The sequence below is a fragment of the Scyliorhinus torazame genome, chromosome 4 (assembly GCF_047496885.1).
Source record: "Scyliorhinus torazame isolate Kashiwa2021f chromosome 4, sScyTor2.1, whole genome shotgun sequence".
Lineage (NCBI taxonomy): Eukaryota > Metazoa > Chordata > Chondrichthyes > Carcharhiniformes > Scyliorhinidae > Scyliorhinus > Scyliorhinus torazame.
In genome coordinates, this window is record NC_092710.1 from 138721458 (window position 1) to 138793546 (window position 72089).

The 72089-nt window shown below is 46.0% G+C and overlaps 1 long non-coding RNA gene across 1 annotated transcript; it reads right to left on the bottom strand.

Moving 5' to 3' along the window:
• Positions 1-11557: 11557 nt before the first annotated feature.
• LOC140411645 (uncharacterized) lies at positions 11558-57223 on the bottom strand. The gene is made up of 4 exons (XR_011940921.1): positions 57031-57223; positions 26412-26459; positions 14299-14609; positions 11558-12714 (listed from the first exon to the last, which is right to left on the bottom strand). It is a non-coding gene; the product is annotated as an uncharacterized lncRNA (long non-coding RNA).
• Positions 57224-72089: the final 14866 nt, after the last annotated feature.

The following is a 72089-nucleotide window of genomic DNA, read 5'->3' on the forward strand; positions in this document are numbered from 1 at the left end:
CACTTTCCTGTCTATTCCCTAAACTCATGATTCTCTTGACCTTCAAAATATGCCCAACTCTTCTTTGAATAAATTCAACAACACAGCTTCCGCTGCTCTCTGGGGAAGAGAATTCCACATAATGATGAGCGTTTGGAGAGAAAAAATTCTCCTCATCTCAGTCTTAAAAGGGGGATCTTTTATTCTTAAACTGTATTTTTCTAGTCTCATCTCCCCCATAAGGGTAAACATTGTCTTGGTATCTATAGATACCATCAAGTCCCATCAGGATCTTATCTGGATCTTGTATGCTTCTGTTTGACAATCTTTATTTGATAATCGGTTGTAATTTAAGGTTAGTGAGGTGGCTCGAGGCAATGCCAGGGAGATTTCCAGTATAACTGAACATGGATTTATTGGTAACAAGTAAAGGTAAACTGTATACAGGCACAGGGTCACTAAACAGATCTTCACTTTCTGGCCCGGGATCCCGCTCCCAGGGCCCATGCCTTTTCCACATTGGTTGGTGTTTGCACGTTTCCGTGCAATAGGTTCCAATCCGGTCACATGGACCGTGAGGGCTCGCTCCTTAAAGGGGCCGCACTACCATCCAACCCCCCCCCCCCCCCCCAAGTCCCTCAATAAGATATTTACTGAACAGGTCATGTACAATAAATTATACAACAAATAGGTTGAAAAACACATGGAGAGAGCGCCTATAACGGTTCTGGGTCTCGTAGACCATCTAGCTCCTCCCACTGACTCCTCCAACTCTTGAGGTAGCAAAGTTGTCATCCGGGGAAGATTGTCTCTGAGATTTTACCACTATGGCTGGGGCATTTCCTTCTCCAGCTCCCTCCTGGGTTGTCGACAGGGCTTCCTCATAAGTCCTAGATTTCCTCTGTTCTGGCTGCACCACGTGAGCATTGGTGCTACCTGTTGGTTCCAGTTGTTCCGAGATTGGAGTTCTGGTCCTCCAGCTTCTTACAATTCTTACAATCTACATCATGTATAGAGGAAGACTCACCAAGTGTGTCATGTGAATATACTTAAAAGGTACTTTGAAAGGGAAGGAGAGAAAAAGGAGGAGATTTTAATGATTCTAACTCAAAGTGATGAACCAAATCCAGGTGACTGTGAATTTAACATACCTCAAATTAAATTGGAAAATGAGGATGTTCTTAAAAATTGGGATAAATTGTTGAGTTATCTTCCAGAGGAAAAACAAACTGACCTGAAAGAGTTATTGATATCACATGGGCAAGTTTGTGGAGATAAATTGGGAAGTACTAAAATGTCTATACATGATGTAGATGTGGGAAATGCTGCTCCAATCAAACAACATCCATATAGACTTAACCCTTTAAAATTGGCACAGGTTAACAAAGAGATTGAGAATATGCTTAAAAATGGCATAATTGAAGTGGGTTGCAGCCAATGGAGCCCACCCATAATGATGGTACCTAAACCAGGCAGTACCCAATGGTTGTGTGTGGACTATAGAAAGGTTAATGCAGTTACAAGAACGGACTCTTATCCTATCCCACGCTTGGAGGATTGCATTGAGAAAGTGGAACAATCAGCTATTATTTCCAAATTGGATTTACTTCAAGGTTATTGGCAGGTACCTTTATCCGAAAGGGCGAAAGAGATTTCAGCTCTTGTGACTCCAGATGGCATATACCAATTTAAAGTTATGCCATTTGGCATGAAAAAGGCCCCAGCCACATTTCAACGGTTAACTAACAAAGTGGTTTCAGGATTACCCAATTGTGCGGTGTACATCGACGATCTGGTAATTTTCAGCCAGACATGGAAAGAACATTTAAAACATCTGATGGAGTTATTCGATGGACTTCAGGAGGCGGGTTTGGTGATAAACCTAGCCAAAAGTGAATTTGGAAAAGCCCAAGTCACTTTCCTTGGCCATACAATCGGACAGGGTCGAATGATCACACGGGATGTGAAATCAACAGTTATTGAGGAGTTTTCGATACCATCACAGACAAAGGGAAATAATGCGATTTCTTGGCATGAGTGAATTTGATCAAACATTTGTGCAACAGTTTTGTAGCGTGATTGCTTCACTGATGGACTTGCTGAAAAAACTGGCCATTTGAAAATTTAAATGGACCGAGGACTTTCAACAGGCATTTGACTGCCTGAAAGCTGTGATAACCAATGCTCCTGTGTTGGAGAATTGCAAGGGACTCTGTGATCAGATTGAACTAAAGTATCTAATTTTAAAGAGAAATGCCGAGGCGTCGAGAAATGGACAGATCGTGCAGAGACCTTCTTGTTCAAAGAGACTGTCAATCGAGAAGGAGTTTCAGTTGGAGGAAGAAGAAAAAAATGGACTATATTATTGTACCTGTTTGCGTGTGGTTTTTTTTTAACCGATAAAGTATAATTACTGTGTGCATTTCTTAAAGGATGGTGAAAAGGTGAAACATGAAACCATCTTGAAGTTGATGGTTTTTGTTTTTTTCATTGGGGGGAGGTGTCATGTGAGAGTACCCTTTAAGAAATGGGTGTTTAAGAAATGTACCTTTAAGAAATGGAGCTGCTCATGTTACTGGAGTGATGTCAGAGTGTGGGTGGAGCTGAGCTCTACTTCTGCTTTTTTTAGTTTCAGTTTGAGAAAGAGCTTGGGTCTGTGTGTTTTTCAGTGAGCCGAATCTGAAGTTAAAAGTGAGCTGCACTGCTGTGATCTCTGCCATCCAAAGACTATGGATTATTTGGTGAATTCAGAAGAATTATAAATGTTTTCAGTCTTGAATGTGAACCCTAATGTGCTCCTGTTTGAAGGAATGTTAAGTCTTTTGGATGTTAAAAGAACAGCATACAGATTACTTAGTGTTGTATTCTTTGGGGGTGTATTTGAATTAATGGTTGCTAAGATGATCACTGTTTGTTTTAGAAAGGTTAACTTGTTCATAGAATAAACATTGTTTAAAAACACTGGTCCATTTTCTGCTGTACCATACCTGTAGAGTGGGCCGTGTGCTCTCCATACCACAATCTATTAAAAGTTGTGGGTCAGGTGAACTCCATGATACACTTTGAATTCTCTAAACCCTGGCCCATAACATAGGTTTATCCTTACATCCCTTCTCGAATAATGGTGCCACATTGATGGTGCCCTCCAGTCCTCTGACACTTCTCCTGTGGCCAGAAAAGATTTGAATATTATTGTCAGAGCCTCTTTTCTCCCTTGCATCCCATAGCAGCCTGGGATACATCTCATCTTGGCCTGGGGATTTATCCACTTTAAGCCTACTAATACTTTCTCTCTCTCATTGTCCTTCTCCATAGTGAGCACAGATACAAAGTACTCATTTAAAACCTCACCCAGAATCTTCCGGCTCTGCACACAGATTACCAAGTTGATCCCTAATGGGCTCTACTCTATCCCTGGTCATCATCTTGCCCATAATATAGTTATAAAACACTTTTGGATTTTAGTTTATTTTACCCGCCAGTGGTTTTTCATGCCTCCTCTTCCCTCTCCTAATTTCTTTTTTAGTAACCCTCTGTACTTTCTATATTCCTCTAGGCCTTCCATTGTTTTAAACCTCTGGTGTCTGCCATAGAGCCTTCCTTTTTTTTCTTATCCAACCCTGAATACCCCTTGGCATCCAGGGTCCTCTGAACTTGTTGGTCCCACCCTTCACCTTTCTGGGATCTCTTTGGCCCTGTACTCTTTGATTGTCAAGGGTTTGCCTATTAACAGCAATAACAATTATCTAAGAAGACATAATGGGATGCTATCTGCCCAGCAACAGGTAGAATTCTGCCTAGCAACAGCACTTACCAGTATTCAGAATGCCGGATGAGTTGATTCTTTCCCAGTCACAAGATTAGCAGACGTTTAGATAGAATCAGGTGTGAATCATCTATTAGTAAAAACAGCTTACCTAGATGATTAGGTGATCAATAAGGACCGATCCCACCTTTTGGAAACTCCGGCAAAGTGAGTGATTGAAAATGTGGCTCTAGAATCGGGCTCATCAGCCACGCAAGGATCTTCAGAACCCGTGACTAGTAATCTCAGGTGGACAATCATACCCATTAATGAGTGATCACATTCTATCCGTTATAGTTCCTTTAATAGAATTAACATCCTCGTGACAAACCAAAGTTTAAAAAACATAATTATTTCACCTTCTGTGACGTCAAACTCACTTTATATAGTAAAGTACCCATTTAATGGAATTAACAGCCTCATGACAAAAAAATAATCATTTTATTGGTACTTTAAACATAATTATAAATGGTAAACAGTAATAATGTAAAACATTAACTTGCCAAAAAAATGTCTTCCAATGTCTCCTGCCTTTGCTAGACTGAAAAACCTCTGTGTAAATAAAAAGGTGTAAGAACTCACCAAAGGTTTGGTTAAGTAGGCCAAGTTAGCGTGTCGCTGGATTTTTCATGAAGCTGCTCCAGCGCAGTGTAGGGCCTCAAGCAGTCAAAATAAAAATGGCCAGGTGTTTAAACGTCGCACGTTTCCAGCGTACATGCTTGAATGGCCGCACTTCCGGGTTGTCATGCCATGTGCGTGCAACACACCAGCAACCTAAGTCGTGAATCATGAAGGAAGTTATGGGCCAATAAGTTGCAATCTGCCCAGCCACATGTTGAAATCTGCCTCGCAACAGTAGTATTCAAGAGGCTGGATGAGATGTGTCTTTTCCAGTAACAAGATTCACAGACATCGAGATAGAATCAGGTGTGAATCGCCTATTAGTAGAAACGTAGATGATTTGGAAGGATACACATGTTAATTCCTAGAGTCAAGGAATGTGAGAGGGGCAGACAGCCAAATACACAGAACACAAAAGAAAATTAATGGTATAATTGCCAGCATCCTCAGTTGCAGACACACCTGTTATATCTAACAGCCGAGAGGACCATTTTTACATCGAAAAACCTCTAGGTCTGAGAGCCAAGGCAGCTCAGAAACCTTTGTAAAGAGAGTTTAAATATCTTCATTGGACCAGGAAAAGACATTTTCCAGACTTGATATCAACCTTGTACTTTGTGTTAATTATAAGCTACACTTGTTTGATAGATTGATTTACTTTGGATGTTGTTTGGGAAAAGGGGATGTCTTAAGGAGTTCAGGGTTTTCGATATATATTGGAACAGGGTGTACATTTTACATAAACTGTGTATATTTAGTGCTTCATATACTTGTCTTCGCATAGTATAATTGCGTTTGTGTGTATTTGTATTTTCTTTAACAAATAGTCTTTAATCATTGTTACACAATGACTGGGCTGCTTATTCTAGCTGGGGTTTTACTTGACTGCTCACACCATTCCAAGAACAAAACTATACACCCGCATGAACCGTTGTTGCATATTGGGATACGCTCGCAGATAATATCAGCATGGTTTGTGATACTGTTTCCTTTTTGAATTAATCCCACTGCTCTGATGTAGAATTTTCTACAAGTAAGCTGCTCCCAGTCGACTTTGGCGAGAATCTGCCTTATCCAATTAAAATTGATCTTCCCCCAATTCAGATCCTTTATTTCCAGTCCATTTTGTATTACCTTAAATCCTACTGAGTTAAGGACGCTTTCACTGAAGTGCTCCCTATTGAAAGCTCTACCACTTGCCCGGCTTCATTCCCTAAAACCAAGGCCAGCACCAATCCCCTCTCTTGTAGGACTACTACCTGCTGAAAAACCCTCGATGAATTTTAAGAATTCTGTCCCCTCTAAGCTTTTCACACTTTGACAATCCCAGTTAATATTGGGGAAGTTGAAATCTTCTACTATTTATTACCTTATTTCACATTTCCCTGAGATTTGCATACACGGTGGCACAGTGGTTAGCACCACTGCCTCACAGCGCCAGGGCCCGGGTTCGATTCCAGCCTTGGGTCACTGTGTGGAGTTTGCACTTTCTCCACGTGTCTGCATGGGTTTCCTCTGGGTACGCCGTTTTCTCCCACAGTCCAAAAATGTGCAGGTTAGGTGGATTGGCCATGATAAAATTGCCCCTTAGTATCCAGAGATGTACAGGTTAAGTGGGGATACAAGGTTAGGGTGGGGGAGTGGGCTTGGGTAAGGTGCTCTTCAGAGGGTCGGTGCAGACTTAATCGGCCGTGTGGCTGCCTCCGGCACTGTAGAGATTCTATGATTCTATATTAACCCTTCTATTTCTCCCTCACAGTTTAGGGGCCGAAAGTAACTTCCCAGCAATGTGATTTCCCCCTTTTTGCTTCTTAGTTATCCCAATATGGCCTCAGTTGAGGATCCTTCTGAGATATCATCCCTCCTTGCTTCAGTAATTGATTCCTTGATCAATATTGTGACACCACCTCCTCTTTTAAACCCCTACCCTATCTCGCCTGACGCTTCTATACCCTGGAATATTGAGCTGCCAGTCCTATCCCTTCCTCAACCATGTCGCTTTTGATAGCAATAATATAATATTCGCATGTGTTAATCAGTAGCTTCAACTCACCTGCTTTACCAGCAGGACTGCTTAATTAAAATAAATGCCACCCAGTCTACTCCCTTACACTTTAACATGTCTGTAATCACTCTGCTTTCTAGACTGACTTGGTTTTTCTTCTATATTTGGCTGTGCAGCACCCCCTACTCCACTCCATATCCCATCCTCCTACCAAATCTGTTTAACCCCACCCCCAAACAGCAATATGGGTGGCACGGTAGCACAGTGCTTAGCACTGTTGCTTCACAGTGCCAGGGACCCATGTGTTGAGGAAGGTCGTGATGATGGACCTGGCCACGTCCTAAATGAACCGAGTGTGTATGAGGGCCTCCCTGGCCCTCCGAGCTTGCTGGACCTTTGACCCTGCCGCCTTTCCTGCAGCCTCCGCCTGGCCCTCTGGTTCATCCCCGGGATTATCCTCTGCGCTCTGCTGGTCCGGCGCTCCCTCATCATCCTCGTCCTCCTCCTTGGAGATGGGCACATGTTCCTCATCCCTCACCTCCAGCACGGCACCCCGCTGCTGTGCCAGGTTGTGGAGGACACAGCAGACCATCAGAAAGTGGGCAACATTTGGGCGGTGTACTGCAGGACACACAGGAGCGATCGAGGCATCAGTACCGCATTTTGAGCAGGTCGAGCACTGCTCAGTGACAGCGGTCACATGGGCCTCATTGCATCGGGTCTCCGTTTTGGTCTCTGTACTGGAATCATTAGCCAGGTCCTCAGCGGGTACTCCTTATCCTTCATGAGCCAATCAGCCATCCTGGGGTGTACTCAAAGAGGCCGGGGATATCTGACTGCCCCAGGATGTAACTGTCACACAGAGGGTCGGGAAGCTTGTTAACATGAGCATGATCTGAATGTGGTGGTTACACATACGCTGTATTTTCAGGGAGTGGAGCCCTTTCCTGTTAACGTAGGGAAATCCCAGCTGGCCCAGTGCACGCAAGGCGACATGCGTGCAGTCTATCGGCCCTTTGGACCTGGAGCATCCCGGCGATGGCACAGAATCTTGCTGCCTTGGCACCTTGTTGGGCTTGGTCCATGTCAAAATTGATGTAGTTTTCCACGTGGGCAAACAGGGTATCCATTACCTCTCAGATGCACCTGTGGACTGAGAGATGCCACACGGGTCCCTGCCCGAGCCCTGGATTGATCGCACGGCGTAAACGTTCACAGCGTGACCTTGATGGCCACAGAAATCAGGTCTCCTCCTCCTCCATGTGGTGCCAAGTCCGCTAGGACGTGACACAGGCGTCGCACCATCTCCTTGTTGAGACGGAGCCTCCTGTGGCATGCGTGGCCGTCATCTGTTCAAATGGCCAGCAATGCCTGTACACCATGGGTCATCGCAGGCCTCCTCCTCTGGGTCTCACCCTGGCCTGATGGACGGCTGGGTCCTCAGGATTTGGGACAGATGAGCCGCCTCCTTAAGAGCCACCGGGCTCTTTGCCTGTGAGCAAAGATGGCTACTCACCTCCTCGACTTCCCACAGAAGCTCTTCCACCAGATCCATGTTTTTCAAAAGGAGTATTAATCAGCGCCAGCGTGACCACTTGCTGGGGAGGCCGCTGAATTACGTGAGCCCGTTGGATTTAGGGTGGTTCCCATTAATTGTATGGAAATAGGCCTTAAGTGGTGATAAGTGGCTTCTCGCCATGCTACAGTGGGATCCCAATTTCGTCAATGGAAGAGGGTGGTTACATCGCAAATTGTTTGGCACCTGGTGCTGTTCTCCCGCTATTCACTAGACATAGAGCGCGAGCACAATGAGGCCAGCAAATCACGCCCATAGTGATTTTATATATGATACACGGTCAATAACCCCAGAAACGAGATTGGAGACAATTGAAGGCTTTAATACGCTAGATGTTTCCCCCAGCAGCGCAGGTACAGAAGAAAGCTGCTGGGGCGGCACGGGCTCTTATACACCACCTTGCAGGGCGGAGCTAACATACAAGCTTAACCAATGGGAACAAGTACATTCTCCACCAATGGTATTCCGGCATTACCAGGTACCGTAATCCTCCTAACACAGACTACCACAATATATTATGTACTTCTCCCTCTTCTCCGAATTCCCAGTGTCTCCAAATTCCCAATTAAGCCACTCTGAATTTCTAATGACTACAAGTTACAAAAGGACACTCGATTCAGATGCCACTCCTTTTCAGAACCACTCTGTTCAGGCCATTGTGCTACTTAGATTCAAAGATTGAACTCCTTCTCAAAGACCTTTGAACGTTTGGTCGCTGACACCCTGGTGCCAACCTCCCTCTTTAGTGTTTTGTTTTCCATTTACGATACCTCAATTGGGGCTAATTTGCTCATTTTCACCATGTTCCATCTGTGCATTTACACAAGTAAACTCTCTGCAGCAGCAGGCTTCTTGTGGGTGGTCTCCCCCACATCGGTATCAATCACCCTGACTCCTGGGCTGACAACCCATTTTCCTTCTTGACCACTGACCATGATCCTGTTCCTGAGATTGTGGCTGTCTGCCTGTCGACTTGGCTGCGCGCTGTGCACTATCCTAATGGAGGTTTCTGAACTCCCCACTATTAAGGTCCGCCATCCCAACCTAACCCAGAACTCTCATTACCTCCTGGCCCTCCCTGTTGTCCGGGCCCACCTAAAATGTCATCCCCCTCCATTCTCGCCTGCACCCAGCCTCAAAGTCACCTGTGTACTAGTACATTCCCCTCTCCCACCCCCCAATCCCTTCCTTCCTCTCCCCTTAGCACAACTCCTCCAACCATCCCCCTCCTACCTAACCGTGCACTGCTCCCTCCTAGCTACCTGCCGTAGCCCCTCCCCTACATCACATCTGTTTACTAACGTCCCTGCTGTCATGGCAACTCCCACCTGAAGATATGCACAAATAACGCTCAAACCACCCCTTCCCTCACTCTGTCTCCCCCACTTTCACCCTTCGGATAGCCCCCCATTCCCCGTCAGAACATCACCATCCCCCTCTCCTTCAGGAGGAAGAAACCTGAAGGGGTTTGGGGGACTCGGAACCATCCCCCCATTGACCATAACACGAGAAAGACCGGCATGCGCAAAAACAGAACACTTACAAAACTTGTACAAATATATCAATACAAGAAATTCCCACTATTCACCCTCCCCCAACCCATGCTCCTTGACAAAGTCATTTGCCTCCTCCGGCATCGTAAAGTAATGTTCTTTGCTCTTGAAAGACACCCAGATCCTGACCGGGTACAACATCCCGAACCGGACCTTGTTCTGAAAGAGAGTCGCCTTGGCCCTGTTAAAACTCACCCACCACTTGGCCAGGTCAGCCTCAATGTCCTGGTAGATCTGGATCTGCTGACCCTCCCAACTACAATCTCACATAGACTTCGCTCATCTCAGAATCCTCTCCTTTTCTTGAAACTTATGCTTTTGGACAATTCCTGCCTATAGCAGCACCCCAGCTCTCAGCCTCTGTCGCAGAAACCGAAGGCCTGATCTACCTCCGGGGGTTTCTCTAAGAGCCCTCCCTCAACCAGCTTCACAAACATCCTCAACACATAGTCCATGGCACACGTTCCCTCCCACTCCCTCCAGCAGTCCCAAGTTAAGTTCTGCCTCCTGGACCTATTCTCCTGATCTCTCACCTTCACCTTCAACACTTTGCAGGCCTCTCGCAGCATTATCATCTCTGCATCCAATGACGCTATCCAATCGCTTGGCCAGATACCACTCTTTCTGCCTCACGGATCATCGCACCTTGCATCTCCAAACATTTCTCCATCCATTCCAAAGTCCCGCAAAGAGAGGCTGCAGCTCCCTCAATCGCCTTAGACCAGTCCTCTTGCATCTTTAGACAATGATGCCTAAACTAACTCCCCCTTGATGGACTCCCATCAACTGTTCCACAGGCAGTGAGGTAGGCGATGACGATGCTCCCGACTCCGCCATGCTCTCAGTTATTGCGTCAAGTGGCTCCTCCAGCTCTTGAGCCAAGGCTTTACTCGACTTTTGATGGATGTTGTAACCTGTCGATGTTCCACTTTGGAGGAGAACTCAACTCCCTCCAATTATTTTGCACTTTTCCCAGACAAAGTGTCCATTAACCGGGTAGAAAGGGTCAAAACCAAAACGTTCAAGCAGGAGCCACATTGTGCCTGACCGATCAGCTCATGGCCGCCACCAGAAGTCCACTTTGTAGGATCTTTCCAGTGAATACTTTGCCTCATTCAGTATTAGGAGAAAAAATTGAACTGTTCGAAGTTATCCACAGCTGTGATTTTTTTTTCAATAAATATTTTTATTAGCTTTTTCAAAGTTTTTTGGATACATAAATTACATTATACATATTTAACTGACATTTAACAATCTCTTCCTCAACCCAAAAATAATGAATTAATTAACTACCCCCCTCCTTTTAGCTGCTTACTGAGGTTAATTCCTTAAAGTGAGATATGAATGGACGCCAGATTTTTGAAACCTCATTCCCTCTTAAGCTAAATTTAACTTTCTCTAGGCTCAGAAATTCCATTAAGTCTCCCAACCATACTGAGGCACAAGGTGGAGAAACTGACTTCCTCCCCAGTAGGATCTGCCTCCTCGTCACCAGAGAGGCAAAGGCCCCGCCCCTATCTGGAGCTACGGTAAATCTGATACCCCAAATATGTCCCCAGGGGACTGGGTTCTCAGTCCTACTGTAACTCTGCCAACATAGTAATATTTTGTGCATAATTACATTGAACACAAATTGTTCTTGTAAGCCTGAATAACTTCTCGGTGTGTTTTGCCGACACTTAATTGTCATTGGAAATATACTGAGGATTCGCAACATATGCAGCATGACACATGGACAAAGAAGAATAGTTGAATATTACACAAACCTGACATAAAAAAGAGCCATGAACAGGGCCACCTTTCTAAATTAGAGTAAGTGCTGTATACTTAATTTCTAAGCAGGTATCCCATTGGCTCTATATGCTTGATTCAACTGATAGAATGCAATTACCATCAATTGAAATACTACATTCTTCCAACATTTATTTCCAAGGATTCTCTTTTTGATTTACAAAGCAAGTTTGCTGAAAACATCTGTTGTCATGTGAACTTTTGAGACACAGCTTTTGCTAATTTTATTTCATATTAAATCCTTTTTAACTTTATTTTTTTGTAATCCTTTGCAATAGTTTCCATTATCTGGTTACTGCCACCCAGAAAATAAAATAAACTGTTAAAGCCCCATAAGGGATAATCCTTAATTTATGATCAATTTATGTTTAAATTATCTTAAGAATGTATTTTAAGTGAAATATATTTATAACTGAACTTGCAAATGATAGATCTGCCAATTTTGCATCATTCTGAAGGCTCACATTATCAGAGCTCAGAATGGCTGGCAGTGTATGCTCAGTGTAGCACCCTCACCTCTGAATTAGTAGGTTCTGAATTCACATCCAACTCCAGAGATCTGAGCGTGTAATCTAGGCTGACATGTCATTGTTGTACAGAGGGAATGCTGTGTTCTCAAAGATGGTGCTGTCTTTTGGGACTAATGCATACTCGTCCTGATGTCCTGGTCAATTTTGAAGTGCTTTTGTGCATCCTGGAGTTGTGAAAGGTGCTATAAGGCACAATTCTATTCTATAATAACAGGTTGTGTTCAGCAGCAAACATTTTAAAGTCTGCTTTAGTTTAATGGAAGCCTCGGGCAGAAGAAAGTGACCACAACTCAAAACCCCCTGGCAAATTTGTTGCGGATTTCTCTTCAATTTCCAACACTTAGTGCTAGCTCTCAGGAAGGCAGTTCAATCGCTAGTATGCAGAAAATGTTCTTCTTTCTACCTGCACCAGTGAACCATCCAATGCAGACCCACCCATCCAGCGGCAACGATGCTGATTCATTTGCTGGTGCTCAGAAGAGATAAAGAAAGAACTTACATTTATATTGCATCTTCCACATCTTCAGGCTCCTAAAGCACTTTACATCCAATGAAATACTTTTGGTGGTGCATTGACTAATGTAATACAGGAATCATGACAGCCAATTTGTGCACTTCAAGACTCCACAAAGAGGAACGTGATAATGATCATGTAACCTTTTTTTAGATGTTGTTTGGGAGATAAATATTTGCCAGGACATCAGGTTAACACCCACACTCTTATTTGAATAGTGTAATGGAATATTTTACATTCATCTCGATTTAACGTTTACTTAGAATGGTTGCGTATCTTTGGGACAGTTTGTCTCCTGTCTCTATCTCTGAAGTTGCAGGGTCTGAGTCATCAGAAGAATCTGTAAAAAAGATAGAGGGTCAAATGTTAGTCTCTCGTGACAAAGCTAAGCAGCATCATGCAATTTCAGATTGATATGCAGTGTGGGTTGTGCATGGGTATAAATGTACACCCGGGAGAGTTGAGAAGAGCAAAGAAAGGGGAAGAAATTTCCAAGAATCTTGCTAGCCATGAGTCCCAGCCTTACCATTACCAGTGCCTGCCTGCCAATGATGCCAAAGGCAGTGTCGGACACTGAGCTTGCAATGTTCTGTAATTTCAACTATTGGACTCCAGTTTTTATTGTGTGCTACTTCTGCAAGAGATGTGGGAGTGGATTGATTTGTGCCTTGTGAAGGCTTGTGAAAAATGTCTGAGGCACTTTGGCACAGTGTGGATACAAAGGACAAGAAGCAACAACTATAAACAAGAGCTGGTGATTGGATCAGAATCATGCAGGGGCTGGACAGAGCAGACAGGGAGAAACCGTTCCCACTCGTAAAAGGATCAAGAACGAGAGGGCACAGATTTGAAGTGATTTGCAAAAGAAGCAAATATGATGTGAGAAACATCTTTTTCACACAGCGAGTGTTTCGAATCTGGAATGCACAGCCTGGTGGGCACGTTCAATCGAGACATTCAGATGGTTATTTGAATAGAAACAGTGTGCAGGGGTACGGGGAAAAGGCAGGGGAATGGCACTAAGTCATGATGCTTGCTTAGAGAGCTGGTGCAGACATGATGAGCCAAATGAATCATAGAATCCCAACAGTGCTGAGGAGGCTATTTGGCCCATTGGGTCTGCACCAACTCTCCTAAAGAACACCCTACCTAGACACACAATTTTGTGATTCTGTGAAGGTGTATGTCCTGTGATTGTCGGAGAGCTGAACGGAATTAGAAAGATCTTACCAAGGTCCAGAAACAATAGTAGAATGTGATTTGTGCTGGTTTGGGGACAAGAGCAGCTATTGAATATTTGAGTGTAAGCAGAAGGAGATACAGTGAAGTATCCTGTTGCGATTAGAGATGAGATTTATGCAATAGCTGAGGGAAAAGCAAATGTGTGGTGTTATAAGACATGATTTTTTTTTTTTTGCACAATGCAGCCAGATCTTCGGAATGACACAGCTGGTCTTCTAGATATCTAACTTTATGTAGATTGCCCTATTTGGCAGGGTGCTTGCTTGCCATCTAAATGAAACAAGGTCTCTTTCCTGGCTTTGACTTTTTCAAAACGTACCTCCATTAGAGCAGCTGAAAATTAGGATGCCTTTATCATTAATATTTTGCACGCCAAATCAAAACAAAATCTTTAAAAGATGTAAGCTGGCTTTAAGATGAGGCAGGTGTGCAGGTTTCTGTCCCTCAAAAATAAATGGTGAGCTGTCTCATAAGCAGTATGCTTTATGCTGGCAGCTCACCAGTCAAACTCAAATGGGACCCTACGACAAAAAATTGATCAGGCGTCCCGCTGATATCATCCGTCGAGCATTTACAAGAGAGAAACAGCATCTGTGCCTTAGAAACGTGTCCTCGGAGCCTCCTCTGTCGAAGCTCATAGCTACTTTCACTTTATGGTGGACTGGAAGCCTAAATTACTTACACGCCATTGCAATTGTGTCAGAGCTGTATTTCTTCAACATTAGGTAGAGGGAACCATCCCTGGCTCCTGCAGTTGAGTAACAGCTGGGCTAGACATCCATGAGCTATCCTATCTACTGCCGGCTCCATTTGATCCTCTTTATGTGTTATATGCTTATTCATGAGCACTCCTCCTGAATCTGATGCAATGTATCCCCTGTGGCGGATGCGCGTGGGTTTGCTTCTGTACCATAAGGAATGCGTGACAGGTGCTGATGAGACGTGTAGGTTTCCTGATTATTTCTGGTAGCAGCTTTGTCATCTTAGGAAATCCTATGTAATAAGCAAAGAAACATTTGTTAAAATGGTGTGTGTGTGAAATTACTGTGGCCAGGGTTCCAGTTACATACAATACAGATATTGTGCAGAAAATGCATCTGAGTGAATTTGAAAAGGAAAGCAAATAAGGTGAAAAAACACACTGGGCGGGATTATCCCGCAATTAGCGGGGCGGCCCGTACCGGCGCCAAGAGCGACGCAAACCACTCTGGCGTCGGACTGCCCAGAAGTTGCGGAATCCTCCACACTTCTGGGGGCTAGGCTTGTGCTGATGGGGTTGGCACCGTGTCAACTGGCGCCGACGGGCCACCGCCGGCCAGCGCGAGTTGACACATGCACAGAACTGCCAGCGTGTTTTCTGCGCATGCGCAGGTGGTTTCTTCTCCGTGCCAGCTATGCCGGAGCCTTACAGAAGCCGGCGCAGAAGGAAAGAGTGCCCCCATGGCACAGGCCCGCTTGCAGATCGGTGGGACATGATCACGGGCCAGGCCACCGTTGGGCCCCCCCCCCCCCGGGGCTGGATCCCCCCGCGCCCCCTCGAGGACCCCTCTAGACGGCCGAAAAGCCAGGTCCCGCTGATATGGACCTGTCCATTTCATGCCGGTGGGACTGGCCAAAAATGGGTGACCACTCGGCCCATCAGGGCCCATGTTAAAGTCAATATTTTCCCGCTTCTGTAGTAGAAAGATTCAACATACTCGTTAAGACAGAATAACAACGTTTTATTTTCGAAACAACTGCATGCAGTACTGGCTGAAACTTTTGAAGTCAGAGAGCAGTCAACAAAACTGCTGAGTCTTTCGCAAGTTCTGCTCTTTCGCAGAGAATTAGCTCAATATTTATACATTATCATTATCAAGATTGCGTGACAACAGTATGGTCAGGAGTTTGATCGGAAATACAAACGGAAGCATAGAACAGACCATTTTTGGTCACATCACTCATACCATTATCTTGTCCTTGGAGGCCTGAATTTATCTTATTTTAATTCCTATGGCCCTGGGTTATGACGAGTTAGTTTTATCAGGAGTTGCCGAGGTCCGGTGTTTTGAAATGGCTCGACCTTCGCTGATCTTTTCAGACTTCAAGTTATGCAGAGTTGGCCTACGGCCATACTAGTCTAAAAATGGTTAGGGCAGCATTCTTTACCTGGGCCTGGTGAGCTGGAATGGGTAGTTTCAGTCTTTCTTGTATTGTATCAAACCTTTTGACCAGTTTTCCCATTGACCAGTTTTCCCATCATGCCATTACTTTAATTCGTATCATATCACACCCGGAGAATTGCCGGGGGGGCCGCTGCCAACGGCCCCCGACCAGCACGGCGCGATCCCCGTCCCCGCCCGGAAACCCCCGGCAGTTCTTGCCGCACTGTGACACAACATTCAGGGTCTTCTCGGCCCACACCCTCAATTTATTTGAGTGCAAAACTGTCTTGTTCTCTTCTCAGATTAAAAAATTTGCACTGGTTCTTGTCGCCTTCTTATGGTTCTCTGTCAATGCCATGCAAAACTATTATCCATTGGCATTTTGTAGAGCAGAGTGCCAGCCCAGTGCACAGCCTCCACTCCACATTGTGTGAATGTATCACAGCGCAGCAAATAGTTTCATCGCCAGCTTGATCAGATCCTACAGCATGCAAACATTCTTTAAGCGATAGCTTACAGAGGCATTTTGAGTGCCAGCCTCAAATTGTACCCTGTACCGAGATGAACATAGAATCCATAAAGTGCAGAAGGAGGCCATTTGGCCCATCGAGTCTGCACTGACTCCGAAAGAGCACCCTATCATGGAAATACAGATGTGATAGGTGTGTTAGATTTTCCAGTGTTCCTTGATTGCATTGTTTGAGGCTCTTAGAACAATGTTTGTCTCCTTGCATGATAATACCATGGTTAAAGTTGACAAATTCTGGACAGCAGTATTTTGGCATCCTACCCAGGCCAGGAAATGTTGCTTAACCGGCAGCACAGTAGCATAGTGATTAGCACTGTGGCTTTGCAGCGCCAGGGTCCCAGGTTCAATTCTCAGCTGGGTCACTGTCTATGCGGAGTCTGCACATTCTTCCCGTGTCTGCCTGGGTTTCCTCCAGGTGCTCCGGTTTCCTCCCACAGTCCAAAGACGTGCAGGTGAGATCGGCCATGCTAAATTGCCCTTAGTGTCCAAAAAGGTTAGGGTTAGGGGAATAGGGTAGAAGGGAGGGCTTAAGTGGGTCGCTGCTGACTCAATGGGCCGAATGGTTTCATTCTGCACTGTATGCTCTATGTTATCTATGTCTATGTTAACAGCTCTCATATGGACCTGAATCAATCTGAGACCTCTAGCTCTGCTTTGATCACATTGGGATGCAGAGGATTCTGTCCCCACAATTATCTTATTCTGCTGTACCTCATCCAGGAGGACAATTAGGATATTTTCATCAAATGGGATTTTCTTTACCTATTTCCTTGACCGATCATTGCTGACCTTGCTGTTGTTGCAGCCAAAATTGTAGGTGAGCTTAATGTGGGAGCAGCAACCCATTAAGAGCTACTGCTTTTTAGATACTTCACTCCAGCTGATCATTGTACTTCCCGACTTCCTGAAAAAGGGAGTTTATTCAAATAATGTTCATTAGTTAGATGCAGTGAATTGACGACTATAAGCTGGCTACTGGTACAAAGGCCCACAAAAAAACTAGAAGTTTCACTCCCTTTTTAGTCAGTCACTGAAGTAGTATTAGTAATCCTCTGATTCCAATACCTTCAGTGATGTTTTCACTCTGTTCCTTCCAAAATTAGTAGATGAACAAAATAACAAAATCTCAATTCATTCAGTTGCTATATTTTTTAAAGGTGTTTATTTCCTTTTTCTTTACTCTGTCATCATCAATTTGATCCATGGATCTTTAATATCTTTAAGTTGAGCAGAGGAAATGAGGAACTCAAAAGTTGCAAAATTAGTTCACTGTGCTATGAAGATTTAGATTCGGAGAACCCAGGAAGGGACAATTGGGTCCTGGACGCTAAGAAGAGATGCTGTGAGCTTCTCTCTGAGTCACTCTCTCTCTCTGTCTGTATTTCTCTCGCTCTCTTTTTCTCTCTTTCTCTCTCTCTTTCTGTCTCTCTCTTTCTCTCTGTCTCTCTCTGTCTGTCTCTCTTTCTCTGTCCCTCTGTCTCTGTATCTCTTTCTGTCTCTTTCTGACTTTCTGTCTGTCTGTCTGTCTCTCTCTCTCCCTAGAAATGTTATTTTCTGAACCTGCAGATAAGATTTTGAGACCTTGATGAATCTACAGTGAACACCATTACAGACTGAAAGCAAAAGCCTCAGACCGGAAGACATGAATCTGAAACAAAGACTTTTATCCCTTTTATTTTTTTCACACCCCTCCTTCTCCTCTGTTTTTGTCTGTCTTGAGTGTGTGTATCCATGGGAGGGGTGAGTTAAATAGGGGGAGTTAGGCACTTGATAATAGTTAACCAGTTCTATTTTCTGCCTATTTACTCATAGTTATTATTATTAATTAAAACTAATTGTGTTTAAATTAACAAACCTGGTGACTGTAGTTATTGGGCAGCCAGAGACCAAAGACTTTGGGTATTTTCCAAGACTTAATTTGTTAATTTCAATTGTGTTGCGACCCTTGGTCAAGTGGGGTTGAAATTAACCATGCACTAGTCCAAGGAATTGTAACAAAGGGTATTAATGAGGTTTCTTGCTCCTTAAAGATGACACCAGTGAACCACTTTGTTCATTACCCCTTGCACCACCACAGATGGCTGTTAAAGAATAGATCTGTGTTCATACTAGGCAAACTAAAATAAAGACATGTATTTGGATATACGGTGCACACACTGGTAGGAAAGTTAAAACTTGTGCCTGCAGGTAATGTTCTTCCTAGTGCAAAGCGAATATCTGGCAATAAGACTGCAGGTTCCACTTTGTGATTAGCAGAGAACCCTGGTTGTGAACTAACTGGTTTGGATTGGCTGCATTTAGTGGATTTGGCCATTGTTCAGCATGCCTGGAAAAAGACCACTTGAATCAGCAGGTCAATGCAAATATGTTCATGCTCCAAAAGAGTTTCTCCAAATTCTTTATTGGATTTATCTTATATTTGCTGATTCAATTTTTGGGCTCCTCCAGAGGGGTTCACTACATCTTCCCTACTGAATTGCTTCATAATGTTGAGGAGCTCTGTCAGGTCCCTCGCATTCATAATGATCTTCCAGAAAATAATTTCCAATTTAGTACCACTGTGCACTTTCTTGTCACCATTCTTACCTGCTTAATTTAAACTGGTTAGAATAAACAACTATCAATTTGGTCTCTCCTGTAGCCTAATTATTTTCTCGATAAAACACTAAACTCCTGTCAGTATGGTACTGCTTCATTAGCTGGAGGCTTTGACAGTAACTTATTTCTGCTTTATTTAATGCTTCTTTTCTGTTTCTCAAGTGAGGCAAAAGATAACATTAGATTTAGATTTCTGAGCACAGTGCTTGAGCTTGTGTAAGATCTGTCATTCTGCCTCTGAACTGCTCTTTTTAAAAGTATGTAAAGTAACCTATCTAATCCAATGTTATTGTAAAGTTGCAGATTTAGAGCCATTATGGCACAGAAGGAGACCATTCAGCCGATCAAATTCAGTCTAGCTCTCTAGAGGAATTCAGTCAGCTCCATTTCCGAGTTCTATCCCCACAACCTTCCAATTTAATTTCCCTCCAGCGACTATCCAATTTTCTTTTAAAATCGTCCATCGTCTCATCATCCACTATTCTCGTAGGTAGTGGGTGCGATTTAACAGAAAAAAAAGAGTCCAGTTTTGGGCGCATTCAGCAGAGTGTTTCTCTGCGCCTGCAGTACTGAGAACGACCCTGTTCCCAAATGGGACACTGCTTTTGTTTTGGTCTCGGCGAGGAATGCCATGTAGGAAGAGATCAGGGCACCATTTTTAAATGCCTCACCGATCTCTCAACTCCCTTTGGGTTCCCCACCGCAGCGTAGGACCCCCCCCCCCCCCAACCCAATGCCCCAACTTGCCTGTTGGGGGGTCCTTGAGACACCCCCCACCCACAACCCACCTCATAACGGTAGGGCACTCCGGGCCCAATCCCTGGAACAGGCAACCTGGCACTGCTACCTGGAAACCATGGCAGTGCCAGGTTGGTACGGTCAGGGTTCCTGTGTGGCAGTGCCAAGGTGCCCGGGTGCCAGTAGGAGTGCCAGGGGAACACCCTTCCCAGCGCCCGACTACCCGGGGACCTCCAATGGCCTGGGAGAGACCCTTGTCCCGGCCAGGTGCTGTTATGCCTGATCGCTGTTTGTGCGGAGCAGTGCTAAACGGCACCATGGTGAGGTCTCCCATTAGCTGCTGGGCCTTGGAAGCATCAGGCGCCAACATATTGTAGTGAGCCTAACAGTGAGGGCGAGATCTCGTTAGATCTTGTGAGGCATTCCACCTGTCACAAATCTTGCGAGTGGCCTCTCATGCCACTGCGTCAGGTACGACGAGGCCGTTCACTCGTGCCCAATGAGTTCCAGTGATTATCACTCACTGCACAAAAAAACTCTTCCTTGTATTCCTCCTGCATCTCTTGCCCACACCTTAAATCTGTTTCCCCAGTCCTGTACCATCAGCTAATAGGAAAAGCTTGTCTTTGCCTGCTTCATCTAAACTTGTTGTAATCCTTTATGCCTCAATTAAAATCTCCCCTCACTTGTCTTTCCTCCAAGGAAAACATCTCCTATGTCTCCAATCTAACTAAAATTTGTCATTCCTGAAACTAATCTGCTCAACCTCCACTGTACCCTCTCGAGCATCCTCACGTTCATCCTAATGTTCGGTGACCAGAATTATTTGAAATCTTTAATGAGGAAGTCTAGCTTTTTTTTTTAGAGGGGTGGAGGGTGGTCTCAATTATTGTCACTATGTCCCATTATTCTCACCCAGGGCTGGATAATTCTGTCACAGGTAACACTCCAATTCAAACAGAGGAGTGTTTTTCCAGTGGCAGATTTTCAAGTTAACAATTGTACGCTGTGGGCAGGAATAGAAAAATAAAAACATGGGATCCAGAATTCCATTGGGTGTGAGGTGAGGGGGATGCGGCGGGCAGGTTTGTGGAGGCAGGGGGAGGAGTGGGGAAGTTCTCCATACACCAGTACGGAGGAACTGCTCAAGTCTTCACTTGCCCCTAAATCTTCAAGGCTCCACCAGGAATTCTGTTAAGTGCCTCCCCATTAACGTTAGTTGAACTCTTGCCAGCTGCATTGCAACAGGTGTGCCATACGGGTCTAGTAAAGGCCCTGTACTCCACGAAGAGGGTCGATTCAAGAGAAAGTGGCTGAATAAAGGTCTAACTTAGGCTTAGAAGTTTGATGGCACCGTACCTTTTGGTCAGACACAAAATGGATCCCTAAATGTTCAATGTGGTAGGTAGGGCATGTGGTGATATGCATCACTGTAAATACACAAGGGGTTAATGTAAATACACGTAGACTAGATAGACACTAGAGGGAGCACCAGAGACATGACACACAGACATTCAACCAATATGTCAGTAAGATAGGACATGACCAATGGGCATTCACGATACACATAGAGGTGACACTACCACAGGAGGGCATTACACCACCCATATAAAAGGACACATCACACATGCTCAGTCTCTTTCCAGTGGAGACTCTCAGTGTGTACACAGAGTTAATTCGAAACACATCACACCCACCACGTGGATTGTAGCAGACTGTTTTGTCAGTCCAGTCCTTTGCAATAAACGCTAAAATTCCATTTGCCTTTTTTATTACATGATGTGCCTGCATACCAGCTTACACTGCAGTTACACTTAACAGTAAAAAAAAAAGTCAGCCAGATGTTTATGATTGCAATGAATTAAATTTCCACTGGACATCAAATTAATATTTTATTGAGCAGATATTTGGGGGATGGTGACATAGTCACTTATCTAGTAATCCAGGAGCCCAAGCTAATGGGGTTTAAATCCAATCATGGCAGCTTGTTGAATTAAATTGATTTAATAATCTGGCATTGAAATGCTGGTAACCATTAAACTATTGCCGATTGTTGTTGAAACCCATCAGGTTAACTAATTTGGGGAAGGAAGTCTGCCATCCTTATCTGGTCTGGCCTATATGTGGACTCCAGATCTATAGCAACACGGTTGCATCGTAACTGCCCTCTGAAATGGTGTCACAAGCCAATAGGTTCAAGGACAATTAGGGATGGGCAACAAATGCTGGCCTCGCCAGTGATACCCATGTCCCATGACAGAATAAGATAAGAAGTAAGTTTCAGAGTGTTACACTGCAGGAAGAAATGTATATTAGTAGGGACTGCACTACCAACATGAGGTCAGTGTGAAGTGACAAGTTTTTTGTCATGTGTTAACTGTATATGTAAGGCATTGCTTCATGCCAAACCATTGTGTTCTGGAATTTCAAGACACTGGGCGTCATTCTCCGACCCCCCGCCGGGTCGGAGAATGGCCGTTGGCCGCCGTGAATCCCGCCCCCGCCAAAGTCTCCGCTCCCGGAGATTGGGCGGGGGCGGGAATCCGGCCGCGCCGGTTGGCGGGACCCCCCGCTGGATTCTCCGGCCCGGATGGGCCGAAGTCCCGCTCAGGAATTGCCTGTCCCGCCGACATAAATCAAACCTGTTATTTACCGGCGGGACCAGGCGGCGTGGGCGGGCTCCGGGGTCCTGGGGGGGGGCGCGGGGCGATCTGACCCCGGGGGGTGCCCCCACGGTGGCCTGGCCCACGATCGGGGCCCACCGATCCGCGGGCGGGCCTCTGCCGTGGGGGCACTCTTTCCCTTCCGCCTCCGCCACGGCCTCCACCATGGCGGAGGCGGAAGAGACTCTCCCCACTGCGCATGCGCGGGAAACTGACAGCGGCCGCTGACGCTCCCGCGCATGCGCTGGGAAACTGACAGCGGCCGCTGACGCTCCCGCGCATGCGCCGCATTTCCGCGCCAGCTGGCGGGGCAACAAACGCCATTTCCGCCAGCTGGCGGGGCGGAAATCCCTCCGGCGTCGGCCTAGCCCCTCAATGTTGGGGCTAGGCCGCCAAAGATGCGGAGACTTCCGCACCTTTTTGCCGGCGCGATGCCCGTCTGATTGGCGCCGGCTTTGGCGCCAGTCGGCGGGCATCCCGCCGTTGGGGGAGAATTTCGCCCACTGTGTCTGGGATCATTTACAAAGGAATTATTTTGCAAACATTTGTATAAACTTTTTTTCCAGGAACCATAGACAACAGTTCTGTGTAATGCATTCTTTATAAAGATTCTGGTGGTAGCCTGAAATCCTAACAATACTGAAATGTCTTCAGTGTACTGCATGGGAATGGAGCGGGTGCTGTGGTCTAGTGGGGGAGGAGCTTAGCTGCATTATTTTGATGTTGGGTCTCTACTCAGTTTGTAGTCGTCTCAACTGTGCTGCTTCAAACTGTGGTATCTGCTATCTAGTGGAGTAAATAACATCAAACTAACATCAAAACATGTGCTGTCTGATGCACGATCAATTACACAAAGACGAGAGTTGGATGCAATTGAAGCTGGCAAAATGGCTGCCGTACGAGGAGCACACATATTTATACTCCACCTACTGGGCGGAGCCAGCAGGCAGGGAACTACACCCCGTACCTGTAGTACAGGGGCCTTACCGTAAAGCACCTACACCGACATCCTCTATATACAATATATACATCAGCGGTGACCACCACACTGTCACAGGGGGTTTGCCTGAATAGTTAATTTTAACATTCATTTTCTTCCTCCACCTGGATTAATCCAAGTACCGCTTCATTCTACATGTCCACCTTGAAAGTTTGGCGCTTCATTTCCTTGTGACTATCGCTGCCTTTCCTCTTTCTCTGATTCCTTGCTGAGCTGCAGGAGGAGGCCAGCGGTACTGCATTTGCCCAAGTGTGCCATCTTGTCATTCATTTTCTGCACACTTCTACAGGATCTCATCAGCAGGGAGCTAATTAATTTGCTAATGAAGCAGATCTCTGCTGCCACAATGGAGCCATATATAAAAGATTGAGAGGATGAATGATCGTAATCTCTTGCTTGAGGGTGGTAGCTTTAGCTGATGCTTTGCAATTTAGCACTTAATCCACAATTAATGTGTGTGTGAGACAGAGGTAGGTTTGCAGTCTGTCATATATTGTAATTTGGAGTTGAATTAAACTAATAATGTTCATTCACACTCTGACCAAGATTTAGCAATGTTGGCAGATGTAAGCCAGGGTTACTCCATTTGCCAAGGAAGCCATTCCAATCATAATTTATGCCACCACAACAAACTTTTCCAAAACCTTATCGCTGTAGCTACCAGAAGGGTTTTATTCCACGATTTGCAAATGCAGGCAGCATTTCCAGAAATGACAGACAATATATAAATAATGATTAAAAGTAACAGCGTATTAGGGTCTGACTGAGTTAGATTGCCAATGCAGCTGGCAGTATGAGGAACCTTGAATTAGATTGCAATAGTAATAAAATGGGTTATGAATTTTACTGATAGTATGACTGTCAGTGTGCAGCTGATTAATACGGTCTAATCTCAAGTCAAAGACTGACCGCGAGTGGCAATATCTAAGGATCTGACTGAATTGAACTGACAATGTTTAAGATACTCATTTGACCCAAGGACTTTGGCTCGAAATGTAATAATGTGCTGACACTGGGGGTGGTGATGCAGAAAGATTGACTGATGAAATTCTATTGATAAGGATAAGAAAGCTTGCATTATAGCTAAAAATGCATGAGGGTCTTTACAGCATACCTTGTTGCAACATATGTCCACCAATGAAGTTCATGGTTATCTCGCTCTTCCTGTATGATGATCAACTTAATAGCCTGCTCTCTGACTTGCTCCTCATTAATACATGGGGGGGAGGGGGGGCTGCCGGCGATGCCCTGTTGTCTCGCTCAATTAGACTTCACATAATTTTCACATGAATTGAAGTTGACATGATTTTCGCAGCAACTTCATTGCAGTGTTAATGTAAGCCTACATGTGACACTAATAGAGATTATTTTTATTACATCAACTTGGTTAAATTAGCAGGGATTCCAATCAGAGGCAGATAACTCCCTGCATTTGCTGCTCATTAGTTTGGTGCCCTACAGCAACAAATGCAGAATGAAATCAGACTCTGATTGGATGAAAACCAAAGAGCGGTAAGGTAAGTAACGGTTGGCAGCAGGCACGCACGCGACCATAAGGTGGGAGAGACCAGGTGGCCGGCCACAACAATAATAATCTTAAACATAATCTTTATTATTGTCACAAGTAGGCTTACATTAACACTGCAATGAAGTTACTGTGAAAATCCCCTGGTCGCCACATTCCGACACCTGTTCAGGTACACCGAGGGAGAATTCAGAATGTCCAATTCACCTAACAAGCACGTCTTTCAGGACTTGTGGGAGGAAACTGGAGCACCTGGAGGAAACCCACGGTATTTTCCATGTTTGGAAGTACAAGGCCACATTGATAGAGTAAAGGCACAGATTGTGCTTCATTTTACTTGTAAAATGTCCTGCAAAATATTCAGATGAAATGCCGAAATGTATTTATCATACGAATACATGTTTATGTTAAGAATTTATTTTTACAGGAAAGACGCACGCTTTATAGAAGTGTAATATCGTAATCAGTCTTGTTAGTCCAGAGAGGAAAAATTGCAATGTGACAGTGAATACTGATTGGAATGTGTATACTCAGGGTGCTGCCATTATCAAGTATTCCTTTGGGTGTTGATTATGACAGAGCACATACTGATTCACTCTACACTGCTACAAAATACTATCCTGTAGCTCTAACCTCAAGTGTGATTAATCCTTATTTTGATTCTTGGTTTCTATGAAAGTTAGCAAATTTCAAGTTGTCCCTCTCGTGAGATTTTTTTCTGATATTGAAACACAATAAATGAGTAAGAGGAAAATATTACTGAACATATTAAAAGTATCAAGCGTACCACCAGTGGTTTGGTTCTGTAATGTATTATAGATGTATTGGGACCATGCTTGAGCTCATTTAGCAGACTCAAAGAGCTTGTATTCTGCTTAATATTCACAGAAGAACTGTTTAATGCAAATTTAAACATAGATTCTGCCAGAATTTTTTGTAAGGTTTAAAAATAAGACTCTTTTTCCAGGCAAAGTTTTAAAAAAAAAAAAATCTTGGATAGATTCACATTGCAACATATTTTAACTTGGCTTCCGGCGATAGTTTGCTGCAGGATAGATCTGGCCTTGAACAATGTGCGAGGGCCGTGATATTCTATTTTCCATATTTTTAGCCTTATACTTAATTCTGGCACAGGAGCTGGCAATTAAAGCCTTTTTAAGGGTAATTGCTAAAAGTTGCAACTTAGAATCAATACGGACACGTTGGTCAGACATGAAGGCAAACGCATACATTTGCTGCAGTTTTGCAGTGCTGGTAAACAGAAAACCTTTGAGCAGAATCTTACCAGTTGAAAAAATGAGTGCACTTTTGAGACAAAGATTTGGAATGTGCTTTAGCGGACCGTTGCAAATGTGACAAACATTTGGCAGGATTCTCTGTTTGGAAGATTATGTTTTCACTACTGTGAATTGTACGCGGGACGCAAATCACGATGTAATTCAATATCCCTCGGCATGCCAATTTATGCATGGCGAGGGATTACTGAGGGAATTATTCCAATTGGCTGCCATTTTGAGTGGAAGCCCCCCCCCCCACAGACCTCCCAGAAAAGAGATCCCTGTCTGGAGAGGGAAAAAAAATTCTGTTGTAACACTCACCTGGGCATACACCTGTTGGTTCAGACAGAGGAAGCACCATGTCCATTCCTGGAAAAAAAAGCAGTGACCTTTGTTTAAACCCCTCTGATCCTTTAGCTGCAAGCAATTCATTTATTTCTCTTAATGGGCTGTGATTGACAGCTTCCACAAATGCAATTGATAGCTTTGCTTAATTGTTCATGGATTAGAAACTCTAAAAGTGCTGGAACCACAATGGTTACAAACATCAATCACTTCGAAGAGAGTCTAATGCATTCCAAACATGCCCCTTCACGCTTAAGTGATTTTGAAGTGCTGAGCTGGAAATGTTTACCACAAGTTTACAAAAATAAACCACATCAAAAAGAGTTAAGTGCTGTCACTTTCTATCCGGGTTTAACCAATTTATTTAATTGTCTCTGGAAGGTGACTAACCATGTAGAACTGTCTAAGAAAATTAAATCTGTGAAATATGTACCGGGAACCCTCAAGTAGTCTAACAAAACTTAATGCTATCAATCTAACATTATTACCTAACATTTTCTACCCTGAACGTTGAATTGTACAGGAGACACGATGAAACCGAAATCATAATACTTCAGAGATTTGATGATTCATGTCAGATTAATACTTAACTTTTGAAGGTTTTCTTTATTCAGGTCAGCCTCTCATTCAATGTCAAGATTGTGCCCTAACCAATACTATCAGGCTGCAGGACACATTAAAGAATTAACGATCCATTAGAACAGCTTTTCTTTTTGTCAAATAAAAATATAGATCAATAAAAACTTATTCCCTCCAAGATGTGAGAATGTTTGCAGTGTTCAATAATATTCCACAACTCCTCAGATACTTAATCGGTTTTTGCCTGATTTTAGCAAGACTGGACAACATTCAGACTTGGGCTGAGAAGTAGCAAGTAACATTTGCACATCACAATTGCAGGGAGTGACTACCTTCAACAAGAAAGAAGGTCGCATTGATATTGAATTGCATTACCATCTCTGAAACCACCACCATCAACACCTTGGGGCCACCACTGACCAGAGGCTTAACTGGACCAGCTGCATAAATATTGTGGCTACATGAGCAGGTCAGAGACTGGGAACTCTGCAGCAAGTAACCTTCTGACTCCCCAAATTCCCACAAGACGTAAGAATTGTGATGGAAAATCTGCACTTTCCTTGTCTGCAGTTCCAACAACATTCGAGAAGCTCAATATCATTTGGTAAATAGCGACCAACTTGACTGGCACCTCTTCCAATACCTTTCACCCCCCCCCCCCACCCCCTCCACCACCAGGGTAAAGTGGTAGCAGCATGAAACTTAAGACGATAAGAAATTGGAGCAGGGGAGAGCAGTCAGCCTCTTGAGCCTCCCCTGACATTCAATACAATTATGGTTGATCCACCTCCATTCCTGTCCACTCCCATAACTTGTGATTCCCTGAAAGACCGGAAACCTATCTATCTATCCCAACGATGAAATATCCACAATCATCTGAGGTAGAGAATTCCAAAGATTCGCAACACTATGAGTAAAGAAATTTCTCCTCACCTCAATCCTAAATGATCAGCTGTTTAGCCTGACATTGCTCCCCGTGTTCTTGATTCCCAATCTGGGGAAGCAACCTCTTGGAATCTACTCAGTCAAGCTTTTTCAGAATCTTGTATGTTTCAACGAGATCACCTCTCATTCTTCTAAACTCCAGAGACTATTGGCCTAATTTACTCAGCTTTGAATCATGAAACAAGTCTTTCAGCCCGTGAACCAATAGGCTGACCCTCTGCTGTACCATCCCCATATCCTTACTTAAATATGGAGACCAAACCTTTGCAGTGGTATCGCTAAAACTCTATACAATTGTAGCCAGACTTCCTGATTATTGTATTCCAATCCCCTTGTAATCAAACCCATTCTGCCATCTATGTTCCTATTGGTTTGCTGCACCGACAATGAGGAATCCGTTGGGAGCATCAACAGATTTGTGCATAGATAGTTGTGGATAGAGAATGGGTGGTTATCTAGTGGAAACTGGGGAACCAAGAATTGGATCCATTGTGGCTTATTCGGTAGTCCAGTGGAAATCTCTAGTGGCCTCAGGTGGCAGGCATATGCTTCATCAATGCAATATGGCTTTGGAGGCACAAGAAGTCGGAGTGAAATGTAAGAACCAAAAGACATGGAGTAAGGGAGTTACGGGAGAGTGAAAGGTAAATCTAAGGTATTAATATAGACATAGGAATGATCTGAGAAACAGCTATAGGAAGCTGATGAGCAAATTTCAAGAACTAGTAGGAGACATAAGAACGAGAAAAGCCAGTCTAAGCCAATCTTCTGAAGGGTGACAATGCAGGTCCTGAAAGATAACAGGAAGTCAGGTGCCTTGTTGACCACCTAGAAAGCAGCCAAGTAAAATTATTTAAGTAGCATACGAACCGAAGACAGAGGAGACTGAAGACAAATCAGAGCTGGTACAATGTGGAATGAAACATTTCAAGCAGAGGCATGGAAAACTGAATCTGTAGAAGAGCAGTAAGTGGAATTGATGCAGTCCAGTCCAGAATAGTTTCAGTAAAATGTGGCAGCAAAGAATGGGGGTTCAGGGAATGACTAAAGACACAAAGCAATAATTGAGAGTGAGAAAAGTGGACATAAAGTGCACAGATAGTAGAGGAGTGCACGACGAGGGAATATGGAGAGATTCGGAGAGAAATATGAAATAATTAGAAAAGCAAAGAAGAACTAAGAAATTGAACTTTCAAGGAACATAAAACACAACCATAAAATATTTGACCGACAAGTCAATAAAAGAGGAAGGCTGTGATAGAAATAGGACTGTAGTGAATACATTGGATAATACCATAGGTAACAATAGAGGTAGAGCAGAAATATTAACAAATTACTATTCTTTGACATTTGCCAGGGAGATAGAACAAGTAGACACAATATTGAATGATTAGATTAGCAATAAGATAGATGTGCTTAAAAAATAAAAAGGCATGTATTGAAAAAGAAGATAAAGCAAGGCGCCTCACCCCTCCCCCCTTCGGCCACCCAGTCTGGAAGGATTGCATCTAGGGGAGATAGCAGAGGCTTTACTACTGAAATGGCTATAACGTGCCTGAAAAGCATGGCCGATTGAAGTCGGGAGACCCCATTCCCAGGATCCACCTGGCTCGCAACCCCTTGCTTGATCAAACATTTTGGTAAATCTGCATATTAAAGCGAGAGAGCTAGTCTCACTCTAATAATAAAAATGATAATAATAATCGCTTATTGTTACAAGTAGGCTTCAGTGAAGTTACTGTGAAAAGCCCCTAGTTGCCACATTCCGGCGCCTGTTCAGGGAGGCTGGTACGGGATTTGAACCCACGCTGCTGTGCTAAACCAGCCCTATGCAGATTATCGAGGTGCCCGTGGCGTTAGGATATATCTCCTTCGCCTCAAAGACCTCTGGCGAACGTTGTTCAGTACTGCTCTCTACAAACAGGGACCAGATGGAACGGCACTCGTGGGGGTCTCCTCGGGATCAGAGGCGCCCAGATGCACACCCTTTGAGCAGGGTGGCAGGCTGGCACTGCAAGTGCCATCTGGGGACTATGGCAGTGCCACCTGGGTACCTGCCTGGCACTGCCAGCTGGCAGAGCACTGCTAGGGTTCCAGGTTGGTCCTGCCAATCTGACATTCTTTGCACGGTGGGGTCGGGTTGGGGGTGCTGGGGACCCTCCCATACTGCATTGGGGCTTGGGGCGGTCAGGGACTGTTTTGTGGGCTCCAGAGATTGAGATGCTATTTAAAAATGGTGTCTCGATTTCTCACTACACTGAGGAGTTCATAGAACATGGAACATAGAACAGTACAGCACAGTACAGGCCCTTCGGCCTCGATGTTGTGCCGACCATTTATCCTAATCGAAGATAAACTTTACCTACATCCTGTATTGATATTCAGATATCAATATACATGATCAATGTATGTAAATGTTGTATAGTCATTTCAACACTAAATGTCTCACAGTCAGATTAAGATCCGGATCCCCGCTCTTTTTAGTTACTTCGAGAGTGTGATCCAGAACAGTGAACACGCATGACATAGAATAGCTAGAGTGACAGAAGTTAGAACTAGTTTGTTACAGTACGGTGTAGATATACAGTTATCTGTATTGTACTTTATTTCTTTATAGTTAGTTTAGTATTGGGTAAAAGGACTCGCAGTTTGTTATTTTATTACTCATTGAATAGTTCATCTTTCGACAAGAAGACTATTGGTCATTTTATCATCCTGGTGGATTCAAGAGTAATATATACATTTTAGATAAGTCATTATTTAAAATATAACACACCCCTTCAATTTGCTGCTGTCCATGTGCCTGTCCAAGAGTCGCTGAAATGTCCCTAATGACTCAGACCACCACTGGCAGTGCTTTCCATGCACCCACCACTCTCTGTGTAAAAAACCTACCTCCAACATTTCCCCATACCTCCCTCCAATCATCTTAAAATGATGCCCCCTCGCGACGGCCATTTCCGCCCTGGGGAAAAGTCTCTGGCTATCCACTCTATCCATGCCTCTCATCACCCTGTACATCTCTATCAGGTCACCTCTCTTCCTTCTTCGCTCCAGTGAGAAAAGCCCTAGCTCCCACAACCTTTCTTCATAAGAAATGCCCTCCAGTCCAGGTAGCATCCTGGTAAATCTCCTCTGCACCCTCTCCATAGCAACCATCTCCTTCCTATAATGAGGCGACCAGAACTGGACACAATATTCCAAGTGTGGTCTAACCAGGGTTTTATAAAGCTACAGCAAAACCTCGCGGCTCTTAAACTCAATCCCCCTGTTAATGAAAGGCAATGCACCAAATGCCTTCTTAACAACCCTAACAACTTGGGTGGCAACTTTGAGGGAGCTATGTACGTGGACCCCAAGATCCCTCTGTTTCTCCACTCCTGCCTTTAACCCTGAATTCAGCAGTCAAATTCAACCTTCCAAAATGAATCACTTCACATTTATCTCGGTTGAACTCCATCTGCCACTTCTCAGCCCAGCTCTGCATCCTGTCAATGTCCTGTTGTAATCTGCAACAGCCCTCAACACTATCTACAACACCACCAACCTTCATGTCATCGGCAAACTTACTAACCCACCCTTCCACTTCTCAACCAAGTAATTTATAAAAACCACAAAGAGCAGAGATTCCAGAACACATCCCTGCAGGACACAACTGACCACCGACCTCCAGGCGAATACGTTCCATCCACTACCACTCGCTGTTTTCTTTCGGCCAGTCAATTCTGTAACCAGACAGCCAGATTTCCCTGTATCCCATGCCCCCTAACTTTCTGAATGAGCCTATCATGGGCAACCTTATCAAATGCCTTACTAAAATCCATGTACACCACATCCACTGCCCGACTTTCATCAATGTGTCTCGTTACATCCTCAAATAATTCAATGAGGTTTGTGAGGCATGACCTGCCCCTCACAAAGCCATGCTGACTATCTTTAATCAACTGTGTTTTTCGAAATAATCATAAATCCTATCTCTCAGAATCCTTTCCAGTATCTTGCTCACCACAGACGTAAGCCTGACGAGTCTGTAATTCCCAGGGATTTCCCTATTCACTTTCTTGATCAGAAGAACAACATTCGCCTCCCTCCAATCATCTGGTACTACTCCAGTGGAGAGTGAGGATACAAAGATGATCACGAATGGCGTAGCAATCTCCTCCCTCTCTTCCCATAGTAACCTTGAATATATCCCGTCTGGCCCAGGGGACTTATCTATCCTGATGTTTTGCAAAATTTCCAGCTCATCCTCCTTCTTAGTATCAAACTGTTCAAGCCTATTAGCCTGGTTCACGCTGTTCTCACGAGTAACTAGGTCCCTCTCTCTAGTGAATATTGAAGCAAAATATTCATTTAGGGCCTCCCCTACGTCCTCAGACTCTAGGCACAAGTTCCCTCCACTATCCCTGATCGGCCCTACTCTCACTCTGATCATCCTCTTATTTCTCACATAAGTGTAGAAAGCCTTGGGGTTTTCCCTAATCCTTCCCACCAGGGCTTTTTCATGCCCCCTTCTAGCTCTGCTAAGTCCATTTTTGAGTTCCTCCCTGGCTAACTTGTAACCCTCTAGAACCGTGCCAGATCCTTGCTTCCTCAACCTTGCGTAAGCTTCATTCTTCCTCTTGACTAGAAGCTCCACTTCTCTCGTCATCCAAGGCTCCTTCACCTTACCATCCCTTCCTTATCTCAGTGGGACAAAACTATTCAGCACACACAGCCAGTGCTCCTTAAACAACCCCCACATTACTGTTGTGCATTTCCCTGAGAACAACTGTTTCCAATTTATGCTCCTCAACTCCTGTCTAATAGCAGTATAATTTCCCCTTCCCCAATGAAATACCTTCCCATACTGTCTGTTCCTAGCCCTCTCCATGACTATGGTAAAGGTCAAGGAGTCACCAAAATACTCTCCCACCTAGACATCTGACACCTGGCCTGGTTCGTTGTCAAGCACCAAATCCAATATGGCCTCTCCCCTAGTCAGCCTATTTACATATTGAGTCAGGAATACTTCCTGGACACACCTGACAAAATTGGCTGAGTGTTCGCGCCATTGTGAACGCCGTCGAGGTTTACGACGGTGCGAAACGGCCCCTATCCCGACCGATTCAGAGCCCGATAATGGACTAGGAGCAGCGCCGCGTCATTTACACGCGGCAGGCCTTGGCGCCGCGTAAAGGCGGCGCCGCATGCATGACGCGGCCGGCGCTGCATAACTGGCGTTACCCGCGCATGCGTGGTTGCCGTCCTCTCCGAGTCCGCCCCGCAAGAAGATGTCAGACGGATCTTGCAGGGCTGCGGAAGAAAGGAGGTCCTCCTTCAGAGAGGCCGGCCTGACGATCGGTGGGCACCGATCGCGGGTCAGACCCCATTTGAGGCCCCCCCGGTGCAGGATTCCCCCCCCCCCCGCAGGCCGTCCCCCCAGCGTTCCCACGCTGTTCCCGCCGGCAGCGACCAGGTGTGGACGGCGTCGGGGAGAACCCGCCGTTTTGAGCTGGCCGCTCGGCCCATCCGGGCCTGAGAATAGCAGGGGTGCCGGAGAATCGGCATTTTGGGTGTCTTGGGCGATTCTCCAGCCTGCGCCGCGCGGAACTCGACGTGGCCGTTCTCGCCACTTGGGAGAATCGCGGGAGGGCGTCGGACCGGCGTCGCCGGAAAATCTGGCGACCCAGGCGATTCTCCCAACCGGCTCGGAAGTGGAGAGTCGCGCCCATGCTTCTGTATCTTAACTCCCTCCCTGTTGGTACTGCTTCCAGGTCACTTGCAACAGATTTTCTTATTATTCAAGAAAATTATAATTGATTTCATACAGTTGATGCAAATGCTTAAAAGTCCTTTTCAAACATTCATTAAAAATAATTGCAGATTCCCTAGAAATTTCAATGAAATTACAAACTTTCCTTACTCTACTGCTTCTGGGTCAAAGGTAATCACACTATAGTTAAGAAAGAGCACAGAACATGTCCAAGGAATTATAGAACAGTCAATTTAACATCAGTGGTAAGAAAATTAATGGAATTCCTACTTTGAGAACAGAAGAACATTGAGAGAGAAAATTTGTGATAATGAATAGTCAGCAAGGATTTCAAAATGGAAAATCATGCTTGACCAACCTTATTGAATTTTTTGACGAGGCAACCAAGAATAGTCAATGGTAATGCAGTAGATGTATTTTGTCTGGATTTTCAAAAGCCCTTCGTAAAATGCCCCATAATTGGCAAATGAATAAGGTCAGAGAATGTAAAGTTGGGATAAGTGGCATCGTGGAATGCTGGCTGGCCTCAAGACAGAAAACAAATTGTGGGAGTATAGGGTATTTATTCAGAATGAAAGGTGTTGGGATTTGGTGTTCTTGTGGTGCGTTTAACGGAAATATTTCCAAGTGTCATTTCAGGTGGATTTGGCTGGGAGTTTCTCCCTGGCTCTGTCAGCAAGTTCCCCACCGCTATCTACCTATATAGTCACTTTATCAGGCCCTGGGGAGTTTCTCGCTGGGCTAGTCCACACTTAGGGCATGGCCTACCGGCCACATCTGTCGGTAGATCCCAAGTAAAGCCTCCCATGGGCTTCCCGACAGCCACGATGCCTCGTGGGATCTACCCAAGTCACGTGAGGCATCAGGATCAGGAACCAGCCCATAATGGGCGGGGCCAAGCCATGCTTACATAAGTAGGCCTTATACCTACTTGAGGCCTACTTACCTGGTATCTTCCAGCCTCCCCAACATTCAGTGCTGATCCGCACAAATGTGGACCAGGCAGAAAGGCTCCCAGGGGATCTCCCAGGCCATCGGAGGCCCCTGGGTGGTCAGGTACAGTGCAGGGTGGATCCCTGGTGCTCCCATTGGAATACGGCACCTTGGCTCTGCCCGGTTGACACTTTGGCACCTTGACACTGCCACCCTGGCACTGCCACGATGTCCAGGTGGCACTGCCAAGCCAACTGAAGCACTGCCAGGGTCACAGTGCAAGGGTGCCTGGGTATCATGGTGGCACTGCCAATGGTTAGTTCCCAAGGAGGGTCATGCCCATGAAAGGAGGGTGGAGGAGGGGGGGTTATGCAGGATGGGGAGGTGCAGGGCAGGTAAGAAGGAGCCACTGGGAGGTTCGGGGGGGTGATGGATAGGGATCCTGGAAGGGGGGGGGCTGTAAGAAAGTATGGGAAGGACCCTGAAGAGGGGTGGCCCCCAAGAGGGGTGGCCCCCAAAGACCCCATAGCAGGATGTCCTCACTTGGGGGAGTGTGTGACAATGCATACGTGTGGGGGGGTGCATTGCCCATGGGTAGGATGCGTGGGAGACCCACAAGCTCACTTAGTAGGGCAGCATGGTGGAGCAGTGGTTAGCACTGCTGCATCACGGCACCGAGGTCCCAGGTTCGATCCCGGCCCTAGGTCACTGTCCATGTGGAGTTTGCACATTCTCCCCATGTCTGTGTGGGTTTCACCCCCACAACCCAAAGTTGTGTAGGTGGGTGAATTGGCCACGCTAAATTGCCCCTTAATTGGAGAAAATGAATTGGGTACTCTAAATTTTTTTTAAAACAAGCTCACTTCGAGATTGGTGCACTCTTTCAAAATGGCACCTAATCTCTGAGTTCAGCTCCCCAGTGATGTAAAAAATTCTGGGGCGTTTTATCGACAACCCACTGCATGGGCGAGATTCTCCACTCCCACGCCGGTTGGGAGAATAGCCTGGGCCGCCAAAATATCCCGATGCCCTCCTGCGATTCTCCCAAGTGGCGGGAACGGCCCCGTCGAGTTCCACGGGCTGCAGGCCGGAGAATCGCCAGAGACACCCAAAATGGCGATTCTCCGGCACCCCCGCTATTCTCAGGCCCGGATGGGCCGAGCGGCCAGGCCAAAACGGCGGGTTCCCCCCGGCGCCGTCCACACCTGGTCGCTGCCGTTGGGAACAGCGTGCGAACGCTGGGGGGGAGTGGCCTGCGGGGGGGGGCAAGGGGGGATCCTGCACCGGGGGTACCTCCAACGTGGGGTGGCCCAGGATCGGTGCCCACCGATCGTCGGGCCGTCCTCTCTGAAGGAGGACCTTCTTCCTTCCGCAGCCCCGCAAGATCCGTCCGCCATCTTCTTGCGTGGCGGACTTAGAGAGGACGGCAACCACGCATGCGCGGGTTGGCGCCGTCCAACCCGCGCATGCACGGATGACGCCAGTTATGTGGCGCCGGCCGCGTCATCTATGCGGCGCCGCCTTTACGCGGGCGACAAGGCCTGGCACGTGTAGATGACGCGGCCCCGATCCTAGCCCATTGTCAGGGCCTGAATTGGTCGGGATCGGGGCCGTTTCACGCCGTCGTGAACCTCGACCGCGTTCACGACGGCGCGGCCACTTCGGCGCGGGAGTGGAGAATCCCGCCCTACGTTTTTCAGAATTGGAGGCGACCCACCAGCAGGATTTACCGACCCTGCTGTTGTCAACGAGGTTTCCATTTTCCCACAGATTAGCAACTGAGGCTATCTTGAAAAAAGCAACAACAGAAAAATGCAGGTTATTGATAAGCACCACTTTTTATCACTGTTGTTGACTCCTTCCATCTCTCTACTGATGGGAATAGGTCATTAGGAGACTCATTTTCCAGGTTGGATTTTTCCTTTTTATGGACAAGATCTACCTGTGCAATTTGGGCGGAACGATGGCACAGTGGTTATCGCTGCTTTCAACAGCACCAGGGTCCCGGGTTGGATTCCGACCTTGGGTGACTGTCTGTGTGGAGTTTGCATTTTCTCCCCATGTCTGTGTAGGTTTCCTCCGGGTGCTCCGGTTTCTTCAACAGTCCAAAGAAGTGCAGGTTAGATGGATTGGCCATTTCAAATTTCCCCTTGGAGTCCAATGATGTGCAAGTTAGGTGGTGTTATTGGGATAGGATGTGAAAGTGGGCCTGCATAGGGTGCACTTTCAGAGGTTCAGTGCTGACACGTTGGGCCGAATGGCCTCCTTCTCTACTATAGCAATTCTATTTCCCACATTGTTAGAAAAGTGCCACTGCTATAGCTGTGCTAAAGCAGTTGGAAACAAAGATCTTGCCTTTCATAACTTCAGAAACTTTGTTGTCTATTACATTTGCAGCATCTACATTACTATGAATGATCCATGCCGCATAAGAAATCATATATTAAGTGCCATTCTTTCCCCCGATCTCAGTTTCTTTGCTGAAGTAATATTTTCTACACCCTGCATCAGAGTGGAATTAATTGGTTTGCAAAACATTGCAGACGTCTCCTGAAGTGGATATTTCTACTTCATTCGAGTCTACATTGATGCAGAAATACATCCAAGTCCTTTTTCCACCAAACAAATGAAGTACCAGGACTTGTTTTTTTTTTGCAAACATTTCAGAAATGCATACTCCTCCTCAGATTTCAAAAGAATCTATTGTGCTGTATTTGCTGGTTATGCAGAGATATGCATCGGGATTCTCCAAAAATGGGGCTGTGTCCCCACACCGGCGGGAACACCGGCGCCAACCACTCTGGCGTCAACAGCCCCCAAAATGAGGAATTTTCCAATTTTTCGGGGGCTAGGTTGACGTCGAAGTGGTTGGCGCCCTCCAGCCAGCGGCGAAGGGCCGGCACGAGTTCGCACCTGCACGGAATGGCCGGCGTGATCTCGCGCATGCGTGGACTGGCCGGCGTATTTCCGCTCATTCGCAGATCGGCCGCCGTATTTCTGCGCATGTGCGGGGGTTCCCTTCTACGCGCCGGCCCCCGGGCAATATGGCGGAGCCCTACAGGGGCCCGGCCCATAGGAAAGAAGGCCCCCCACGGATCCCCCCACGAACCCCCCCACACTTACCTGCCAGGTCCGGTCGTGCGTGAGGTGAGTAATTCACGCCGGCGGGACTGGCCAAAACCTAATGGCCACTCGGCCCATCGGGGCCCGGAGAATCGGCAGGGGGGGGCCGCTGTCAATGGCCCCCGACCGGCGTGGCGGGAATCCCGCCGACCCCCGATAAACAGCGCCGGAGAATAGGGCAGCCGGCGTCGGAGCGGCGGGGCGGGATTCGCGCCTCACCTCGGGGATTTTCCGACCCGGCAGGGGGTCGGAGAGTCCCGGTCATGGTTCCCCAGGAGGTAGAATGTGTTCTAGTCCTATCAGAGACATAAAGGTGTCATCAATCAGTAAGGTACAGAATATGGAATAACCGCCATCATTGCAACAGCTGCTTATAGTCCCAAACCTAAATGAATATGAAGATGCCGACAGTTCAGAATAAAGATGTATGAATCAATTTTATCTTTGGATGCTCCTTCCTTCCTCCCTCCCACCCTCCCTCACACTCTTCTCCCCTCGCACTCTTCCTATCTCCTGCCCTCCTTCCTCCCTCTTGTCAAAAATTAAATGCATCGAAATGAGAAACTGAAATGGACAAAAATTATGGACTCAGCCATGTGAAATTAGAGTTATAGTTGTGATTCCTGATTGAATGTGGAAACAGGCAACCAGAGTGTCCACCTTTTTCTGCTAGGCTACCTGTGACCTGCATCAAGGTCTACTTTTATAATAATAATTGTTTATTGTCACAAGTATACTTCAATGAAGTTACTGTGAAAAGCCCCTCGTCGCCACATTCCGGCGCCTGTTCGGGGAGGCCGGTACGGGAATTGAACCCGCTGTGCTGGTATTGATCTGCATTACAAGCCAGCTGTTTAGCCCACGGTGCTAAACCAGCCCCTGGTCCCCAATGGAATTTTTCAGATACTAGTGATTGGTGGAATAATAAAGACCATGAAGGAACTACTGCAAAATACCTGCAACTCTAGTTTCATTTCTCGGAGGTCAATATTCCTTTCCCTGGGCCCATGGAAATCTTCCCTTCTGTCAGTGACTTGTTTACAGGGTCCTCCTTTCCTAAGTTCTTTTGTTCTGGCTCTGAAGCAATGGATAATTCATCCCTCTGTGTGGTCAACACACTTTTCTTGCTGGCGTTATTGAGATGCGGCCCACCTATCAAAATAGCATTGGGCCACTTGTCAAGGTGACCCATCACACCAACACCAGGTGTGTCCGATAACTGGACTAAAATCAGCCCCTGGGGCCTTGAATTCTTTGTGTATATTCTTTGTGTGCAGTGAAGCCGCAGATTGCACTTTCTCTGCTGAATTCCTTTACTATTCTTTCTATGTGGAATGTGTATCTTTTGTTGTTCCGCAAGAGGTCTAATTTTACATTTTTACTTCAATCACAGGTAAAATAAAACAGGTGTCTTCAGTACCTAATGAATTTTGCCAACCTGTTTAGTTTCAGCAGCTTAGTTCCGTTTGATCTTAGGCCATTAACATAAGAACTGAAGCTGTGATTAAAATTAAGCCACTAACTTTCGAAATTGCCTTTTCCATAATGGTCTATCAACTCGTGCATCAAAGTTGGCATGTGAAAACTACAGCAGAAGATCTAACAGTGACATTACCTTTCCAAACATTAAGGCATTAACTTCAATGCCCAGGTCCAAACTCCTGTGTTCATTTATCTCCTGCTGATCCCCTTGCTGTTCTCTGAAGAGCAGTTTATTTTGCTGACAACTTCACATTACAAGCTTTTCCAGCTCAAGCTCTTCAAGTATCTATACTCCATCATTGCTCTGCCTCTCATAAATATGGGCAGCCAACCACTACTTCTCATCAATAAAATGAGAAGAAAAAGAGAGACTTTTAGCAGATACAATGGGAGCAAATCAACGGAGGCATTACTGGGGGACAGAAAGTGCAGGATGGAGTTTAAGAAAGCAATTAAGAGAGCAAAGAGGGGATATGGGAAAGCTCTGGCTGGTAAAAGTAGGGAAAATCCCAAGATATTCTATAAGTATATCAATGGGAAGAGGATAACCAGGGAAAGAGTAGGGTCCATCAGGGACCAAGGGGGCAATCTGTGAGTGGAGTCAGAGGACATTGGTAGGGTGTTGAATGACTACTTCACATCTGTTTTCACCCAAGAGAATAAAGATGTAGGTGTGCAACTCAGGGAGTGAGACTATGAGGTTCTTGAACAAATTGATACAGGGTTCAAGATACAAGATACGTTGATACAAGATATTCAAGGTGTTGGCAGGCTTAAAAGTGGATAAATGTCCAGGTCCAGATGAATTGTGTCCCAGGATGCTGTATGAGGTGAGGGAGGAGAGTGCAGGGGTTCTGATTCAAATTTTTGTTTCCTCTCTGGTGGAGGTACCAGAGGACTGGAGAACAACTAATGTGGTGCCTCTATTCAAGAAGGATTCTAGAGATCAGCCAGGGAACTACAGACCAGTGAGCCTCATGTTAGTGGTGGGGCAACTATTGGAGGCATTTCTGAAGGAGATTATCTACTTCCACTTGGAGAGGCAATGTTTGATCAGGAATAGTCAGCATGGCATTCTCAGAAGGAGGTCATGCCTAACAAATTTTACTGAATGTGGAGGGGGTGACCAGGTGTGTAGATGAGGGTAGTGCAGTTGATGTTGTTTGTATGGATTTCAGCAAAGCCTTTGCCATGGGAGACATATAAAGAAGGCAAATGCACATGGGATACATGTAATTTAACAAGATGGATTCAAAATTGGTTTATTGCAGGAGACAGAGGGTGATGACAGACAGCTGCTTTAGTGACTGGAAGTCAATGTCAGTGAGCTGGGTCGCCAATATTCGTCATTTATATAAACAACATAAATGACAATGTGGGGTTAGGAGCAGTAAAGTTGGCGGTTGACACAAAGATTGGCTGGGTGGTTAACAGTGAGGTTGAAAGTCTTGGGTTACAGGAAGATATAGACGGGATGGTCAAATGGGCAGTTAAGTGGCAGATGGAAAAGTGTGAGGTGATACACTTTGGAAAACGAGTAATTTGACAAGGAATATTCAAAGAGCGGCATACACTAGGAAGTTCTGAGGAACAAAGGGACATTGGTATGTTTGACCATAGATTTCTGAAAGCAGAAGGGCAAACTAAAAGGCTGGTGAAAAGGCTTATGTGACACTTGCCCTTATCAATCGAGGCATAGATTACAAAAGCAAGGAGGTCATGTTGGAGTTATATAGAACTTTGGTGAGGCCACAGCTGGAGCACTGTGTATAGTCCTGGTCACCACATTATCGGAAGGATTCAATTGCACTGGATGGGGTACAGACTAGATCCACCAGGATGTTATCTGGGATGGAACATTTAAGTTATTAAGAGAGGTTGGATAGGCTTGTTTTTTTTAATGGAGCAGGGAAGGCTGAGGGGGTGACCTGATCGAGGTGTACAAGATTATGAGGGACGTGGACAGGATGGATAGAGAGCAGCTGTTCACATTAGTCGAAGGGTCAGTCCCAAGGGGACACAGGTTCATTGTGAGGGGCAGACGGTTTAGCGGGGATTTGAGGAAAATCCTTTTTACCCAGGAGGTGGTGATGGTCTGAAATGCACTGCCTGGGAGGGTGGTAGAGGCTGGTTGCCTCACACCCTTTAAAAAGTACCTGGTTGAGTACTTGGCACAGCATAACATTCAAGGCTATGGGCCAAATGCTGGTAAATGAGATTAGGCAGGTAGGTCAGGTATTTTTCACATGTCGGTGCAGACTCGATGGGGCGAAGTGCCTCTTCTGCACTGCGCGATTCTGTGAACTGTTACTTCCAACTAAGAACAGGCTAGCCTAACCCGTGAATGTTGCTGATTAGAACACAGTATGATCATATGAGTTGCTTCAATTTAATAATGTCCCAAAATAAAGTAATTGACCACTTTATAATGGAACATCTAAATTGCGAGAGCCTGATTTCAACATTTGTGGCAACATGGAATTACATAGAATATATAGCACAGAAACAGACCATTTAACCCAAGCCCTATTCTGTCACCGTTGGACTTCAGATAGTCTTTTTAAAAAATGATTATAGTGTGTACTTCTATAGCAACGTAAGGAGTCTTACAACACCAGGTTAAAGTCCCAACAGGTTTGTTTCAAATCTCTAGCTTTCGGAGCACTGCTTCTTCCCCAGGTCACTCCGGCATCTCCTCATCATCTTCTAGAGCAGTGCTGAGAAATTTAGAATCCAGCTTCCTTCTCAACCAAAAGCACAGTGTCTCAAAACTGGCAATCTCGGGATTGAATCCATTCTGGATTTCGGATATTGCCGGATTTCGTAGGGAAAAGAAATTGGATCTTTAATTTAATTAATAGGAGACATATGAAATCAAGTGAATAAGTTTATTTTAAGTTTGAAAAAAATACATGACAGGGAAGAAATAATTTTTGAAAAACATTAAACAATAAGTGACGTCGACTCGCAGGCGTGGATCGGGTGAGGTTAAGGGCCGCTTGGACCACTTGGAGCATGGGAAAACTCCGACATACCACCGCGCTAATGCAGCACTGAGCCGAATTGTCCCACTAAGCTATTTTGCACATTCAATGGCAGTTAAAAAAAATTATTTAAAAAAATAAATTTAGTGTATCTAATTCAGTTTTTCCAATTAAGGAGCAATTTAGCGTGGCCAATCCACCTACCCTGCACATCTTTTGGGTTGTGGGGGCGAAACCCACGCAAACACGAGGAGAATGTGCAAACTCCATACGGACAGTGACCCAGAGCCGGGATTGAACCTGTGACCCCAGCGCCGTGAGGCAGCAGGGCTAACCCAATGGCAGTTAAACTTGATGCAATGGCAGGCTCATCAGAGTGTCTGGGGTTTCAGGCAACTCCACTTTTTAGATAGCTGGATTTGAGACACTACTGTATAAAGTTCCCTGTCTGAAGAAGTGCAGTATTTATGAAGTGTTAACCACAAAGTCATTAAATAAAGGTGAGGGGTGGGGGGGGGGGGGGGGGGGAGCATGGATAATTCTCTCTTGAGAAAGCAGTATATTGGAGGAGAGAGGAGAGACATTGTCCATTCCCCATTCTGCTACTCCCAATCAGCAATTCTAATGCCAATTGATTCAGTGGAGACCAGCCTGCTGGCTGTGAGCCTGATCAACTACTGTAGATCAGCGTATAAGACCATACAAGGTGCCATGATGAAGCCTTAGCTTCCCACCCTGTCCAGCCCCTCAGCTTAACTCCCTGGAAGCCAATAGAGTCTCTAAACAAGAAAATACATCCTGATCTCTTCTTCCCTGGGTCCCTCCCATCCATTGGATCCTCAGAGCTCCCTCCCTTGCACTCTACTGATGACATCCACCCCCTTCAGCCAGCTACCATTTTCTGCTGACAGCTGACCAACCACAGGTGAAATTGGCCCTTATATGTTTCGATTGATCTGGATCTATGACTCTGCAATTGATTTTCTTCTAAAGTACTTCAAGAGATATCCTGAAGGTTGTGGAAAGTTTCAGTTCTTGGACTTTAATTTCCTGGCTGGCAAGCAAGCAAATTGAGAGGCTGGAAGTCAGGGGGAAGGCCTGGGATACCAGACCGTAGCTGGTATGGGGAGAGGAGGGAGGGAGGCAGAGATTGTAGGACAAGAGACATTCGATTGGGTAATATGGGTTGGTATCTTAATAATCCTTATTGTTACAAGTAGGCTTACATTAACACTGCAATGAAGTTACTGTGAAAAGCCCCTAGTCACCACATCCCAGCACCTGTTTGGGTACACAGGCGGGAGAACTTAGAATGTCCAAATTACCTAACAGCACGACTTTTGGGACTTGTGGGAGGAAACCAGAGACCCCGGAGGAACCCCATGCAGACACGGGGAGTACGTGCAGACTCCGCACAGACAGTAACCCAAGCCAGGAATCGAACCTGGGACCCTGATGCTGTGAAGCAATAGTGCTAACCACTGTGCCTGATGGGTTAGATCTGGGATGGGATTGTGGGGATAGTGGTCAGGCCATCAGATAGATCGGGGTAAAAGTGTGAATAGATGTCTGGGGCCTTTATCTTGTGGGGAGGGTCCAATTACAGAGGAGGTCACAGGGAGTGGTTAGCTCAGAATAGTTAAATTTTAATGGGTAGACAAAATGGCCGAGGTCTTCCTGTCCCTCCTTTGTCAGGAATCGTCGTGACTAGAACAGAAAATTGTACTGAACAAAGGTAATACCAGCATCTTTGAGAATAACGGTGTATTGATAAGCATGACAAATTCAAATTTTATTGATTTGCAATGTAACGTTTGTTATTAGGACCTAACAAAGAAATATTTCCAGGCATCATAAGACTGAGTATTTTGATGCATGCCAGGGAAAGAATGATCCATAATATGGTAGAAGATCAGTATTTAGAGGCGAGGAATTTAAAAACTTATTAGATAACCCATAAAAGCAATTGATCCTGAATAGTTGCAAGCTAATATTATCCATTGAATAGAGAGTGCTCTTCAGTATCATCGTCCTCTAATCCAAAGTAATTTGTTTTTTGTAGTGATAGCCATAATTATTACAAAACAGAAGTTGTAGGAAATGTATTTCTACTTTATTGAAGTGTTGTTTCATATGAAAATGATCTTGGTGGAAAAGATTTATAAACAGGTAATTCAATTTGCATGGAGTATCATGTCAAAGACTGTCAGGAGGATCCTAAGTGCAGAGTAAAAATATTATTCACTGAGCTACTAAGGGGATTATGAAATACTCTTGAGTTGAAGATTTAATCAGAATTCTGAAAGGGGATTTAGGTGGCGGCTATGAGGGAGTAAGTCGCATACTTGGTGGCTCCCGCTATGACCGGGATTTTGGACCTTTTTCCCTGACTGTTTTGTGGCTTTGCGTTCTGATTTTGAAAGTGCGGGCATTTAAGCACTGGATCCACACAGTGGTGCATGGAACGGAGAACCCCAAGGGATCATAAGGGAAGAAATATAAAGATAAGCAAGGGCTGGCTAGAAGTGGCTGCTGAAGCTAACATGGCTGAGGTTCGGATCCCTGCTGCGACGGCCCAGCCATCGATGGAGGAGCTGATGCAGGTCATCCCAGAGGGCTTCGCCAGACAGAAACAAGATTGTCTCGACCCAATAAAGGAGTCGGTCGATCGGATGGAACGTAGGCTGGATGCCCAGGATCGGACGATCCAGAAGTTGGAGAAAGCGCTGGTGGACCAGTAGGAGCACCAAACGGTGCTGGAGCTGGAGGTGGGGATGCTGAAGGATCAGCAGGAAAGGCTGTTAGAAAAGGTGGAAGAGCTGGAGAACAGCGTGCACCGGAAGAATTGTCCGTCTCCCTGAAGGGGCTGAGCGGGCTGATGCTGGCGCTTTTGTGGTAAATATGTTCCAGAAGCTTCTGGGGAGGGGACTTTTCCCCGGCCGTTGGAGGTGGACAGGGCGATGGTGAGGAAGCCACGACCGGGGGATCCCCCAAGGGCGATGGTGGTTCGGTTCCACAGAATTTTGGATAAAGAGTGTGTCCTCCAGTGGGCCAAACGTACCAGGAGCTGCAAGTGGGACAATGGCATATTGCCCGCCTATCAGGACCTGAGTGTGGAGGTGGCCAGAAGGGGGGCAAGCTTCAGGCAAGTGAAGGAGTTCCTGTTCAAGAAGAAAGTGAAGTTCGGGCTCCTCTACCCGGCGCGCCTCTGGGTCACTCATGAGGACCAGAACCATTGCTTCGCATCGCCCAAAGAGGCGATGGATTTTGCCAAGAAGAAGGGTCTGGTGCAGAACTGAGAACTTTTTGGACTTAAGCGGCATTAACTTTCTCCTTTTTTTTGAACGATGTATATATGGCTTGATTGTTGCCTTTTTCTTTTTGAAGTTTGGGTGAAGATGGGGGAGAAAAAGATATTCGTTTTTTGTTGGGTTTTTCGGTGTTTTGATGGGGATGGTTGATGGGGTTTTTTATTTTTATTTTGTATTACTTTAAATTGTATTACTGAGCGGTTTTCTTGTGGGGGTCTCTGTCTCTCTTGGGCTGTCTCCTATGGTAATTAGGAGATGGTTCGGTTTTGGTTTGATGCGGGAAGCGGTTTCGATGGACGGGGGGAGGGGAGGGGAGGGGACGGGAGTAGGGAACAATAGGTGGGAGACTTTGTGGCGCCGGAGGCGAGGGTCACCAGGCTAGCTGGGTGAGCTAGTCCACGGAAGCACAGTGGAGGGTGTGTATTGGTTCAATACGGGGCAGGGGTTGAGTTATAGGGTGATGTTGCTGGGGGGTGAGGGGGGGAGTTACTCTGCTGACGAGGGAGGGACCTGGGTTCGGGGACGGAGAGGGGGGTGGGGGCCACCTGGAGGCAGGCAGATGATGGCGTGGCGCATGGGCGGGGGGTGGGCCCAGAAAGGGGGATGGCTGAGCAGCGGGGGAGGTGCCCCCCCATTCAGGCTGATCACCTGGAACGTTAGAGGTCTGAATAGGCCGGTCAAGAGGGCCCGTGTGTTTGCGAACCTGAGGGCTCTGAAGGCGGACGTGGTGATGTTGGAGGAGATACACCTGAGAGTGGCGGATCAAGTTAGGCTGAGGAAGGGCTGGGTCAGTCAGGTCTTCCATTCGGGGCTGGATACCAAAATGAGAGGGGTGGCGATCTTAATTAATAAGCGGGTGCAATTCCAGGAGGGCAGTATAGTTTCGGACAGGGGGGGCCATTATGTTATGGTGAGCGGTAAAGTGGAGGGGAGGAAGGTGGTATTGGTTAATGTCTATGCGCCAAACTGGGACGATATTGAATTCATCAAGAGGGTATTGGGGAAGAGACCAGATCTGGACTCGCACAATCTGGTGATGGGAGGGGATTTTAATACGGTTATCGACCGGTCGTGCTCGAAAACGGGGAGGGTGCCGGCGATGACAAAGGAGCTGATAGGGTTCATGGAGCAGATGGGGGGGGGATTGACCCATGGAGGTTTAGGCAGCCGATGGTTAGGGAGTTTTTTTTACTCGCATGTACATAAAGTGTATTCCCGGATCGATTTCTTCATTTTGAGCAGGGATTTACTGGCGGGGGTGGTGGACACGGGGTACTCGGCCATCACTATTTCGGATCATGCCCCACACTGGGTGGAACTGCAGGCCAGTGAGGAGAGTTTCCAACGCCCGCAGTGGCGATTGGACGTGGGCTTATTGGCGGAAGAGGCGGAAGAGGTGTGCGAGAGAATAGGGAAGTGCGTGCGGGACTACCTGCAGGACAACGACACAGGGGAAGTCTCAGCAGCAGTGGTCTGGGAGGCGCTGAAGGCAGTGGTGAGAGGGAAGTTGATTTCAATCCGAGCTTATAGGACAGGAGGGACAGGGCAGAGACGGACCGACTGATCAAGGAGATCCTACGGGTAGACAGGAGGTATGCGGTGACCCCAGGGGCGGAACTGTTAAGGGAGCGTCGGAGGCTGCAGGCTGAGTTTGGGGTACTGTCCACGGGCAAGGCAGTGGAGCAGCTTAGAAAGGCAAGGGGGACGCTGTATGAATATGGAGAGAATGCCAGCAGAATGCTGGCATAGCAGTTGAGGAAGAGGGAGGCGGCCTGGGGAATTGATAAGGTGGTCGACGGAGATGGGAACCAGGTAGGGGACTCGGCTGGGCTAAACAGGTCGTTTAGGGACTTTTATAGCGGACTCTTCGCTCGGAACCCCCCACGGGGCCTGAGGAGATGAAACGCTTTCTGGACGGGTTGACTTTCCCAAGGGTGGGTAGGGAGCTGGTGGGCGAGTTAGGGGCTCCGATTAGGGCCAAAGAAATATCTGAGGGCTTGAAGGCGATGCAGTCGGGTAAAGTTCCGGGGTCAGATGGGTTCCCGGTGGAATTTTACACAACATTTTCGGGGATATTAGGGCCGTTGCTGGTTAAGGTTTTTAACGAGGCGAGGAATAGAGGGGTGCTGCCCCCGACGATGTCAGAGGCCACCATCTCGTCAATATTGAAGCGGGACAAGAACCAGGAGCTATGTGGGTCCTATAGGCCGATCTCGTTGCTTAATGTGGAAGCTAAGTTGTTGGCCAAGGTGTTGGCCTCCAGGATTGGAGATTTTGTGCCGGAGGTGATTATGGAGGACCAAACCAGATTTGTCAAGGGTAGGCAGTTGGTAGCCAATTTAAGAAGGCTGCTGAATGTGATTATGATGCCCCCCGGAGAAAAGGAAAGTTGAGGTAGTTGTGGCCATGGAGGCGGAGAAGGCGTTTGACCGGGTAGAGTGGGACTATCTATGGGAGGTGCTGGGATGGTTTGGTAGGGGCTTTATCGACTGGGTCAGGCTGTCGTACTAGGCCCCGGAAGCCAGTGTAAGGACAAATAAGACGACCTTGCACTATTTTAGGCTGCATGGGGGGACAAGACAGGGATGTCCCCTCTCCCCACTGCTGTTTGAGTTAGCCATAGAGCCGCTGGCAATTGCTCTGAGAGCTTTTAGGGGCTGGAAAGGGCTGGTTAGGGGTGGGGGGGGGGAGGGGGGTGGAGCATAGGGTATCGCTGTATGCGGATGACTTACTCCTATATGTAGCAGATCCAGGGGCAGGGATGAGGGAGATTATAGCGATTCTGGGGGAATTCGGCCGGTTTTCGGGATACAAATTGAATATGACGAAGAGTGAGATGTTTGTAGTCCAGGCAAGAGCTCAGGAGGGCCAGCTGGGGGAGTTACCGTTCAGGTTAGTGGGAGACAATTTTAGATGTCTGGGGATACAAGTGGCGCGCGACTGGGGCCGGTTACACAAGTTGAACTTATCCCGGCTGGTTTAGCAGATGAGGGGCGAGTTTCGGAGATGGGATGCGCTCCCGCTGTCACTGGCGGAAGGGTGCAGTCGGTTAAGATGACGATATTGCCGAGATTTTTATTTGTGTTCCAATGCCTCCCGATTTTCATCCCGCGGTCCTTTTTTAAGAGGATCAACAAAATTATTTTGGGCTTTGTTTGGGCGGGTAAGTCCCGCGGTTGAAAAAAGTGATGCTCGAGAGGAATCGGGGGGAGGGGGGGCTGGCCCTGCCAAATTTTAGTAATTATTACTGGGCGGCCAATACTGCGATGATAAGGAAGTGGGTGGTGGGGACGGGGGCGGCTTAGGAGCGGATGGAGACAGCTTCATGCTGGGGCACCAGCTTGGGGGCGCTGATAACGGCACCGTTGCCATTCCTGCCGGCGAGATATTCTACCAGTCCCGTGGTGGTGGCAGCCCTGAGGATCTGGGGTCAGTGGAGGAGGTACATTGGTGCAGTGGGTGCATCGGTTTGGTCCCCAATATGTGACAACCACCGGTTCGCTCCTCGGAGCCTGGATGGGGGATTTGGGGTATTGCAAAGGGCAGGAATGGAGAAGATGGGGGGACCTGTTTCTGGAAGGGAGCTTCCCCAGCTTGAGGGCGCTGGAGGAGAAGTTCGGGTTGGCAGCATGGAATGATTTTAGATATCTTCAGGTGCGGGACTTTCTACGCAGGCCTTTCCACTCCTGCCACTAAGAGGGATTCAAGATAGGGTAGTGTCTAGGGGATGGGTGGGGGAGGGGAGCATCTCAGACATCTACAAAGAATTAATGAAGGCAGAGGAGACGCATAAAGAAGAGCTGAAGCGTAAGTGGGAGGAGGAACTGGGGAGTGAGATGGAAGACGGCCGATGGGCGTAGGCGCTGAGCAGGGTCAACGTGACCGCTACATGCGCAAGTCTCAGCTTGATCCAATTTAAGGTGGTGCACCGGGCACACATGACAGCGGCCCGGATGAGTAAATTTTTTGGGGTGGAAGACAAGTGTGTCAGGTGTGCGGGTGGACCAGCGAACCATGTCCACATGTTCTGGGCATGCCCAAAGCTTAGGGGATATTGGCAATGGTTCGCGGATGTCATGTCCAGGGTATTGAAGACCAGAGTGGAAATGAGTCCATTAATGAATCAATTAGTGATCTTTGGGGTGTTGGAAGACCCGAGTGTCCAGGACGGGAGAGAGGCGGATGTTCTGGCCTTTTCCTCCTTGATAGCCCGGCGACGGATATTACTGGCTTGGAGGGAGTCTAGGCCTCCGAAGTCAGAGGCCTGGTTAACCGACAGGGCGAGCTTTCTCGGCCTGGAAAAGATCAAGTTCGCCTTGAGAGGGTAGGTGTCAGGGTTCGCCTGGAGTTAGCAACCATTCATTGACTTCTTTGCGGAGAATTAATCGTCAGTAGAGGGGGGGGGTTCGGGTAGTATAGAGTAGGGGGTTAAATCGGCGGGCCTTGGAGGGACGGATGTCGGCAGTTGCTTTTTGATTACTGTTCTTTGTACTCTATTGTTTTTGTACTGTGGTTGTTTGTTATGCCAAAAATACCTTATTAAAAATTGTTTGTTTTAAAAAAAAAAAAGAATTCTGAAAGAGGCTCGAGAAAGTTGAGCAGGACAGGGCTCAGAAAAATATGGCTGGATTTTAGAAACAGTTCGTGTTCGCCAATGCCCATCGTGACGATTCGGTGTCACAGTCCTGACCTTGAGCTACTTTTGGAGACTTAGGATTGGAGTTGGATTGGCTGCCCGCTGGCAAAGCAGCGGGTAGCCAATTGAAGGCAATTTGGACCAATTATGGGCCGAGAAAGGCCGTGTTCTCAACAGAAGGGAAACTGGGATTTCTAGTTGGGAATGCAGCCAAGAGACATCAGCCTGAACCTTGGCTGGGCAACCATAGTGGACTCACATTGGAAAAGAGGGATTAATCCCATGTAGTCTCTTCCTCTGGCCTGCACTAATGGCTGCCAGGCCACATCTGCAGCTGTTGATAGCCACATGGCGGAGTTGCCCCTCCGTGACCATGGCTATAGGGTGCTGTGGCTGATTTAAATGAAATAAAATAGGATCTCTTCCTCAGAACTCCCTCTCTCCATCCTAAAGTGGCAGCTAGGGCTTTGGCTGGTCAATGCTGGGGAAACTCCCATTGGTCCTCCAGCTTTAGGAGTCTGCCTGCCCTCCTTAACTGAATAGTGAACCTTGCCTCTGTCATGAATTGGCCTGATCCTTTAAAATTCCTGGTCGGCCTGCCTGAAACGTGCTGTGCAGGATCAGGACTCGGATCTGGTTCCAACTTCAGGTCCCTGGCCCCGGACTGAAAAATCTGGGCTTGATGTTGTAACAATATGAGCAATTGGTTGATAAGTACCTGAAACAGGCACTACATTTTGGAAAGAAGCTGCCATTACATCTCCTCAAATTTGATGACATATTTTCCCAAACAAGATATGGCTTTGCTCAGCCGTTTCAGAAAACAAAATGATTATAAATAAGAAAATGTATTAAGAAATGGAGACCAATTAATCTTCTGAAAAGCATTTGTTGAAGAAGCCATGTTGTGTGTCATAATATACACACAGGTATATGATGGTGCACAGACAAGCAGTGATTGACACACAGGATGACCAGTGAACACACAGAACACAGCAGCCAATCACCAGACAGGACACGCCCACTATAAAGCCCGAGTACACTAGCTTTCCCGCTCTCTTGGGATCCAGCCTCTGAGACAGTCAGAGCCCATGAGCAGCAACTAGAACATACATCATGTGGTAGTAAGATAGTCTGGTCAGGTTAGCCTCAGGTCTCCAGTCAAGTCAGCATAGTGTCAACCCACAGTTAAAGTATGTATGATAGTTAAGAGTTCAATAAAATCAAGTTGAATTTCTTTAAGTGTTGGAAGCCTGTCTCTCTCACTGCTGGAGTAAACGCAGTCCTCGCAGACCCGGCATACCCAACACATCATGTTGTGTTTGTTCATTTTCTGGTATTTGCTTTTGCATGAACTCAGGCAGGTGAATGAGATTGCAGACTGGTTGACCAAGATAGATTTTTAAAATTTCCTTCTTGAATGGAAACCGTTCCACAAAAGTAAAAGTGCATCGGCCGGATTATTGTGGAGTATTGATGACTCTGAAGAGATTTAAGAATGGTGATGAGGATCTGATTCCAGATGTCTGCCTCCATATGTGGCGCTGCCACTTTTCTCCAGTGTAGGCAGGGAGCCCACACCCTGCAATCCCCCATCTGGCTGACTCCATTGCAGGACAGGCATTGCGTAGTGCAATTTTTGTGGAGTTGGTCCAATTTCTCCGTGACTCGTGGTTCTCAACCCCTCAGAGGGATTGTGAACCATAGGTTGGATTCAGGAACCTTTTGAAATATAACTTCAAAAGGCATTATCCGTACAGCCCCTATGCCACCTCCATGCCATCCATGCCTATTCATCCAGTAAGCACTATGTACAGAACCAATGAATCATAAAGCAACAAAGGTACATGTGGAAATGCTGAGAAAGAGCCTGGAGGCCAACATGGAGGCCATGAAGAAGGCATGGAAAGTGGCTTGAGGGAATGAGGGGACTTGGACTGAGTGGAGGTGAGGGGCTGTGAGGGATGAGGTCTGGAGGGCCTAACAGCTTCTGAAACAACGGCAACAATATCACAGAGAACTGGCCGGGCCTTCTAACCAGCGCACCTCAGCAATCAGTCGCCCCGGTGGCCATGACTGGGGTCACTGGGCCCAACTCCATCCTGCACTCACACCTGCCAACTCCCACCATCCTCTGGAATGCAAATTGTGTAATTCAGGGCATTTTCCCCCAAAATTGCAGCTGGCAATTGGAAAATTTCCTGACTCGAGCTACTCACCTTGGCAGCCACAATAGGGCCCTAAATAATTTTCTCTTGAATTTCTCTTGTATTGACCTCGTCTTTTGAATCTTCTGTTACCATGAAGTAAGGAGAAAACTGGTTTTGCGAGATTATGTTCTCAATCTAAAAATATAACTTTACCTTTTCATTATACCAAAGCTATATATTTGCTTCTATTTATTTACTTATTTCCTATAATAATACAAAGCTATTTATCTACTGGGAAAATGTATCAATTTTGCTTCCAATTTCCCCCCTTCTATTAGCTTCACATGGTCCATCTCTGACACTTCCCTTCTCTTCCTTGACCTCGCTATCTCCATTTCTGGGGATAGACTGTCCACTCAGATCCATTACAAGCCCACCAACTCCCACAGTTACCTCAACTACATCACTTCACACCCTGCTTCCTGTAAGGACTCCATCCCTAGTTTTTGTGCCTCCATCTCATCTGATAATGCCACTTTCCAAAACAGTACTGGCTACATTTCTTCCTTCTTCCTTAATCATGGTTTCCCACCCACTGTGGTTGACAGGGCTCTCATCTGTGTCTGACCCATCACCTGCACCTCTGCCATTACCTCTTACCCTCCCTCTCAGAACCAGGGTAAGGATCCCCCTTGTCCTCACTTTTCACCCCACTAGCCTCCCATGTTCAAAGGATCGCCCTCTGCCAATTCTGCAACTCCAACTCCCCTCACTCCTCCTGTCAGCATTGCGCAGGGACCATTCCCCCAGCACCTCAACCTTTTCCTACGGCACAATCGCAGAAGGCGCAAAACCCACCCCTTTACCTCCTCCCTGCTCACCATCCAAGGGGCTAAACACACTTTCAGGTGTGGCAGCGTTGCACATGTACTTCCTTCAATCTGGCCTATTGCAATTGCTGCTTTCAAAGTGGTCTACTCTACACTGGAGAGACAAATGCAGACTGGATGACCGCTTTGCAGAACACCTTTGGCCTGACCGCAGCAGGAACTAGACCTTTCTGTCGTTTGCCACTTTAACTCACCATCCTACTCTGATGTCTACTTCCCCATCCTTGGCTTGTCGCACTGTTCTAGTGAAGCCCAACGCAAACTGAAGCAACAGCACATCATCTTACGATTAAGCACATTACAGCCTTCTGAACTTAACATTGAGTTCAACAACTTCAGACTGTGTACTCTCACCTCCACCTTCGCCCCATTTTTATTTCTATCAATTTTCATTTTGTCCATTGATTCATTTTTCTTTCCCTTTCCAATCTTGGTTTTCCTCCCCCTACCCCACCCTCCCACGTCTATCTGTTCCCTGTTCCAGGCTGTCTCTTGACACATTACTCATCTTTGTTCTGCCATTAACACATTCTGATCTCTGAATGTGCCCCTATCAGTACCCATCTTTGTCATTATCACCACCATTTACATTTGCTTTTATCTATGTATTTACTTGCAGTTTTTCATTAATCATACATTTATAAATGCTATATAGATCATAGATCATTGAGGTTCTCTTTGCACCCTGTGTGAACATATCTGTCACAGAACAATAACAGCAATTATTGCATTTGTGAAGCACCTTTGATGTTAAAAGGTGTTTCAAAGGTTGGTAATCCAAGAATGGACTCCATGGCCGGGATTTTCTGCATCCTCCGCGTCATGTTTGCGACGGTAGAGTCAACCTGCCATTGGCCGGCGGCAGGATCTTACTGTCCCACCGCTATCAACGGGTTTTCTGTTATTCGCACCCTCCACCACCAGGGGAAACTGGTTTTAGGATGGAAAGTTTGGTTAAAGAGAGAAGTCTTAAAAAGGAATTAAGGAGGCATTTTTGGGAGATAATTGGAAAAGACGCACAGGTTTATGCTGTTGAAGGAATCTCCACCCGAGAAGGAAAATTGCTTTGCAGGAATGTCAGGTATTTAAGACTGAGACGAGGAGACTTCCTTTGCTCTTGGAGGGTCATTAGTCTTTCCAAGAGAGCGGTGGAGACTGGGTCATTGAATATTTTTTTAAAGCTTAGTTAGATAGATTCTTGATTTACAAGGAAGTCAAAGGGTTTGGGGCTAAACAGGAAAGTGGAGGTCAGCCATGATCTTATCAATTAGTGAAGTAGGCTTGAGGGGCTGAATACTCTATGAATAAGTCATTCGGCATGGATAAAAGCTCAAAGATTGTCTTAGATTTTGCCACAGAAACAGTGGGTGAGCCCATTAATTAGTGGACACATCCAATTCAATCCTTCGGTGATCTGGACAGTTTTAAATGCAAGTTTAGCTCAGTCGTTCACAAAATAGTACTTTTGCAAGACGTCACTATTTTCATCTGACCACTTTTTGACCATTAGCCACCTTTATTCAATGAACCAATGCATTGATTCATAGGATCACCGGCTGATCCACTTCCAAATGGATGGCGATAAAAATCCAACAAGATGGAGATGGTCTTGCTGCATTTTTTGCTTACATCCGTATCATTGACTTTGTAGTGACAAAAACATTCAGTCATTCCTTTAGCCCCACTCACTCAAATCTGCTTGGACAATAACTCACTGGAAGTTTTTGAAAGAATGCAGCATGTTGCACTGCCTGTCATCTGAGGAACCCTCATGCAGTAGCAGTGTAAAGCAAAGGATTCCTTCTGAGTTAGAACAGCAATGTTACAAACTTTAGGAACAATCGGATTTCCTTCATTGAACTGGGTGTCATTTGTCTATGCAAAGGTCCATATTCCGCCTGATGCTCATCCTAACTGCAAAGGTCCAAATGACAACCTAACTCTTATACAATGTTATTCATTGTATATGCCTTTCATGAACAGGATGCTTAACACACATTTTAGGTTGAGATTCGTAGACTGTTGAGAGAGCTCACCAGAATATTAATTAGAGGTGACTTCAATTATCCTAAGGTAGGGAAAAAGGCAACCCAAAGTCCATGATCAAAATGAAGAGGAGTTTCCAGAATGATATCCAGGGCTGGATGTTCAATCAGGAGCCAGGGTCTGGATTTGGCGGGGAGTGAGCTTTCGGTCCTGACCCTGTAGGGCATGTTTTGGACCTGTCCACTCCAATTTTCAATACTTCAGCCAATTACAGGCAAGTGGCTTTGCCATCCAAAAGGGGAGAGCCAATGGAAGGCATTCCAGTACTTGGGGATCAGCAGCCCCATTGGCCGAGATGGGATTTCCTGCTTCGGGAATGATATCTACAAGGGACGAAGGCGGGACATTTGATTTTCACTTTGAACAAGGCCATTTCTTACAAGGCCACAGCTGCCTGACCATGAGCATGGAGAGACTTCCCCTCCAGTGGATGACCAGCAGCTGCGGTTGTGGCCTGATTGGTTGAGTAATTGGTTTGGGAACGGAGTGGGGGGGGGGGGGGGGTTCTTAGATTGTCTTTTTTTTTCCCCCAGCCCCTGCCCCACCTTCTGCTCTGAATCATGTTGGTCATGCTCCAGGTCAACATGGGCTGCCTGCATTGTCGACTGTAAGTTTCAGCTCATGTAGGACAGGTCCCTTGATAGGTACCTTAATTTGCAACCGTTAGCTTTAATTGGCTTCCTGGCACTTCTCAGCTGGCAGCTCGTCCATTCCCAAGCCGCACTCATTGGAAATGGTTGGGGTCAAGATCCTGGCAGGAAAACAGCATGGAGGCTGGCAGTGCCAATTACATGCCCACTCACCTCCGATCCCCTCACCCAGTTAAAAATTCTGTCCCTGAACTGTTTCTTTGATCAGTATGTTGAAAGAATGTTGGATTCTTAAACAAGACATGTACAAATCTGAGGATAGGAATTCACTTGGAAAATAATAAGTTAATGAAGTCAAAAACAGATAAAGAAATAATGTCCAACTTAATTGTGTTGAACTGGATTTCATGTAACTTCAGTGGAATGAAAAGGTTGCAGATGAATGCAAAATGCAAAACGAGGATTATTACACAGAAGAAAGTAATGAGAAATATACAAGTGGACACAAAATACTTAATCAATATTTACTTTAAGTTTCTACAGAGAAAGGTGAAAGCAAAACTATGGCAGTCCAGAGGAGAATGTTGACAAACTACTGGAGAAAAGTATTCAGTAGGAATCCCGATGAAAAATGCTTGTGAGACTAAAAGTAAACATGTCACCGGGGATAGATGGCACATTCAACAGAAAACAGCAGGAAGTTAGGAAGGAAACAGTAGAGCCACTAGTTTGCTTGCAAGTACATGACTTTTGGTGGCATGAGACCAGTTTATCTCCTGATAGTAGAAAGAATGCTGCTCAGCATGACTTGAATGGGGAGAATATGAAGGAAAGTAGAAATACGGTCTTCAAAATGTTCATTTCCCTCTAAAAAAAAATTGAGAGAGGAGACTTTTCTTTCGTTATTATTTGTAGCAAAGCCATAAACATGAATAACAAATAACAAACAGGAAACCTTTCCCGGGAGTGAAGGTCACATCAAAACAAAAATGAAGCAGGGATGTGAAATCCTTCATAATTACAGTACTAATTTCCCTTGAAAACTATATCAAGCTTTAGTCTGACTCGGGGGATGCAACACAGAGCTACAGCAACATACAAATAGGTACTTATCTCCAATTATGATATTCGATAAATTCTGACAATTTTAATAACATAAATGCCTCACTACCTTCACAAGTGCACATCAGCAGAATCACCATATTCCCTGCAGATTTGATCCAATTTCATTGAAGTTTCATGACAGTCCAGCACTGTTACATTTGTCTCCGGTAGAAACCACATTCTGAGTTATCCTCCATTCATTGATTCCTTGATAAAATCAATTCATCGCCGGCACTGTCACCGTGACTTTTGGCACCACAGACCATGAGGCTTTTAATATGAGTACAGTCAGCTTAGCTATGGCCAAACACTTAAAACATACTCAAGGCATTGTAACTGCTTTGTGTAGATTCTGTTAACCAGTCATTTCCATATTGATTTGCTGCCTTATGTCCTCATTCCTTTCTCAATCTGCTTTCACTTAACGCCTTCTGCAACAGAATGATTTGAAACCGAGAATCTTTCTATATGTTCCACTTTTAAGGGGAAGTCTTATAGCCAGAGGGATATACTTTGACAGACTTGATTTGCTTGGGTGTAGATTGGGCACTCAGTAACATAAGGTTTAGAGGTAAGGCTTAATACCTATGCAGATTGATGTAGAACTTGTGCAAGCGCCTCATTTTAATATTTTAGCAAGAGCATAATTAACACTAATTTGAGCAAGCGTGAGTTCCATCTTTTACAATATGCATTCAATCTGTTCACTTAAAGCACAAAGTATTCTGGATGTTAGTAATCAGAGTAAAGGAGAAAGGTGGTTATGGTGAACTTGTACAAGACACTAGTGAGACCTCAGCAGGAGTATTGTGTACAATTCTGGGCACCACCCTCTTGGAAGGATATGAACACATTGGTGAGAGTACAGAAGAGATTTACAAGAATGGTTCCAGGGATGAGAAAATTCAGTTTTGAGGAGAGGTTCGGATTGTTGTCCTTGGAGAGAAGAAGGCCAAGAGGATATCTGATAGAAATATTCAAAATCATGAGGGGGTGGATAGAGTTGATGGCGAGAAACCGTTCCCGCTCGTAAAAGTGAACGAAAGGGCATAGATTTAAAGTGATTTGTAAAACAAACAAATGTGAGTAAACATTTTTTCACACAACAAGTGGTTCGGATCTGGAATGCACTGCCTGAAATTGTGGTGGCGGGAGTTTCAATCGAGGCATTCAAGAGGACCTCAGATGATTATTTGATGAGAAACAATGTGTAGGTGTATGGGGAAAAGGCAGGGGAATGGCACTAAGTCATGACGCTCATTTGGAGAGCTGGTGCATACATGATGGGCCGAATGGCCTCCTTCTGCATCGCAACAATTCTGTTATCTGGAATTGTCTTTTTTTTTAAATTTAGAGTCCCCAATTCATTTTTTCCAATTAAGGGGCAATTTAGTGTAGCCAATCCACCTACCCTGCACATCTTTGGGTTGTGGGGAAAACCTACGTAAACACGGGGAGAATGTGCAAACTCCACACGGACAGTGACCCTGGGCCGGGATCGAACCTGGGACCTCGGCGCCGTGAGGCAGTAATGCTACCCATTGCGCCACCGTGCTGCCCTGGAATTGTCTTAAGCACCAAATGCAAATCGAGGTCTTGAAAGGGCAGTGACATATTTAAAATGTTTCCTTTCATTGGTTTTGTAACCATTAATGCAACAACAATAACTTGCCTATATATTACACTTTTAACATAATAAGATATCCTAAGGTGTTCCACAGGAGAATTTGATGTAGAGCAGCATATGGGGATATTAGGGTCGGGAAGAAAAGCAAAATACTGCAGATGCTGGAAATCTGAAATAAGAACAGAAAGTGCTCATCAAACCGAACAGCATCTGTGGAAAGAGAAAGAGACTCAACTACCGTGATTTTGCACCCGCGTTCACCGTGAGCACCTCTCGCGACCTCTTCCCCCACCTCATCTCCATTCGGCAGCATTACCTGCTGGTGTGACAACTCCCACTCCAAGGCTCCCCCTGCACATCCCTCAGTCTCTCTCCTTCCCCCATCGGTCTCCTCTTAGCCTGTGCAAACGACCCCTTACCCCTTGAATCCCCCACAACCGGCCAGTCCATCCAACATGCCCCACCATACACACCCTTTAGCCATAAAGAAAACAACTCAAAATCACAAGTCAATTCCTCCCAAAAGAAAAACATCACAAATGGCAGGAGTGGGGGGTGGGGTGGAGTGGGTTTGGGGGTCATCCCGTTACAAATTTACAACTCCACAAAATATTTCATAACAGCCAACCTTTGCCAATTTAGCTCCTCGACCTGACACCAACTCTCAGTTCTTCCCCAGTTTATGGTTCCTTATAAAGTAATTGGTCTCTTCTGGCATTTCAAAATAATACTCCCGGCCTTCAAACGTGACCCAAAGTTTCGCCGGGTACAACACCCCAAACTGAATCTCCCTTCAGCACAACATGGCCTTGGCCTTGTTGAATCCAACAGGCCTCTTTGTCAGCTCCATGCCAATGTCTTTATATATTCGGACACTGTTTTGCCCCTTTCGCAGTCTTGTTTCTCCCTGGCCCATCTTAGAATCTCCTGCTTCTCCACGAACATCTGCAATCGCAAAATCTCCACCCACAGTGGCTCCCCCGCCTTCAGCCTCTGCCTTCAGAACCTGTGGGCCGATCCACCTCTGGGGCCTTGTCCAACACCCTCTCCTCCTCCGGCCAACATCCGCGACACATACTTTGTGGCACTCGTTCCCTCCACACCCTCTGGCAGCCCCACAATTCACAGATTCTGCCGCCTCAACCTTCTCTCGTGCTCCTCCACCTTCACTCGCAGCGACTTTCATAGGTCCCCCAGGATTCCCACCTCCGCCTCCAAGGACATGATCTGATCGCTCTGGTCGGACACCACCTTCTCCATCTCGCGCATCATTGCACCTTGCGCCTCACGGTACTTCTCTACCCGGTCAATTGGGCCTCACAGAGGTGCTACTGATCCCTCAATGGCCATTGACCAGACTCCATGCAGCTCCTTCCTTTGCTGGCAAAATTCTTCCTTGATGAAAGCCATCACCTGTTCCATCTGGGGCTTTCCCACTTTTCCCTCTGCCATTCTCACAATTATTGCTGTGCCACAGGTCCCCTCCAATTCCTTAGCCAGGTCTTTAACTGTTTTTTACTGGGTTGGTAGCCAGTATACATGCCAATATTGAAGGGAATCTCTCCCTCTAAAGCTTCTGCACCACTTTCCTGCCAGTGTTACCGTACTAACCGATATAAAGTGCACAAATTGCACCTTTGGTGCAATTTGAGCTGGAGCTGCCCTGTGTGCAACCACTCACTCCATGGCCGCCACCGTAAGTCCCCCAAAAAATGTTTTAATTCATTTATAGGATGTGGGCCTCACTGGTTAGGCCAGCATTTATTGCTCATCCCTATTTGTCCTTCAGAAGGTGGTGGTGAGCTGTCTTGAGCTGCTGCAGTCCCTGAGGTGTAGGTACACCCACTGTGCTGTTAGGGAGGAGGTTCCATGATTTTGCCCCAGCAACAGTGAAGGCTCGGCGATATATTTCCAAGTCAGGGTGATGAGTGACTTGCAGAGGAACATCCAAGTGGTTGTGTTCCCCGGTATCTGCTTCTCTTGTCCTTCTCGATCGTAGTGGGTTGGGAAGGTGCTGTCTTGGGGCTGTTTAGCACAGGGCTAAATCGCTGGCTTTGAAAGCAGACCAAGGCAGGCCAGCAGCACGGTTCAATTCCCGTAATAGCCTCCCCGAACAGGCGCTGGAATGTGGCGACTAGGGGCTTTTCACAGTAACTTCATTGAAGCCTACTTGTGACAATAAGCGATTTTCATTTCATTCATAAAGAACCTTGGTGAGTTCCTGCAGTGCAGCTTGTAGATGGTACTCATGGCTGCCATTGTTCATCAGCGGTGGAGGGTTTGAATATTTGTGGAAGGGGGAGTAATCAAGTGGGTCGAATTGTCCTGGATCGTGGCAAGATCTTGAGTGTTGTTGGAGCTACACTCATCCAGGCAAGTGGAGTGTATTCCAATACACTCCTGACTTATGCTTTGTAGATGGTGGACAGGCTTTGGGGGCTTCGGGAGGTGAGTTGCTATAAGATTCCTCGCCTTTGACATGTGCTGGGATCCTTAGAATTAATATGACTTGTCCAGTTCAGTTTCTGATCAATGATAACTGCCAAGGATGTTGATCATAGGGGATTCAGCAATGGTAATGCCATTGAATGTCAAGGGGCGATGGTTAGATTTTGTTTTGAAGGAGGTGGTCATTGCCACTTGTCAGCCCAAGCCTGGATATTGTCCAGGTCTTGCTGCATTTGGACATGGACAGCTTCATTATCTGAGGAGTCACGAATGAGGCTGAATATTGTGCAGTCATCCGCAAACATCCCCACTTCTGACCTTAAAATCGCTGGCTTTGAAAGCAGACCAAGGCAGGCCAGCAGCACGGTTCAATTCCCGTACCAGCCTCCCCGAACAGGCGCCGGAATGTGGCGACTAGGGGCTTTTCACAGTAACTTCATTTGAAGCCTACTTGTGACAATAAGCGATTTTCATTTCATTTCATTTCATGATGGTACGACGGTCATTGATAAAGCAGCTGAAGATGGTTAGGCCTCGGACACTACCCTGAGGAACTCCTGCAGTGATGTCCTGAAGCTGAGATGATTGACCTCCAACCACCACAATCTTCTTCCTTTGAGCCAGGTATGACTCCAACCATTGGAGAGTTTTCCCACTGATTCCCATTGATTCCAGTTTTGCTCGGGCTCCTTGATGTCATACTCGGTCAAATGCTGCCCTGATGTCGAGGGCAGTCACTCTCACCTCAGGCATTCTGCTCTTTTGTCCGTGTTTGAACCAAGGCTGTAATGAGGTCAGGAGCTGAGTGACCCTGGCGAAACCCAAACTGCGTGTCCGTGAGCAGGTTATTGATGAGTAAGTGCCACATGATGACTCCTTTCATCACTTTGTTGATGGTGGAGAGTAGTCTGATATGGCAGTAATTGGCTGGGTTGGATTTGTCCTGTTTTTTGTGTAAAGGACACACCTGGACAATTTTCCACGTTGCCAGGTAGATGCTAGTGTTGTATCTGTACTGGAACTGCTTGGCCAGAGGTGCGGCAAGTTCTAGAGCATACGTCTTCAGTACTATTGCCGGGATATTGTCAGGACCCATAGCCTTTGCAGTATCCAGTGCCTTCAGCTGTTTCTTGATATCACGTGGAGTGAATCATTTTGGTTGAAGACTGACATCTGTGATTCTGGGGACCTCCGGAGGAGACCGAGATGGATCATCCATCGGCACTTCTGGCTGAAGATTGTTGTGAATGCCTCAGCCTTGTCTTTTGCACAGGTGTGCTGGGCACCTCCATCATTAAGGATGGAGATATTTGTGGAGCCTCCTCTTTCTCCAGTGACTTGTTTAATAGTCCACCAGCTTTCATAGCTGGATGTGGCAATACTGCAGAGTTTAGATCTGATGCGTTCGTTGTGGAATTGCTTAGCTTTTTGTCTATTATTTGTTGCTCATGCTGTTTGGCACAAAAGTAGCCCTGTGTTGCAGCTTCACCAGATTGACACCTCATGTTTAGGCATGCCTGGTGTTGCTCCTGGCATGCTCTCCTGCGCTCTTCATTGAACCAGGGTGATCTATGATTCTATTCTATTCTATGATTCTATGAATCCCTGGCTTAATAGCAATGGTAGAGTGGGGGATATGCCTGGCCATAAGGTTGCAAATTGTGGTTGAGTACAATTCTCCTGTTGCTGATGGCCCACAGAGCCTTATGGATGCCCAGTCTTAAGTTGTTAGATATGTTTGAAGTCGATTCCATTTAGCACAGTGGTAATGTAACATAACACAATGGGAGAATCCTCAATGTGAAGACGGGACAAAGATTTTGGTCAACAAAGTAAGTTTTAATGAGGTGTCTTAAAGGAAGTAAGAGAAGTGTTGAGGCAGAGAGATTTAGAGAAGGAATTCCAGAGCTTCTGGGCAACAACGGCTGAAGGCACAGCTACCAATTGTGGAAGGATTACAATCAGGGGTGCATTGAGGGAGATGAGGTGGAGGCATGAGTGCACCGATTGATTTGAAAACAAGGAAAATAATTTTTAAATAACGCAAATGTTTTGCGTTTTTCTTTTTTTAGGAAAAGATATTTCTGTCTAAGTATTAATTGCCATTATGCCACAAACCACGTATTCAGACCCTGGCACATCCACTCGCTAATTATGGAGGGTTATCTACATTAGGACTATCCGTGTCAGTACAAACTTGTGCTCCATGTATCTATACATGCGTATATATGATACACTCTGGTAGCAGTCAAGGTCATTGATGGTCTTAACTGTTGTGCCTTTACCTCCTTGGCATAATGATCAACTGTGATATCAGTCACTGTTCTGTCTGTGTACATATCAAATGATTAGTTGATGCACTGGTGGACGTAGCCTTCACTTACTGAACAGCAAACTAGCTCGTCTATTAGATCCTCATATGCCTTTATTTCTCTAAGTAGAAGAGGCCACTGATAGCAGCCATATTGGGTTATGTTACGAACATGGACTTTATCCGGTGGCTATGTTTTAAATTGTCTCATTTAATCAAGATAAAGGGGATTAGTTTGGAAAAGATACGCCCTGCTAAAAAATCTGTTCAGAGTCAGGCCCTGTGATCTGGTTGCCAGATGGGACAGGGACTCAGGTCAAAACTAAGTAAGGTGCAGATTTAATAGCTAGATATCAAAGAGGAGGTGGTTGTTCTTGTTGTCTACATATTCTGGGTGTCAGTCAGACAGAAAGATTTGATGGAAAAGGACCCATGACAGATTCTGCCATGCTAAGCAGGCAAAAAGATCTGGGGCTCAATTTCCATTTTTTGGAGACAATGTTCTCCTATCAGGGCTGAATTGCAACAGTTTTACAATCCTGTTGGGGTCGTAAAGCGGGATGCAATTCCGTATTCTTTGCTCTGCAAATATATGCATGGCGTGGAATATGAGGGATTCCCAGGGAATCCTGCTATCAGGCTGCCATCTTGAGTGGGCAATCCAATAGCGAGGTGCCAAGGACAATCCCCTACACTGTAAATTGCCTGAGTGCCACCCCCGCCCCCCCTGGTAATAGGAAGACCCTCCACAGGGACTCCTGTGATAGGAAGTTCCCCACATGGACCCCTGTAATTGGGGAACCTCCCACGGGGACCCCGGTAATAGGGGGACTCCCCACAGGGACCCCATGCCTAAAGGGACCCCAAAACAGAACCCCCTACCATGCCAATCCACCCATCCCCTGAAAAGAGACCACTGTCTTGAAGCCGGAGAGCAGTCCAGACAGGGACAGTGAGAAGAAGTGCAACTGTAAACTTGGCTTGAAGTTCCATGTGTCCATTCCTGTAAGGAGAGCAGCTGTGACCTGTGTCTGTTTCCCTCGGATCCATTAGCTGCAAGCCATTCATAGCTTTCCCATAGTGGTCTGTGATTGACAGCTTCTACAAACCATCTGCAGCTTTGATTCATTCATCTTCCTTCACCGTTTAGTGGCCTAAATTGTGAAACCCCATCGAGCCATTGTAATCTCCGTTCACATTGGCAGGACCGGAAGATCCCGTCAACGTGAAGGGCTGAAAAATTCCAGCCTTAAAGTTTCAGTTTAAATGTGTATCAAGGTCAGCAGTGAAAGAGCTGTCAGGTTGTATGAAGCCTTGGCAAGTGCCAACAGCAAATGTGTAACAGATTAACAGGCAACACACTGTGACATGCATATTAGAGCATCTAGCTGATAAATGGTACTGTACAGGGAGTCTTATCTTGACAGCTTTGTTGAGGAATTCTTCTGTATCTGTTCTCAGACCACATAAGTAGTGCACACAGTCTTGATCTAGGCTGCCACCTGCTCCTAGCATTATACACTGTGGAAGGTTGGACCAAGTCACCAACATTTCAAGCCTCCTCATACCCATTATAGCAACAGTACTTTCACTTGGACAACCACAAGACAGGCATGAGGGGGTCAGACAAGCAAGAATTTCCAGCCCACGTGTCTTTTAGCATGTCATGTTTTTTGTAATCACACTCCTTGTGCCATGGACAGCAACCTTTGCAGGGTTTAAAAAAAAATGTAAACAAATTGCAGCCTGTGGAAAGACTATACCGATTTTGTGCCTCGTATCTTTAATTAGCCGTTTAAAAAATTATCAGCAGTTCTGCGCTGCGGCTGTACAATTTCCTGTCCATCCCTCCTGCAAGGCGAATTCCTGCTACAAGGCCCAGGATGGCCGAGAGCTCATGCTCAATCATTTATTGGCGTCAAGCCTGGAATCTAGAGCAGTGGAATGCTATGCTCCAATAACCATGCCCTGATGCCAGGAATCTGGTCGGATGTGACATGAATGAAGCTCTGCCTTTAAATAGATACAGTTAAATAGAGAACAGAACATAGTTATGAGACAAATATAATCTGGATTATTTGTATTTGACTAATTTGAATGAATTGAATATATTACTAGAGATTTAAAGACACAAATCAACAGCTAAGGATGCCAGAAATGTATTTTGTTCCTCCACTGTAATGCATAATTAGACATGCATTTTGTAGATTTGCATGAGAATATTATGATATTGGATCCTAATCATCACCGAATGCATTGGACAAATTTTCGTAAGTGCATTTTAAAAATGCTTGCTATATTTGCTAAATTAATTTGAGTGCTGCTGTCCTGTGAATGCGCAAACCTATTACTATGCTATGGGTTGGATTTTTGTGGGGTTGGGAAGATCCCTCAGATCTTTAAAGATGGCAGACGGAACACCGATGTGGAAGTCCCACCCCCATTTCTGACGGATGCAATTTTCCCCATCAGTGGGAAGGATCTGGGCCGTGATTCACACAGTAATGAAGCACAAACATGCAGGCCCACTCAAACTTAGTGGGAATTCAAACAAACCCCATTTTCCTGCTCCAAGAGGCTTAACCTGCTGTTTGAGAGTCACAAATTGATGGAATAGACATAAAAGCTCTTGAATGGTGGATAAGGTCTGTTAATGTGTCATGATCTAAAGTTTTTAAAAATCCGCTGAAAAAAAAACCGACAAGCTGTCAGTGAGAGTTAAAGAAACGATGGGCAGAATTCTCTCATCTGGGGACTAGGTCCTGTGGCAGAGGAGGAAACATGGAACGTTTCCCGCTGCTGGCACCAGCAGGAAAACATGCCTGATCTTACAGCTCCGACCTCAATCATGGCGCTACCCGGTGCTTAATATTGTATTTTGTGGCGGGGCAGGCCTGGTAGCATGTAGTCCACCACCCTTTCCCAAACATATTTTGAAAAGGCTGTAACGTCACTGACCTACTATTGAAGAAAGAAGGAGGACTTTTTGAAAATGAAGATGTATCTACAAGAGCACTCTGAGGCTGGCACATGGACCTCCTGTGAAAATGGATGACTCTCCAAGAACATTCTGACATTGGAAGATGGACCCCCTTCAGGACACCGATTCAGCAAGGTCCACCTGTTGATGTTCCCCTCACCCACTGCTGTGGTGTTCCAGGTTCCAGATTTGCTGTATGCCTCCGTCCTGAACGGCCGGAATGTTGCGACTAGGGGCTTTTCACAGTAACTTCATTGAAGCCTACTTGTGACAATAAGTGATTTTCATTTCATTTCATTTCATTTCAGAGGCAGCCTCGGACATTGTCCAGATGAGCCCCGACATCTGTATGCCAAACAGATTTTGCACCGTTATGTTTTCCTGTTGGCACTATGGAAAATTGTGCATGTATGGTTGGACCTTCTACATCCCATTAGGGCGAGGAAAATGTGTTTCACGCCGGCCTCTAGTGGGTTCCCCGATTTGCAATGGTGGGCACCAGCAGAAGGTCCTGCTGTAAATTCACGCTGGTGTGAAACTGATTTTTGGACATCGCTTAAAATTCTCCCCGTTCCCCACCTGCCAGTGATTGAACCTACTGGCAGGGGCCTGAGAGAATCCACCAATGATTACTGGACTATATTTATTGACAGACCACCTAGTGTAGAATAGAAAAACATTATCTGTTAGTGCAGTTTCAACAGAGTTCTTTGTTGCCAGTTCCAAAGGGTTATTATTGTGTGATTATGAATTATGTGGTTATGAATGCTTGGCTGAGTTTCAAAGGCTAAAATTATTTCAGTGGCAGTTCTGAGTTCAATGTTTGATTGGCAATTAGATGAGACTATTAAATGAATAGCTGGCTTTGATGTGGCATCTGAATTGAAGTATGTTTTTTTAAGAGATTAACTACTTGAGATTTAAAAGCTTTGAATGGGTTTCATGAATGGGAGACGTTTCATTATCAAGTGTATATGAATGAGAGATGTATTAATTTGTTAGAAGTCATTTTTTGTGTGAGTGGCTATGGAAGTAGCATGGAAGTATGAGGGACTATAGGGCTGGGTGGGAGCATGAGTTGACATGGAGGTGGGGGGGGGGGGGGGGGGGGTTGTTGGGGGATAAATGAGGTTTGAGCATTGAGGGCCAGAGGACCAAACAGCTTCTAAAATCACTGGGATGAATTATCAGAGAACAGAGGTGAGGCTTCCAGTTATCCAGCCTCAGCACATTCCTGCCCCTATGGTTACTTAAGATCTGTTTCTGCGGTTGGCAAGCTCAACTCCTCGGAGCAAAATCTTGGGTCCAAGTGGGCACTTGAAATCTTGCACGAGTTGGGGCAGCACAGTAGCACAGTGGTTAGCACAGTTGTTTCACAGCTCCAGGGTCCCAGGTTCGATTCCCTGCTTGGGTCACTGCCTGTGCGGAGTCTGCATGTTCTCCCAGTGTCTCCGTGGGTTTACTCTGGGTGCTCCGGTTTCCTTCCACAGTTGAAAGATGTGCAGGTCAGGTGAATTGGCCGTGATAAATTGCCCTTAGTGTCCAAAAAAGGTGGGATTGGTTTAGGTGGAGGTGTGGCAAGGGCCGATGCAGACTTAATGGGCTAATTGGCCTCCTTTTACACTGTAAATTCTATAATTCAATGATTCTATGATAAGCTATTGTCTCGGTAGCAGAAATACCACCATAGACTTCACAAGTGCTTTGAAGTGTGTCGCCTGTACGAGCCTTAAAAATCAAGGGACCATGCCCAACATGCTGTTATTACAGCATTTTCTAAGCCCATATAGTTCATGTGATATTCTTTATTGACCCCCCAATTACCCCCCCACCCCAACACCAGACTCTGCTCTCTTTTTATGGTCTTTTTAGCAGCATACACCCATGTTTCTTGGCCACCTTTGAAACATAATATTTAACAGGTCGAGGAAAATCTTGAAGGGGGTTGGTACTGAAAGTGAGAGATGGATCACCGTGGAGGAGGGCTCTGCGCTAAACTAAAAAGCAAGAGAATAATACAATGAGGTGGAGGATATGAAAACACAGGGACTTGAATTTTCATGGCAGCTTTAACATAATAAAACTTGCCATTGTGCATTATAACGCAATTCTGACAGAGACAGCATAAAGCAATTGCAATCTTGGTTCTGGAGGCAAGAATTAAAGAGCATCTTAACGGAGATAGTGGGACAGAGAAGTTAAAGGAGGGAATTCCAGAGCTTAGGAACTTGGTCACTGAAGGAGAGGCCACCTATGTGGAGCAACTAAAAGAAGGGATGGTCAAGGGACTTGAATGAATGGGCAGCACGGTAGCACAGTGGTGTGCACAGTTGCTTCACAGCTCCAGAGTCCCAGGTTCGATTCCAGGCTTGGGCCACTGTCTGTGCGGCGTCCGCAAGTTCTCCCCGTGTCTGAGTGGGTTTCCTCCGGGTCACCCGCTTTCCTCCGGTATCCTCCCACAGTCCAAAGATGTGCACGTTAGGCGGATTGGCTGTGATAAGTTGCCCTTAGTGTCCAAAAAAGGTTAGGGGGATAGGGTGGAGGTGTCGGCTTCAGTAGGGTGCTCTTTCCAAGAGCTGGTGCAGACTCAATGGGCTGAATTACGTACTTCTGCACTGTAGATTCTATGAGATAAGCACAAATACCTCAGATTTGTTTTTTGCAAAATGTCTTTCAGGGACAGGAGAATGTCATCCCTAGAAAGAAAGTGAATCATGGGATCCAATTTTAGTTTCACTTTTGCTCTTAAGCAGTGCACAGAGGGTCAGTTCTGCTGCTGGTGCCTTCAATTTTGAAGCCCGTGTTTATCTGTTCTCATGTGCCCAGCCTAACTAAATTAACCCACAATATGTTTACCCAATCCTTTACGGGTTGTTTGTGATTTTATGCCATCACAAAAACACAACAGTTATGGTCTGGAGGAGATTACAGAGGTAGCGAAGGGTGAGGCCTTGGAGGCATTTGAAAACAAAGATGAGAATTTTAAATCAGAACATTACTTTGCCAGGAGCTAAAATACAACCACAAGCATAGGGGTGACTGGTGAACAAGACTTGGTATGAGTCAGGAAACATGCAGCAGAGGTTTGGATGACCACAAGTTTACAGAAGTTAGGTAGAATATGGGAGCCCAGCCAGATGTGCATTACATGAATGAGGATTGCAGTGGCAGTTGAACCAGGTGATGTTATGGTGGTGAAAATAGGTGGTCTTAATGATGGTGCTTCTTTGTGATCAGAAGCTTATCTCAGAGTCATTAAGCCAACTAGGTTTACCCTCACATTATTGCCAAGGAGAGAGAGAGATGGAATTGGTGACAATAGAATGAAGTTTGCCAAGAAGACTTTGCAATATTTCATTTGAGCAAACCATTCTTCATCCAGTACTGGATGTCGGACATGGGTGGAGTAGTGATATTGTCAATGGACTGGTAATCCAGAGACCCAGGTTAATTCTCTGGGGATCCAGGTTTAAATCCCACCATGGCAGATAGTGGCATTTGAATTAAATAAAAATCTGGAATTAAAAGTCTAATGATGGGCATCAAATCGTGGCCAGGAAATCTGCCATCCTTACCTGGAGTAGCCTACATGTGACTCCAGATGCGCAGCAATGTGGTTGACTCTTAAATGCCCTCTGAAATGGACTGGCAAGCTGCTCAGTTGTATCAAACCACTAAGGAAAGAAGGCTACACAGCCCACTCGGCTGAGCATTGGCACGAGAAACAGCAACGGCAAACTGAACCCTCTCAACCCGGCAGTGTTCTCCTTACTAATGTTATAGGCCAGGGTTTAGAGAACCCCAAAGTGTATCATGGAGTTCACCTGACCCACAACTTTTAATAGATTGTGGTATGGGGAGCACACGGCCCACTCTACAGGTGTGGTACAGCAGAAATGGATAAAGTAATTTTTAAAGCAAAACAATGTTTATTCTATGAACTCAAGTTAACCTTTTTAAAACAAACAGTGAATATCTTAGCAACCATTAATTCAAATACAACCCCAAAGAATACAACACTAAGTAATATTTTAAGCTTTCCATTAAACATCCATAAGACTGAAAACACCTTTTACCAGAAGCACATCAGGTTAAAGTCACTACTGTTATGAGTTTTAAATCACCAGGATCGATTTAATTTACAGTCTTTAGATTACAGAGAGAGACACTAATACCCCTTCTGGCTGTGACTGCAGCTATCCAGCTCTGAAAACGAAACTAAAACACACCCTGCAGCAAACAGCCTAAAACAAAACTAAAAAGCTGACAGACAGCCCAGCTCCACCCACTCTCTGACATCACTGCAGTAATAAACACCCATTTCTTAGAGGTACTCTCACATGACACCTGCCCCCCAAGAAAAAATAAATAAACCATCAACTTCAAGAAATGAAATGAAATGAAAATCGCTTATTGTCACGAGTAGGCTTCAATGAAATTACTCTGAAAAGCCCCTAGTCGCCACATTCCGGCGCCTGTTCGGGGAGGCTGGTACGGGAATGTGGAGACTAGGGGCTTTTCACAGTAACTTCGTTGAAGCTTACTCGTGACAATAAGCGATTTTCATTTCATTTCATTTCTTGAAGTTGATGGTTTATTTATTTTTCACCTTTTCACCATCCTTTAAGAAATGCACACAGTAAATATACTTTATCGTTTAGAAAAAACAACACCCGCAAACAGGTATAATAATATAGTCCATTTTTTTTTGTTCTTCTTCCTTCTCGATGGACAGTCTCTTTGAACAAGAAGGTCCTTGCACGATACGTCCATTTCTCTATGCCTCGGCATTTCTCTTTAAAATCAGATACTTTAGTTCAATCTGATCACAGAATGCCTTGTAATTCTCCAACACAGGAGTATTGGTTATCACAGCTTTCAGGCCATCAAATGCCTGTTCAACTCCGCTGTCCACTGGAATTTGTCACACTTCTTGAGCAAGTCTGTCAGTGGTGCAATCATGCTACAAAGATTTTTCACCAATGTTCGAACAAATCCACTCATGCCAAGAAATTGCATTATTTCCCTTTGTCTTTAGGGTGTCGGAAACTCCTCAATAACTGTTGGTTTCACATCCCATGTGACCATTCGACCCTGTCAAATTGTATGGCCAAGGAAAGTGACTTGGGCTTTTCCAAATTCACTTTTGGCTAGGTTTATCACAAAGCCCGCCTCCTGAAGTCGATCGAAAAACTGCCATCAGGGCCGGGATTCTCCCCTACCCGGCGGGGCGGGGGCTCCCGGTGGGATGGAGTGGCAGGAACCAGGATTTCTCTGCACCTTTAGGGGCCAAACCCTCACCTTGAGGGGCTAACATGCACCGGAGTGGTTGGCGCGCTGCCGGCTGGTGAGAAAGGCCTTTGGCGCCATGCCAGCCAGGGCCGAAGGGACACCGCCGGTCGGTGGAAGTCCGCGCTTGCGCGGGAGCATCAGCGGCTGTTGACGTCATTCCCGCGCATGCGCAGGGGATGGAGTCACTTCCCCATTGGCCATCGCAGAGGCTATGGCCGAGGCGGAAGGAAAAGAGTGCCCCCACGGCACAGGCCGCCCGCGGATCGGTGCGCCCCAATCGTGGGCCAGGCCACCATGGGGGCACCCCCCCGGAGCCAGATCGCCCCACGCCCCCCCCCAGGATCTCGAAGCCCGCCCGCGCTGCCAGTCCCACCGGTAAGGGAGGTGGTTTGATTCACGCCGGTGGGACTGGCAAGACAGCAGCGGGACCTCGTCCCATCGCGGGCCGGTCAATCGCCGGGGGGGGTC